The sequence below is a fragment of the Malus sylvestris genome, chromosome 4 (genome assembly GCF_916048215.2).
Source record: "Malus sylvestris chromosome 4, drMalSylv7.2, whole genome shotgun sequence".
Classification (NCBI taxonomy): Eukaryota; Viridiplantae; Streptophyta; class Magnoliopsida; order Rosales; family Rosaceae; genus Malus; species Malus sylvestris.
This window is the reverse complement of record NC_062263.1, coordinates 10,395,628-10,464,692: the sequence shown is the minus strand read 5'-3', so window position 1 is coordinate 10,464,692 and position 69,065 is coordinate 10,395,628. Positions and strand designations below refer to the sequence as shown.

Below are 69,065 nucleotides of genomic sequence, written 5' to 3'. Positions count from 1 at the left end.
GCTACTTTTATTGCCCATGTATCCCCCTCTTGCTGTAGATCTTATGTTTTCTTCAACAGATTCCTTATGTTGTTTGCTAGACTCTTTATCCTTTATCCATGCAATTACCTCATTCTTAATATCTGGTGGTTCTTCTGTGCACTTCTTTACACTCTTATGTGGATCAAATCTGGCCAAATGATACTTTAACCGTGTAATTCCACCACTTTGAAATGTGGATTCACAAAATGTGCATATTGTGCCATGCTTATTGCCTTCTATTGGACGAGCATATTTCCATGCCACATCAAGACCACCAGGCACACTAGCTCTACTCGGTCTACTAATACTTGCCATTTTTAATCTATCACACTTAAATATATTAAATTAACTTACAATATCAAATCTATCACAAAAACAATACAGACCATGAGGGAGAGCCACATACCTGAAACAGCAGTAAAAGAGAACTTGAAAACAAGGAAAGAAGCTCACAGACTAAATAAAAATTGAAAAGCACGCAGAGAAAGAAGAGAAGTGAATATTTGGTGCCCCAAAAAAAGTAAAATAGCCTCTGATTTAAAGAAGGCTTCTCTTGTGATAACAATGGGAAGTTTTGGGGGTTGAGGGACAATGGTATATGGGCTTTGCAGACTTTATTTTATAGATTCCATTTGGATGATTCTCTGGCTTTGATGGAAATAAAGGTAGTCAGATTTTTTTGGAGGTATATGGGCAGTGCATTGCATATTGCCAATTGCCTGACTTCAAAAAGTGAAAAAGAAACAACCAAAAAACAAAACAAGTATTAAATGATAAAGAGTTCCACAAGAAGCTCAGACACATGTGCATCATTTTCTTGTGGGTATTAAAGATATATTTGACCAGAAATTTAATATTTGGATTTGTGTATTTCTTTCTCTTTAGATAAGACATGTATGTCCCCTCAATTCATTGTGCACATATTCTTTATAGTAATAATTAATGGATACTCCAACAAATCTTTTGAATTGGATATTGCCAAAAGCCTTCACACATATCTAATCACTGCCCACATACCTCCAAAAAATCTTTTGGGTTTTAATTTGCTTCAAAACTTTTGAATTGTTTTGGGTTTTGTTATAGGTATCGGGAAATATCGAGAATATCGGCAAAATATCGGAGATATCGAACTTATCGGGGATATATCGTAGATGTAGGGGAAGATATTGCCTTACCCCCCAGTATCGGTGTCGACAGTTGAAAATATTGATATATCAGTGTATCGGCCGATATTTCAATCCTTGTCTTCAAGTATGAATAAAAGGGTATTTTTGTTTGCGCTATTATACACTGATGTGTGAGGGCCTTCCCTATTAATACTACTTATGGAATTAAGTTGTATGTTACTTTCATGGATGACTGCAACCATATGGCATGGTTGTAGTATGTATTGAAAAATAAAACTTATGTTTATGATGTGTTTTGCATCTTTCATCAGATGGCTAAAACTCAGTATTCTTTTGATATTAAAGTTTTGCGTTCTAACAATGGTAAAGAGTACATGAGTTCTGAGTAATCCCGGTTCCTACAAGATTATTAGATTGTTCACGAAAATATTTTTCATCATACCCCACAACAAAATGGGATAGTGGAAAGGAAGAATTGTCATATGCTAGAGACAGCCCGTGCTTTTCTTATTGGTGCATCTGCTGCCAAGCACTTTTGGCCTGAAGTAGTTGTATATGCAGTTTATGTTATGAGCAGTATGCCTGCTTGGGTCTTGAATTTTCGAACACCACTTTAGGAGCTTACTTAACATTTTCTAGTGGTTTCTACAAATACTGTCACCTTGGATCTTTGGTTGTGTGGTTTATGTTCTGATCCAAAAAGTTCATTGTAGAAAACTTGATCAGTGTGCAATTTGGTTTATTTATTTATTTTTATTAATTTTATTTTTTTGGTTTCGCAACTCAACAGAAGGGACTCAAATGTTATCAACCTGCCACTCGACGTATGTATGTTACAATAGATGTTACGTTTTCCGAGTCTGAATGGTTTTATGCTTTTTCTCTTTCAAACTCTAATCACCAAAGGGGGAGTGATGATTTGAATGATCTATGTTGGTTAGATTGTACTTTAGGGGAGAAAGGGAAGATGCAATAGTCCAACAACTCAACAAACAACACGGCCCAGTTCGATAGGACTACCGAAAATACCATTCTAGTTCGATAGGATTGTACCGAGAGTACTAACCCAGCTCGGCAAGACTCCAATGAAAGTACGTACTAGCACATTTCAGCAGGATTGTACCAAACAACCTAGCCTAGTCCAACAGGACTATACTAAATAACCTAGCTTTTTTAGTAGAACAACTAGGCTGCAATAGAGGCAAGCCCCGCTTCATCTTCTATAGTAGCCCCTCACTTTTTGATATTTTAGTGCCTGTTCCATCTCCACTAAATATCCCAGAGGTAAGTATTTTAAATGATAACTCAACTAATCCTAATATTGTTGTGAGTACATATAAGTTACCTTCGAGATAGAATCGAGGTGTTCCCCCCTGATAGGTTCTCTTTAGAAGGAAGTATGAGGTATCCAATTGCCAATAATGTATCTTTTGAGCGCATTCTACCTGAATGGAAAGCACTGGTAAATCATATGGAGGCCATCAATATTCCAACTTAGGTGGAAGAAGCTCTATGATGCCTTAAGCGGATACAAGTTATAGATGAAGAAATGTCCGCGTTACAAAAAAATAAAACCTGGGAGATAGTACCATTACCTATAAGGAAGAAACTGTTGGCTGTGGTGGGTATTTACAATTAAGGGTAAATTACACAAAACTACCTCAACTATTGGGCCAACCACAGTTTCATACCCCATCTTTAAAACATTTCAATGTTATACCTTACCTTACGAATTTTTTGCAATGTCATACCTTCGTTAGTTTGTCTGTTAATCCTCCGTTAAATCCTGACGTGACTTGAGGCAGGGCCCACTCCCTGGCCCAACTGGATTAAAAATTAATTAAATATTAAAAAATAAATCATTTAAATATTTGTGTTAAAAAGTGGGACCCACCCCTACAAACCAATCACCCTCACCCTTCTTCCCTAACCCACTCGAGGACATCAACCTTGCCATCTCCTCTCTCACTTGGACTTCGTCCAAAGCCCTATATGCCACAATCACAACCATTTTACACAAATCTTACCAAATTAATCACTTTTTAGTTGAAAATTCTAAAGTTGATCTTATTGTGTAAACCTCATCCACCACTTCTTAAACCTCATCCACCACTTCTTCTCCTCCTCCTTCCTTTGTTGCTATCCTCCTCTTCCTTACACTCACTCTCTTCACCATCGAGTCCCATATCAACAACAAAAAATATTCTCCAACTCACCTAGTACACTCAGAACCTGAAAATCATCGTGATTCAATATCATTGAGTTGTTCTTGAACAAGAAGATGAGCTATGTCGATGAGTTGTTCTTCGACAGGAATATCCAACCCTTAAAGCTCACGACGTACCAGGATAACCCCCAAATTAAAGACCCGAAAATTCTCTCTCAAGCTAGTCCAACACCTCCGCCACCCACCACTGCCAATGGTATAACATCTCCGCTCACGACCCATAAATTTTCCAAACTTTGGCTCCGTTTGGATCTTGAGCCAGAAATTGGGGAAGACAAGGGGGATTGGGTCGGGTTCGAGCCTATAAGAGGTAGAGATCTAGTGGAATTTTTCCATAGACTAGGTTGGAAGAGGGGTTCAGCACGGGCGAGATTTGAGAGGAAGAAAAGGGAGTTGATAGGTTCAAACTCTCACCTCCATTTCTCTAACCTGCAAGTAATCTAGCAACATTAATAGAGGTGGGAAAGAGGAAGGCGATAGAGAGAGAGAGCTAGAAGTTTATGTAAAATTATATTTTTCATGTTCAAATGACCGTTGTGGATAGGTTGGCAAGGAAGGGGAGAAGAGGAACGAAGGGATGGGGAGTCGAAGAGGTGGCGGATGAGAGGTTAGGGTGATTGGAGATGGGTGAGGTTGATGTCTAGGTGAATTGGGAATAAGGGTGAGGGTGAAGGGTTTGTAGGGGATGGGTCCCACTTTTTTTATAATAAAAATATTTAAATGATTTTATTTTTTAATATTTAATTAATTCTTTAATCCAGTTGGGCCCGGGAGTGGGCCCCTCCTTAAGCCACGTTAGTATTTAGCAGAGGAATTGACAGACAAACTGACGGAGGTATGATATTGCAACAAATTCATAAGATAAGGTATGACATTAAAATGTTTTAAAGATGGGGTATGAAGTTGTGGTTGGCCTAATAATTGAGGTAGTTTTGTGTAATTTACCCTACAATTAAATATAAGGATAACAAATTTATTGATAGATACAAAACAAGGTTGGTGGCCAAAAGGTATACTCAAACGTATGGTAAAGATTACCAAGAGACATCTTCTCTGGCAGCGAAAATGAATACAGTACGTGCTTTGATTTCTTTAGCTGCGAATATGGATTGGCCTCTTAAACATTGTGATGTGAAAAATGCATTCCTTAACGGGAACTTGGAAGAGGAAATGTGTATGGTGTTCCCATCAGGTTACGATGTGAGTGGTAATACTGGGTTGTGCAGATTGTGCAAGTCTTTCTATGGATTTAAGCAATCACGCCATGCATGGTTTGATGGGTTTACTCAAGTAATGAAGAAATATGGGTATTGCTAGAGTTATTTAGATCACACTTTATTCGTGAAGTGTAGATATGGTAAAATAACGGCTTTAATTATTTTTGTGGATGATATGATTATTACTGTAGATAATTCATAGAGATTCAAAGGTTATAGTAAAATCTTGCATCTGAATTTGAGATGAAAGATTTGTGTGAGTTGAAGTACTTTCTTGGAGTTGAGGTTGCCCGCTCTAGTGAAGGTATATTCTTGTTTCAACGAAAATATATGTTGGATTTGCTGAAAGAAACTGGCATGTTAGGGTGTAAGCCTGTGGATACTCTTATTGTAGAAAAGCATCACTTGGGTATTTATTCTGATCAGGTTCCTGTAAATAATGGTAGGTATCAAAGACTTGTGAGGAGACTAATCTATCTAGCTCGCATTCATCCTGATATTGTATATGCTGTAAGTGTTGTGAATTAGTTTATGCACTCACCTAGTGAGGATCATATGACTGCCGTAATGGCTATTTTGGCGTACTAGAAGTCTGCACCAGGTAAATATTAATGACTTGGACACCTAAGAGTTGAAGGTTTTATGGATGCATACTATGCTGGAAATATTAATGACAGATGCCCTTCACCTAGGTATTTTACATATGTTGGAGGTAACTTGGTTATGTGGCATAGCAAGAAACAAAAATGGTGTTAAGGTCCTTTGTAGAAGCAAAATATAGAGGTATGACACAAGGAATATGTAAGCTTTTTTGGTAACGTAAACTGTTGGGATGTCTGTGTTTCAAACCAAAAGAAGCTATGAAATTATAATGTGACAATAAGTATGCAAGGGGAATAGCAGATAATCTGGTACAACATGATAAAACAAAAAAATGTGGAGGTTGATAGACACTTTGTCAAGGAGAATCTCGAAAAGAAGATTATGTCTATATACCATTTGTGAATTCAGAGGAGCAACTAACTGATGTTCTTACTCATGGAGTATCTAGTAGTGGACTTACTTATCAAGTTGGACATGCACGATATCTATGCACCAACTTAAAGAGGAGTGTTGATGTGAGGAATTCTAGGAGTCCTATATTCGGTAGGATTATGATTTGTAATTAACTGTAATTTTTTTTAATTAGTTGCCTTGTGGAATAAGGCATGTGACCCTATACATTGTATGGAAAACTAATGAAAAGGGCTTCAAATCTTTACATTTTAATAAAAAATAATCCACTAACTTTATTTAATGATAAGGGTGTAAACACGAAGATTCTGGTAACGAATGAAACGAGAACACGTGTACAAAGTAGATTTGTATAGATTTGAATTTATAGGTTACAATCTCTGTTTACAAGTTTCCTCTAATTCAATCTTCAAATTTGATGTAGATGCGTAGGTTGTTGATCCAAAGGTTGCGATGACTTGATCTCGGACGCACGATTGAACGATTGCTTCAAGTTTTGAACTTGAGACAATGCGTGGATAGTCTTCACCTTAGGTTTAGGGCTGCGACAAAGGGAGTGTTGGTGTAGAATTTCATTGATTCAAGGGTCTTGGCGACTTGATCTTGAAATAAACGTCGTTATAAGTTTTGAGCATGCAACAAAAGTCTTGAAGGAATCGGCATGAGTGCTTGTTGATTCTTCAAGGGAATGCTTTGGCTTTGGTCGAAAGAAAGCTTCAGCTTTGGTTATGCGTTATTTGAAGAGAGTTTTGGCAGTGTATTAGTCTTCAAAGATTTGTGCAGAAGTTCTTCTTTTGTGAGAATTTTGGCCCTTCAATGTAGAAATTGTCCACCTTATGCTTGTCTTGGGACCTTGTATTTATAGACTTCCAAAGCTTGCCTTCGGATGGATTTGGCCTTGACTTGTGTCGTGATTCGTCCATGGGAGAATTTAGGCATGTTTTGTGTCTTAATTTAAGTCACTTTCCCCTATCTTGGCCGAAATTTATAGGCATTGTTGCCTATTTTGTGAGCAATCTTCAATACTTGCTTGTTTTATGAAGATGCTTTAGCTTTATTTATGGTTTTGAGAGATTTTGGGCCCCTTGCCGATTTTAAGGAGGGACTTCCCCCTTTAGCCAAATTTTGGGGAAGTTTTACACTTTCTTTGCTTGATTTGTGCCAGATGTCATTGATGACTTGTCCATTTGTGATGAGTCATATGCCACGTGGAGTTTTGTGATGCACCTTTTGTATGCAACGATATTTATATGTCTACAAAGGGACAAAAAAAAAAACATAAAAAACGCCACATGAGCTGGCCAGCATACACCCCACCCTACCCCCCATTTCCACTTTGTTTTCTCCCAATTGTCAGCTAACATTAAGCCATTATTATTATTATTATTATTATTATTTTGCTTAGAATAACAGAAAGAATTCAAATTGAATTACATTTTTCCAATTTTATTTTTGTGGTATTGTTTCCCAATAGTAGTCAAGATGGCGAGAGATTTTTCAATGTGCCCGGAACACAGAGTGATACACCACGTCTATATAAAAGTGGTGAGATTCTTGTGTTAAAAAATAAATTTTCCCACCAATTACATAATGACATGTGGAGTAGAAAGTTAAGATTAGGGGTGGTTCGGTATGAGATACCATACCGAAACTAGTATCCCGAATCCCAAACCGAAATTTTTCGGGACAGGAATTTGAAGACCAATCCCAAACCAAATTTTCGGGAATACCAAATTTCGGGAATCCCAAAATATTTTTGGGATTTCGGGACAAATCGGGAATCCCAAATTGAAATATGAAATTATGAATTGTTGTTCAAATATGTAATTCAAGAACACATTCATGAACTAGGAATGTCATTTCATTCACGAACTAGGAATGTCATTTCATTCACACTACCATTTAATCTAAAACTGGCATGCCTGACTGTTTTTATCAGAGTCAAAATTCAAATTAATTAAACCCTTTTTGCAATATGTTGAGAGACAAAAGAATCAAGCCTTCTGAAATTATCAACCATGACAGTAGCAATAATAAAATCCAAATGAATATCAAACAGAACATGAAAAATATGCAAGGTGTAGGGTATTCCAGGTTGCGGAGCATGAATTAGAAACTACTAGCATCAATTATAAAAGAATAATATATATATATATATAATATATATGTATAAATATATATATATATAATAATAATAATTAATATTATATATTTTCGGTTCGGTATGGGATTCCCGAAATATCGAGAAGTCAATCCCGAATCCCGTACCGAAATTTTAGGATCGGTTTGGGATAGCATCCCAAAAATTTCGGGAATTTCGGTTTGGGAAATTTTTGGTTTGGGATTGAGATTTTTTCGGTTTGGTTCGGGATTTTCGGGAAATTTTTCCACCCCTAGTTAAAATTGTAGGTAGAGAAGAAGAGGAAGCCACATATGGGCAAGCAATAGAAGAAAATTAAGTAATTGGTGTAGAAAGTTAAGAAGTTGAAGAGATACAAAGAAAATTTGATGAGTATCAAAGAAAATTAGAAGCAGAAAATGTGTTTGGAAGGTGAGAATGTGCCAAGAAAATTCAATAAGAGGAGAGAGAAGAATGTAGTACCGTAAAGCTTCATAACACATTCATGAACACATTCACACTTATGAATTGTTGTTCAAATATATAATTCAAGAACACATTCATGAACTAGGAATGTCATTTCATTCACACTACCATTTAATCTAAAACTGGCATGCCTGACTGTTTTTATCAAAGTCAAAATTCAAATTAATTAAACCCTTTTTGCAATATGTTGAGAGACAAAAGAATCAAGCCTTCTGAAATTATCAGCCATGATAGCAGCAATAATAAAATCCAAATGAATTAGAAACTACTAGCATCAATTATAAAAGAATAATATATATGTATAAATATATATATATATATATATATAATAATAATAATTAATTTTATATATTTTCGGTTCGGTATGGGATTCCCGAAATATCGAGAAGCCAATCCTGAATCTTGTACTGAAATTTTAGGATCGGTTTGGGATAGCATCCCAAAAATTTCGGGAATTTCGGTTTGGAATTGGGATTTTTTCGGTTTGGTTTGGGATTTTCGGGAAATTTTTCCACCTCTAGTTAAAATTGTAGGTAAAGGAGAAGAGGAAGCCGCATATGGGCAAGCAATAGAAGAAAATTAAGTAATTGGTGTAGAAAGTTAAGAAGTTGAAGAGATACAGAGAAAATTTGATGAGTGTCGAAGAAAATTAGAAGCAGAAAATGTGTTTGGAAGGTGAGAATGTGCCAAGAAAATTCAATAAGAGGAGAGAGAAGAATGTAGTACCGTAAAGTTTCATAAACAGTATAGTACCGTTAAGTTTCATAAACAGTGTATCATCGTTAAGTTTCATAAACAGTGTTGTAATTTTTCATAAACAGCGTACTATGTTTCATAAACAGTGTCTAAGTTTCATAAACAGTGTAATAAGTTTTATAAATAGTGTAGTACCGTTACGTTTCATAAAAAGTGTAAAAAGTTTCATAAACAGTTTGTGTGAAAATACGTGGATCTGCGCATCAAATTTTTTTTTTAAAAAAAATTACTTTTTAATATTAAAATTATGTCTTTTTCATTAAAATTTGAGTTTTTTTTTTGTCATTTTTAATAAAATTTAAGGGTTTTTCATTAAAATTTTGGTCTTTTTAATTAAATAAAGTTACAACATGATTTTTTATTAAAATAAACTTAGCTCAAGCTCTTTTCATGAAAGTTCCCGGAGTACTAAAATCTCATCCATGAGGCAGTGGATAAGTGACATGTTAGTGTCTTGCTCGAAAAACTTGCTCGCATATCGCAATGATTTTGAACATCAAAGTTACGTGGATGGCATGAGCGGTCGGGGGAAAGATGGAAAATATAAGTGTTTACGTCGTCCCTTATGCTTGAGCATGACGAGTAGCACTGACTATCATCACCGTCGCCATCGGATTGCTTCAACTTGAGTTTCTCAACACCATACTTCAAATGCTCTACATAAGGATCCGAAACCCAATCATGTAGCAACTTATAGCCGAGTCAAGCTCGTAACGCTTAAGCATTGCAACCAGTGGTGGATCCAAGAATTAATATTAGGGGGAGTCAGTAAGAATAGCGTGCACAGTGCGCAATGTAAAAAAAAATAGAAATAGCATGCATATCGTCATTTCATCGAGTCTTTGGTAGGACTGAAATCATTTAAAAGGCATACTGCACACTTGTTAATGCCTCATTTGCGTGGATAACTAACATGTTCCAAGACTGCTCTCATATAAATGCTTAACAAAGAAACACATTTATCTTGAACACACTAACAATGTTTGATATCATTGTCACAATAATATCAAAAAAATAAACTTTATGCAAAAAAAAAAAAAAAAAAAAAATTGTTAACGGGTGAAACGGGTGACCCGTTAGCTTAACGGGTTGGGTTCGGGTGACCCGTTAACTTAGCGGGTCAGGTTCAACCCGACCCAAACCCAATAAACCCGACCCGTTTACAGGTCTACCATTGTGTCCCATTAATATGTTGTCCAAGAATGATGATACTTTGTTATTCTCTGAAATCAACATTTCATTTACTCTGCATTTTTGGATAGTTTTTTACTTGGGTTTTTTTTTCTGCCTACAATTGTAATCACAACGAACAAACAAGTCAGTGGTAAATAATATTAGGATTAGACTTTAAGGGTGCAACATCTCTCTAACACATTTTATCAAGCAGTTGAATGGTATATATAAAGGGCAGCTCAAACCTTCAAAGAAGTAGCACTCAAATCATCCATGACGATACAATAGAGTTCGGAGGACCAAGTAAACCCCCTTGCCCCTAAGTCAGTCGGCCCCTGACTGCAACCTTGTTGACCGCCGCCCCTGCCACGCTTTCTTGGCCTCGTGCAAGGACATGGTAGAGAAGTTGGGCCAGGTCATACAAGCAGCCGAACATGAGGCCGTAGTTGCGAGGTTGCACAATAGGGAGTTTGGGTGGTTGTGGTGGAGCCGAAAGGCCACCTTCTAGACCCCTTCATAGAATTTCCCATTCGAACGATCAGCTAGTTCGAGGTGACAGATGAGCTTGAGGGTGGTTAGGGGCAACAATTGCAAGGAATATGAGTTAAGTACTTTAAAAAAGAAAATAAAAAAATTAGTGCATGTTTACTTACAGGAAAACGAAAATTGAAATTATTTTGATTCTTGAGTTGCCTGCGTTCACAGGAATAAGAGTTAGTTCATTTCTACATTTTTTTCTATATTTATTGATACGGAAGTAATGAGAAAAGTAAACATCAAATTCACTAAGATATCATTTGATGTGATGTGAGTCAAGAGATTTAATGGGCTTGCATACAAGTCCAACGTAAATATTTGGTAGGATTATGAGATCGCTTTTTGCTTGGGTGGCTCGCTTATCCCCATTTTCCGTTCATTCAGCTTGTTCATGGTTTCATCCTCTTGGTGGTGGTGGTGGATCGACGATGGCAGCGCAGCTGTTGAGGTGGAGGCAGCAGTCTTCCAAATCTTGAGTTTTTGTTGTTGTGGGGTTGCTCTTTTTGGACCCCTATGTTGTATTTTTTTTTGGACTATGCTTGTATTTGGACTGCCTTTTGACTTTCAACCTGTTGTAATAGTTTATTTAATTAATGAAAGTTTCTTCGATAAAAAAACAGAAGTCAAACCAGCATAAATATTTCAAAAGAGTTTCCTTTCGTGTACAATTCATCAGAACGAAATAAACACGCGACAGTACACATAAGCACACTGTAGGTACATCACAGTTCGCAAAGCACTAAATGCTATCTTTAAAAACGCTTTTGATTATTTGAAAGTGATTTTAGATTTAAACAGAGTCGGGTCATGAAGTCATCCTCCTTAATTGAAATGATAGTATTATTCACACACCCTTTTTTACATCTCTCACATTCTTATTGTTTTTTGACCATTGACTTTCAATTCATTTGACTCGACTGTCAAAAATTAAGAGATGTGTGATAAGTACAAATGGGTGTATGAATAGCACTATCCAATTAAACGTTTTGAGAATTTGTCTATAGCAAGGTTAAGGCATTGGGATGTTATCTATGTCATGTTTTTCATAGGAAAACTCACTACAAAATACAAATAAAATATTTTTTTTTAGATTGAATAATACATTTGCCAAAAAGAGGAAAGGAAAAGGAGTCTAGTCGTGCATTCCAAGCGACACAAAACCTGCGCCAACAAGGTTGCGGGTCTACGGAAAGATCTGCAACTCAACTATCAGTCTTTCGAAACTATTATTTCTACACATTCACTTCAAGAGATCGAAGAACTAAGTGCAATGTGCTTTGGCCTTTCTACTGAGTAGGCTGTCTGCTTTTCTCTTCTTGGTTTCAACAAGCATCCTCTTGACATAGGAAATGTACCCATCGACATCGAATTTCCTTTTGCAGCCTGCATAGTTCATGTACCGTATTTTCCCAAAAATTGGTCTTTCCTTCCAACCCTGGAATGCCATATCAAAGGATGTGATAAGAGAACCTCACCGGAAATGCAAGCCATTCTAGTTTCAATGTGGTTTATATACTCTGGGAATGTAGGATCACATCTAACCTAATATTTCAATATTTGTATCACATCCAGATTTCTATGACGACTCTATTAGCACGGTGGTGTCGAATGATGGAAAATTCGAGATGAAATAAAGTTATACAGAAAGTGGCGGTGATCTGTGCCAACAAAATATTCATCTCACACGAAGGAACAAGAGAAAATTTTGAAACAAACCTGGTCGTGAACACCACTGATTGACCACATGCAACCGACGTATCCATTTGGATCCCTTCCATCTATTTCATACTGTCAGCCAAAGAACCAAAGTGAAAATTTTGTAACCACCACCGCAACCGCAACCAAAATCAAAATTTACTAGTATAATACCTTGTTATTTAGGTATATGGATATTTCAAGGGCTTCTTCAGGTCCTCTTGTCCACTCAAGGATCTTTTTTGCCCAATACATCCTGCAGATGATTATAAAGCTTATTTGGTGGATAACAAAATTAAATTTCACCTGAAAAGGAAATCCATAATATAAAACTAACAAATGTTGCTCTTGTTACAGAAACCCTAACCAACAATACATCATTGGTAATTGAAATGATAAAATGAATAAGAAACCTATTAGCACATAAAACCCTAGTTATCGTGTTGCCATTGTAATACAAGCAAACAAAGCAAGCATAAAGTGACACCATACTCGGCAAATAGCAGCACTACTTAAAAAGGACGAGATTCCTCAGTTTATAAATGGGACGAGATAATCCAAATTTGTTTAAAAGATTTAACCATATTAATTCAATGCTAATTCGCGGAGTTTCCAAATATCAGGAAGGTTTAAGAACCCCAGGCAGAACAGCAAACCATTAAACCATGAACAGAATATGGTCAACCAAAAGGGGACTTACCGCATAAACCCATGCATCTTCCCATAATATACCATCTCCAATTGGGAGGCATTCCAAAGCTGAAATTCAGGACCACAAGAACTAGGAGGTTAGTAGAGATTGATACAGCAGACGAGCCAAAGTTATACAACTGAGCTGACACACACAAATACATAATTTCATAAAGGATAGATCTTAGTTATATAAAGGTTGAAGCGAAGAGGAAGGAAAACATATGAAAGTTCAGATAATCCCAACATCCCGCTTAAAAGAAAAATAAAATAAAATAAAAGAGCCTAGAAAATCGACTTACAGGATCAGCTGTTTGTGCATTCTCCAATTGTTCCTTCCTGCAATTTCAACACTTTGTTTAGACATTCATAACCATAACTTCACAAACCAGTACTGACCAACAAAGGAAAACCGAATTACTGACGTGTAAATATGCTCTCTCTTATCAGAAGCATGGTCTGCCAACGTCTTGCGAGCCCATTCCCATGCCCCTTGTAATGAATCATAATGAGGCTGGTAGAAGCAGAAGTTATCGGCAAGTTCTCTGCGCACAATCAACTCCTCCAAAAATGCATCGACTGCCTTTAAATAGCATGTAGACACAGTTGATTAAACAAATATACCATGTACAAGGCATAACAAAAGAAGTCATATGGTCCTTCAGCTTAATTCAAAATAGTTACACCATAACCGTAATTTCGCATCACTAACCTCGGGGCAGAGTTTCCGTCTGCTACGTGCCTCTAAGGCACACCTCTGTGCGGATAATTGCCCAAAATGCAAATAAGGAGAAAGACCAGAAAGTCCTCCTGGTTTCAAAGGGTTATTTCGATCCGACGAATAACCCTTCAACCTTTTTGTCAAGAACCCATTTTTGCTGCCCATCAAAACTTCCATTGCCGCCTTTTCTCCCGATTCACACCAAACAATTTCAGGAACTTCTGCTCCTTTCCTAGTCATAAACAAAGGAAAAAATCAACAACAGAATCCCCAACAATCTCAACTAATGCCAACCAAATTAAAATGACATCTAACCTCAAAACTTCGTCAATAAGGCCATCCCAGTCAATCAACCGATTTACACCCACCCATTTCGTAAGCGGCGGCTGCAGCTTAGGAAATTCAACAAGGTACTCAGGAAGCTTTATATTTATCTTACTCCTTATAGTCCTAGCACTATACTCCAACTTCTCTGATGCTGCCCAAATTGGCACTACATTGTGGGCATCAACTTCATGTATCGTCACAAAATCACTAACTGCCTTGCAAATTTCCTGTTTACATTTCTGGACTTCCCGCAACGGCGAAAAGTCTGTTACTAAAAGTGAAGCCCCACATTCACCCACAAAATTGGGAATTGTCTCCTCAGCTTTTCCCTGTACGTAAAATGCGCTTCAAACATAAATAACTTCAATTTTTCCAACATAACATACAAACAAGTTCCAAAATTTGAGGGACACCGAAAATTTCCAAACTTAAGTTATGGATCGTCATGAGATTCTAGAAAGCTATAAAGAGGACAATATTTTCTGGGTAACATTGATTTACAAAATTTTCTCGGAAACCAAACACAAAACAGATTACAAACGCAGAAAAGATCAAATGGGTATTTGGAAAATGTGATCTTTTAACGTACCCGGAAGAGGAAAAATGGAATTTGATGCGTTTCTTCAAGATCACTCTGCAATTGCTGCAAGCCTCTCAGCATAAACCCTAATTGGCGGGCTTTGGCGCCAAGAAACTGATCGAACAGATTGAACGCGACGGCCACGGGGACACTGGCCTTGCGGGCATGCTCAATGGCGTGGATCAACGCCCAATTGTCTCTAACCCTTTGGTCTCTGAACATCCAGTAAACAACGGGACCGGAAATTTGATCGGCCAGCTTGGAGCCTTCCTTCAGAATCCGAATCCGACACGGTTGAACTGTGGCGGTGGCGGAGTTGGTGGCCATGGATGAGTGGACGGTGAAGAGGAAGGGTAGAAGAGGTTGCTCGCTAACGTGCGCGGGATGTATACGGATCGGCTCAGGTTAAGAAGGCGACGGAGGAGAATGTGAAGGTCACCGACATGAGAGAGAGGTAAAAAAAAGGAGGGAAACCAAACGGTTAGAGGTGTGGTTTTGAAAGCGGATACGTGGCCAAATAATAACCAATCATTTGTTGGCCCAAAGACAAACTTCAGCTTGGGCTTACTGTACTTGTTATTTAACGGTCAGATAAGATATTTTTTTCTGAGAAAGAGAAAGGATTCTGGTCGGATCATCTTTGTGAGAATTTCAGGATCATGTAATTATATTATGTAATCAATTTTTATCAAGTACTGTTTATATTCAATTTTAAATAAAAAAATTTATAATAATTTATGACCGCACTATGTACGATAAACGAATGTGATTTGAGAATCTGACGAGGATCCTCCTTCACTTTCTCCTTCTGATTGTATATTAAATAACAAGTAACATTATTGACCGAAAAAAAAAGAAGTAACAGGCTCTTTTTAGAGATAGTGGCCACGTAAGGGTGGAGATTGAGTCGGATGCTCATACTCTAATTAGAATGATTAAAAAGGAGGGTAAGTCATTCAGTATTATGGTCTGGTGGTATTTATTTTTATTTGAAAGTGAGAGGTCTTAGATTCGAATCTCATGGATGGAAAATTCGATACCAAATTAAGTTGTCCAGTGTGTGGTTTAGCCGAATCCTCTCTTTCTTTAATGTAAAATATTGATGTCCTCAAAAAAAGAAAAAAAAAAAAAAAGAAAAAAGAAGAGGGTAATGTTGATGTGAACTTGGAAGGTTTTCTTTTTTATATTAATCTTATTGCTTCACAAATTGACGAGGTGAAGTTCTTGTTTATTCTGCGGAGTGGTAATCTTGCTGCTCACTCAATTACTTCATTTGTTGCTTTACATAGTGACTTTTATTTATGGGATGCTATTGGTCCTGATTTCCATTTTAATATCACTATTAAAGATGTAAATATTGCTATTAAAATTTAATAAAGTTAATCTTTTGACAAAAAAAAAAAAAAGTAACAAGCTTAGAGATTCCTCGAATTTGGTTTTCTTCATGCTAGGCGAATTGGTTTATTCCATTTTCAGGTTGAGACTGACTGCACGTTTCTTATTAATTGTGTTATTGGACGATGTTTTAACCCTTGAACTTGGAGGCGTAGGACTTTGTTTTAACCATGTTTGTTGTCAAGATTGTAGTTGGATTTGTTAAAGTAAATGCATGTAACGTAGCCAAGTCCAAATTTGCGAACTTGAATATCTATGTTTTCTTGGTTAAAAAAAGAAAGAAAGAATATATATGTTATCCAGCTTCGTAGCCGAATTGTCGTGTAATTCCGTTTGATTTTCTTCATGTTATGAGCCGAGTAGAAACTAAAATTCCGTTTTATACATACATATATATATATATATGTAGATATATATATTCAGTGGAGCAACATATTGCATGACAAAGTAAAGGAGGAATTACCCATTTGAAAAAACTAAAACACATGCTTGCATTTGAAAAATCAATCTACGGCCCCACTCGTTTTTCATATACATGATTGGACTGGAATAGAGAATACGTTTCATAAAATTAGTGCAAATTACAATTATTCATGTAACGAGTTTACAAGAACAAAACCTTTTGCATTACTCGAGGCCAATGAATCAGCAACCGGCTGTCAAGATCCGTCTGTGGCACCCCTTTGCGCAACTTAACAGAGCGTCACCGGCTGCCAAGATACAGTCAAGACGGCTTCCACCGTCTACGAGACTCCAACACCTCCGCAAACCCCACGAAAAGATTTGTGTTTGTATATACCATCCAACTCTACCAACACTACATGGTTTATGTCTGCGCCCCATGTCTAAGTTATGCGACACAATCTCAACGAGATGCAGTTATTCTTTCACCCAAAACTGCACCCAATAGTCAGTCATATGCTAGTGATGATCTCCCAGACCTCTCGAAATCCATGACTTTACCAGGCTTTGATATTACTGATGATCCCAAGGAGAAAGTCTTAGAGCATCTTGCATTTGATCTTCTAGATCAGTACTCATCGGTCATCCTGAACCACCAGATAGAAGCAGATAAATCTTCTACATCAGCAATCACAATCAACCAGACTGCCGTTTTGATCTTCTACGTTTCCCGAGAAGTTTGAGCATATTGTCAGTGACGTCAGGGGGGGAGTTGTCTTCTTCATCGCGATGGTTTTCTGAGGTATGAGTCAACCAGGCCAGTGCTTCTATAGCAGCATCCCTTTCTGCAAGCTGCTTATTTTTCTTAGGTTTCCCGACAAATTGCATGCCCTTGAACTCCACCAGTGCTCTGAACTCATTCGTCTTAAGGTGCTTTGTTTTGTATTTTGGAGGAGAATGTCCTGCTCTCATCAACAGAGTTTGAAGCAAACTCTTAGGATTGGTTCCGTCTTTAGTGAATCTACTGTTATCACCAGATTCCTTCGGCTTTCTGCTGTCACGACCAAATACAAATCTCCCTTCACATTGATCTCCGGAAACCAGCTCTTGAACAGCAAGCATAAGGTACTTCCCTTCCTTGTGGATATCAAGGCTAGGATCTTCAAGCTGCATCATTGCAAGGTAGACAAACGTAACTTTACAATACAGCGTACAAGACTGGTAACCAAGTCAAAAGTTCCCCCTTCGTTCCTAATAAACCAGGATTCCGACCCCAGTACTAAAGACCTCAAGAAGAAAGTAGAATATTAAACAAACATAATCGGCTTCTGAAAAAAAAAAGGAAAAAAGACCAATAGATCACCTTCTTTTGAATAAGCTCATTAAGTTCTTCCTTAAGCTTCAAATAGCAGTCCACCAAACTAGGATCCATGAAGAAGTCGATATAACCGTCCAACATTCTCAAATGCCCAGCCTAAGGATGGAATAAAAAGAGAGAAAAATAAAATGAGGAAAGTATGAATACAAGATCACAAAAGTCAATTCATATATTTGTATCAACTCAGCGTTGTACAATTGAATAATCACCTGGACGCCATGGTTCAACGCACCACCAAAAAGGATCAGGATCGAATCAGATACACCAGTGGAATCACGTATGAATACAGTATTGACCCTTACTTTCTCACCAAAGACCAACCAGGGGTAAGGAATTGTTTGGTAACGCGCATTCACAGAATTCTGAAAGTAACACAAACTGAATAATTACGGGGAAACTCTTATAACTTTTCAGATTAAAGTAAAAAGGGTGCATTCTCAGAATTCTGAAAGTAACACAAACTGATTAATTACGGGGAAACTCTTATAACTTTTCAGATTAAAGTAAAAAGGGTTTAGGGTTTAGGGTTTAGGTGAAGTTCTATAAATTCTGTTATCAAATTTCCATATAAAAGTAAAAAGTGCACAATTCCTGTATTATATGTAGGTACGTACAAAGTATCCAGTATACCTATGACCATGTTTAACCTAGAACCCTAGTACTCACATACCAACTGTGCAAATTCTTTTATATATTGTTAAGAGTTAATCCTCAGACTCACAACCAATTGGGCACTGGAGAAGACTAGATTATCGTATATTGCGGTGTATGCTTGACATACCCGAGTATGACCTATATTCTTACATGTGGCCGAATTGTACATTTCGATGCCATACCTTGTTGTAGGCATCAAAATTTGTGAATGGAAAAAAAAATTCATTCCAGGAAAGATTCAAGCCTTTCTAAAGGAATGTCTAAATATTAATTATCGATAAAAAGTTGTTTTTCTCATAAAAGAATTAATTATATACAATAGGATTTCATCAACTGGCCTAGATTTAATTCAACAAAGTGAAAAATTGGGGCCTTACCCAACAGTTCCAATATATTTAGCGAACTATCAAGATCTTAATTTTGATTAGGCATTGGAACTTACAGCAAATAGTAGAACCTGGCCATCATCCATCGTTTTGAATGACATGGACGTCTCTCGGTGCTGCAGATATGTTAAAAGATACAAATGTAAAACAAAAAAACTAAGATTTAAAGATTAGCCAGCAAAAGAATATTTTCAACTACAGATAACATACCACCACAGATGCTATTCCAGGGAAAAGTCCAGAACATATGATTGCACGAACCAAGGACTGGTTGTGACTTAGCTTGTTGTTAATGCTTGCATCCGCATCCACCAATCCAGCATCTCTTAAAATGTAGTTAAACTGCTTCCGAAGAGAATGGATAGCCTGAAGTGTTTGAGCAGAAAGGAAATTTCTCCAGCAATATTCATATGCTGATCCTTCTCTTTCAGCATCTTTCCATCCTTCATATGCACGAACAAGAGCCATATGATCACTGTAATCTTTTGCAGAGAATCTAGATTTTGCTGTCCCTGCTAACTGTATGAAACAAAGTGAGAGAGAGAAAGATAAAGCACACAGTATGGAGTCATTTAGGTACAATGTGAAGGGGAGAGTAACAGACCAGCAAACTGGCATATTCAAATGGGGGTTCATTGATTGCGATAGACAAATAATATTTGCGAAAATAGCTCTGTAAACTAGACCTTATTTGCCCATTTTTTTTAGTGTTACAGAGCGGATTGGCCAAAATAAGAATTACATTTTCAATTCAATATGGACTGAATTAGAATATTACATTCCTTTACCAGTTTATTCAACCATCTTTTTTTAAGCATCTATGTGTGCATTTATTTACGAATTTTGGTTAAAATTTAACATGCATCACTCTACTTTGTATGGAAGTATTTTATACAACTACAATTTTAGGTCACCGTATCTGGTTTGAACACCACTCTCGTCATATGGGCATGTACTAAACTACTGTAACCATGTTAAATTTACATCGGTCCATATGAGGAAGTGTGGATTTGAACAGAATAGATACCAAATTTTTGTGGAAGTTTGGTAACTCAAATTTGGTCCTAAATGTGTTTTGGGTTTTTGCTTTCTTAGACCCCAGTTTTTAAATTGAGTGAGAATCTAAAGTACATGAATAACATTAGTAGATGGTAGATTTTCAGACGTAAGTATATAGAACATGGTTATTGAACTTTTTGAATATGGTCCTATATGCTTCGGTCGCAAGAATTTTACTTCAAACAATGTTCTATGGGTCACAGATTCAAACAATGTTCTATGGGTCACAGAACCAGAACAAAGTGAATATTTGCTTCACCCTTACCCAAGTTCTATTGGCTTTAGACTAATGTTAGTGTGGTGTGAGGAACAAACATATGGACATATTTTCCTCGTGCTGTTAGAATGTGCTTTCAGATGAATGTAAGAATCCCCACGCAATTCTTTTTTTTTAACTTGCAGCTAACAAGTCCATTTGGTTGTATCAGAAGCACATAATATAAGATTGATTACATCAGAAGTGCATGATACAAGACTGATTGAATGAGAGGTACATATAAAAAGGTTGACAGTATCAGAGGTACATAACATAAGATGCCTGCAGAGCCGAGAATCAATTTTGATGCACTAACAGACTACTTACTGAATTTTGTACTTACATCTTTTTTGTCTTGAGGCAAAAGGAAAGGATCCCTGACACTTAGACCAGACACTATAGTAAGAACAGGATCAAAGCAATGAAACACAGCACCCATAATCAGCATTTTCCCTAGTTTGGGATCCACTGGAAGTATTGACAAATATTTTCCTGATCAAAGAACAAAGAAGAAAGCAAATAAGTCTCAGTAAATAAGGGAATTCAGTTACAACTTACGTAGTGCAAGTTTCATTCAGGAAACAAACTAACCCAGACTTGTCAAATTTTCATTCTCATCTAATGCCCCAATTGAAGTAAGAAAACCAATGGCATTTTGGACCTGTCATATATTGACATTGTCAACTTGTGTAATTAACAAAAGTAATTTATGAAATAAAATAAGAAAGCTACTAAATTCAGACACCAGTAAGGCAGTAACAAAATGAAGATGAGCAGGCCAATATGATCTTTAAAAATACAAAACTCCTTTTCTTTAACTTGATCGAAACTAAGTAATGTGAGGAAGGTGTGAAAGAGAAATAAAAACTGATTAAATTTGGGAAAGGTGAAATTCTGAGCTGCTTATCGAGATCCAAGCTCCCAACTGACGAATACAGAATTATAGGACATAGCAAATATATAGGACAAATATCAAACAATATAGAATATTCATTGAGCAGCAACACTTACAGCTAGGGGTTCCGGTGGCTGCAAGGCAGCTGACAAGAATTCCCCTATACTAGCAACCTGCAAACTTTTAATTTGCAAGCAAAGAGAGTTCAAAGGAGTTCTGAGCAGTTCAGGAAGTTGATATTCAGCAAAAGCGTGATAAACACATTTGGGATAAAGGTGGTAACATTCGCCTGGCAGCACCCGGCCAGCCCTACCCCTTCTCTGCAACCAAGTATAATCCAACAAGGCACAAGAATCCCTTTGCATATTAGATGCACAGATATCAACAAGAAAATTATTTACAAACAAAGATGAAAGAGAAAGCAAAACAAGATGCCAATGGCATCCTGAAACAAAGATATAAGTGCAATAATTGCAAGCAAACACCACCTCCTCCTAAATGAATAAGCATGTCAATTGACTTCATACACACTTCATATGTGTGCACAGGCAATGACCAAATTCAATTTTAAACTTTTATGTTAGCAGCTCTGTCTCTAAGGAGCCAGCAGCACCAAATAGAAGAATAAAGTGGGAAAAACTCATTGAATTATGAAGCAACAGAATTTAGTTCCAAATACATAGAGAAGCTGCTTAGTGAAGTGAATAAGGTCCAAAAAGACTTACTTGCCGAGCAGATGCTTGCGATATCCAAGAAGGTAGCAGACAAGGTGTATTATTCAAAGCATCATACGAGGTCTCTTTTGCTTTTCCACAATCCACCACAAAAACTACATCATTGATTGTAATACTTGCTTCTGCCATATTTGTTGCAAGGACTATTTTACGAATGTTAGGAGGTGGTCTTCCAAATATGAGTTTCTGGGGAGGAGGTGATAAGCAGTAAATATATAAGGTTAGTTAAAATAAATACAACAAGAAGACAACAAAGCCTTATCGCACTAAGTGGGGAGGTTAGTTAATATAAATAATGGAATAAAATTTCAAAGAAGTTAAGGTACATACTAGAGATGACATATTTTAGGCAATATCCGAAAGTTACAAGGCCATGTTTATAACAGACTATATAAATTAAAAAGACCTTATACTAACTAACTGAATAGCTGGCAAGCGAAACAATAGCCTACTAGACAAATTATTCAAGTTTGTTGGTTTACCACTATTGTAAAAGCCACTACAATGTGGGCCAATCATTATTTTACATTCTAACATTCTGCATATGGGCCTCGCTCTTTGCCACTAGAGACCAACACATGGAAATTAATTCATAAGGGGGGTTTTCAATTTCAAGAATTCGAACTTAAGATCTCAAATTTTAACATCATCATAAGGTTGGAGTTTCCTACACAAAACCACTTGATTATAGGCGGCGATAACCATGATCTTATGTACTGAGAACATCCTATATGAGATATTTAAATCCTCAATAGACTGCCTCATGTGTGGGTAAATTCAGCCAAACCCCCACATTAACAATATTGGGTTACATGAAGCAAGCGTCGCCAAATAGGGCCTGAAGGGAGAATAAATTGCTAGTGCGTACTTTACCATAATATTTAGGATATGTGTTACAATGATTTTATAACCTTCTTATCCTAAAACAAACAAACAACAAGCTTCCCGCCCAACAATCAAACAATCATCATGGCAAACCTCTTTGTAAGTGCCTACTACAAGTAACCAGTACTATGTACCGTATTGTGACTAAATTTTGAATGGGGAATTCTTCAGAGTGACTAAAAGCTATAGCCTAATACGCTAACTCATGAGCATACATGTACACTTAACAACCCATAATATCCACAATTAATATGCAACCATGTGAGAAGATACTTCCATTTTGATTGATTCCATCAAGCGGCAAATTTAATAACAAGGAGAAAAAAGAAATCATAACACAAAAGTCAAAACCACCAAATATTTTGAAGAATATCAAAAGCTGTTCATATGCCCAAGACTCCAGATTTGCGTGGTCCTTTACACCGAGTAAAGACTAAGAATTTTCAAGTGAAGCAATCCTGTTAGACGATATATAGAATATAGTTGCCTTACTTACGGACAATAATAGCCTTCAAACACACTATCAAATGCTTCATGAGTTATGCTGATGCAACTCCTAACGCAGAAGAGCAGATATAGAAATAAACTAACCTGTTCAGATGTTCCCATTGACCCATGGCATGTTAGAAGCAAAACCCTGTTAGGATCACCTAAAAGTGGATGTGCTTTAAGTTGATCCCTCAAAGAGCGTATATCCTCCCACCCAGTCATGAATACTAAAACAGCACCTTGTCGTTCCTTCCGACTTATATGGCATAAAACTGCCTCGATTAAATTAAATCCAATGCAATCAGGTGTCCAACATGATAGTGAATCACGTGCCCTGCCACTGTAACTCTCAAAGCTTGATTTATTAAGAGCATCCTGTGTAAAGGTAGCACGATAGGTAAGTCCACACCAGCTTCATACATAACTTCAAATTACACATGCAGCTCTTTGTTTCCTCATTAATAACTCATTATATTGCAAAGCCAAACAATGGATAGAAATAATGGAAGCAATTTAGTTTGTTTTCATTTTATGTTCGCCAATTTATAGAACAGCTTAAAATACAAGATTTAGTAGATAATGAAAGTTTATGAACAATTAAGTTTTAGAAAATTATCCTTAATGAATGAGAAGTGTGTGCCGTTTTTTCTAGCAAGCATAATCAGGAACCATGTTAAAATAGATTATGAAGATAAATGGCACTATTTCATTATTAATGGCTACTTTCAATAATATGCAGTCCTCTGATGGACTCCCTACACCTCCACAAAAAACCCACTTTCTTAGCATTCATATGAGAATACGTGTTTTATCTGATACGAAACATATAATATTTAAAATATATATCCATGGCACTACACTGTACTTTTAGACACAAGTTTTAAACCATTAGATTGGCCCACAATCAATGGTTAAGATTTACTCTGATAGCTAATTAATTATTATTATTAATTTCGATAAGAAATTAATATTACTTTTTAACTTATATACAAAATAACAATTAAATGCACAGTAATCAATCAAGCCTCGTATGGTGGGAATTTCAGAGGTTAATCAGGTAAGAAAACTCTTAATGGCTCTCCATCTCCAGTTTTTGTTCACCATTGCAGGCCAAGGAAGAGCATGCTCTCCCCCATGCAAGCACTCCTTCATATTGGATTTTTGAGTTGTTCCGTTTCTTTTCCTTTTTCACATTGGGAAAGAACCTAAATTTGATTTTATTTAAAAAAAATTGATTATCTTCCTAATCCAATAGATTCATTGCTCTTCTTTAGTTTTAATCTAGGTAATTTTGAAACTAATAGGGTTCCTCTTTTTCAACATGATTATCAAGAAACAAAATTGTACTATCAGCCAATGATATTTTTAACCTTTGTTGTTACTTATCTCTGGGATTCAGAGAGTTCTGCAATGATTTGCATAAGAATTCATATTTGACATTGTTTTGCAGAAGCAAAACATTATCTCACATAAAACATAAGAAACCAAGATGGTGAGGCGATAGAGAAGAGAGACGGAAGTTTTTTTTTCATCAGCACAGAATGAAGTGTGAACTTAAAGCTGGGGTCAACTTTCAATAAGGAAAATAGAGAACAGAACAGGTTGTCGGTGAAGATGAAGAGAAAAGCCATGAAAAAAAAGGTGCAAAGCTGGAGTAAGGAGAGCTTCAGCGAAATCGAAAAAGTCTTGAAAGAAGCGGAAGCAAACATAGAGGAGTTGGATAGGAGAGAGGGGACGGAAGGCTTGGATTTTGAAGCTAGAAGTAAAAGGGAAGAACTCCAAACCCTTGTGGGAGACTTGGCTTTTAAAGAAGAAGTGAAATGGAGGCAGAGAAGCAAAGTGGAATGGGCAAAGGAAGGGGATGGTAATACAAAATTCTTCCATCGAGTTGCAAATGGGAGAAGAAAGAGAAACTATATTGAAAGGTTGGAGCTGGTTGGAGGGGGAATAATAGAGGATTCAAAAGAGATTGAAGAGCATATTGTCAATTTTTTCAAATCCTTATTTAGTAGTAATGACGAGGCATGCTGGGGTTTAGAAGGTATAAATTGGGCCCCAATAAGCGCCCTTGAGGTAAGTTGGCTTGAGAGGCCTTTTGAGGAAGCAAAAGTTCAAAGAGCAGTTTTCGATTGTGGAAAGGATAAATCGCTAGGACCGGATGGCTTCTCTATGCAAATATTCCAACATTGCTGGGATATTTTGAAAGAGGATATAATGAAGATCATGGAGGAGTTCTTTGAGAAAGGGATAATAAATGTAGTGATGAACGAAACTTTCATTTGCCTAATCCCGAAGAAGTCAGATTCTTTGAAGGTGACGGACTATAGGCCCATAAGTTTAGTAACTGGATTGTATAAAATTATAGCGAAAACACTGGCTTCAAGATTGAAGGAGGTTTTGGTTACCACTGTCTCTCCGCATCAGGGGGCGTTTGTTAAGGACCGACAAATTTTGGATGCTGTCCTCATTGCAAATGAAGTGGTAGAAGAGGTGAGGCAGAAAAAAGAGAAGGGATTGGTGCTCAAGATCGACTTTGAAAAGCATATGATCATGTTGAATGGAGATTTCTGGAAGAAGTACTTCAAAGAAAAGGTTTTGGCAATAGATGAAGGAAATGGATGCAGGGATGTTTATGCTCTGCAAATTTCTCCGTTTTGATCAATGGGAGACCAAGGGGAAAATTTCAAGCCTCAAGAGGACTGAGACAAGGCGACCCACTGTCACCCTTTCTCTTTACCTTAGTAGTCGATGTTTTGAGTAGGTTAATGGAGAAGGCTCAAGAAAATGATCTCATCAAAGGTTTGTGTATAGGGCAAGAAAAGGTGGAGATCTCTCATCTTCAATTTGCCGACAACACCATATTCTTCTTGACGGAAGACGAGGAAGTTTGGAACAACCTATTACAAGTGCTCAACTTATTCTGTTTGGTCTCAGGATTGAAAATCAACAAAGCTAAGTGCCTTTTGGCAAGAATAAATTCAGAGAGTGAGAAATTAAACAGGATGGCAGTTTCTTGGGGTTGCGAGGTAGGCTGTTGGCCTATAAAGTATCTGGGACTTCCCCTGGGGGGCAGGCCAAGAGCAATAAAGTTTTGGGATCCAGTGGTAGAAACAATGGAAAGAAGACTTCAAAGTTGGAAGAAGGCTTTCCTATCCAGAGGAGGTAAATTAACTCTAATTCAATCAGCCTTGGGAAGCTTGCCGATTTACTATATGTCCTTGTTCAAAATTCCTTGCGGGGTAAGAGGATGTCTAGAAAAACTAATGAAGGGGTTTCTTTGGGAAGGCGTGGAGGAAGGTAAGAAAACCCATTTGGTCAAATGGGAGTTAGTTACTAAAAACAAGGAGGAAGGAGGTCTAGGGGTGGGGAATTTGAGGAATCAGAACGAAGCATTATTGGCTAAGTGGTTGTGGAGATTCCCAATGGAGTCTCAGTCTCTATGGCACAAGGTGATAAGAAGCAAGTATGGGCTACAAGTTAATGGATGGAATGCACTTCCTCCAAGAAGGGTTTCTAGTCGTAGCCTATGGAAAGACATTTCGAGTGGTTCTCATCAATTTCTTAGATGTTGCAAGTTTGAGGTGGGCAACGGAGAGAGGGTGAGGTTTTGGAAGGATGGGTGGTTAGCAGGGGGACCGCTGAAGGAGCAATTCCCCAGATTATTCCTACTATCGAGGAAGCACAGTCAACATCTCGAGCTTCGTGGAAGTTTCATCAAATTCCTTGAGTTGGAACTTTGACTTTAGGAGAAATCTGAATGAGATGGAGATAGAAGAGGCGGCCACATTATTACAGAAAGTGGAAGAGGTTCGCTTGTCTCCATCAAAAATGGATAACAGAAGGTGGAATCTGGAAGCTTCAGGTTTGTTCACATGCAAATCCTATCGTTCATTACTGAGCACCAATGGGATTGTGAACTATTATCCACCCTACTCTCAGATTTGGAAATCAAAAGCTCCTCCGAAGGTTAAAATACTTGTATGGCTTGTGGCCAATGGGAATCTCAGCACTTGCGACAGAATTCAAAGGAGAAACCCTCTTATGTGTTTATCCCCACATTGGTGTAGTTTGTGCAAAGCTAAGGAGGAGAGTGTAAATCACATCTTTCTTCATTGCTCCTACTCGATCCAACTGTGGTGGAAACTGTTTCAGGAGGTTAAAGTAAGTTGGGTCGTTCCTAAAGGGTGTTTCGAGCTACTAGGTACAAATTTTAAGGCACTTGGAAAGGGGAAAAAATCCAAAGCTTTGTGGGGTTGCCTGGTATCGGCAATTTTTTGGAATATATGGCTGGAACACAACAAAAGGATTTTTGAAGACTATACTGGAGTGGGGGCAGAAGTACTTTGGGGGAGAGTAAAATATTGGGCAGCTTTTTGGGCTTCGGTCACTAAAGAGTTTAATAATTGCTCTCTATCTCAAATACTGTGGGATTTGTTAGCAGCAGTTAAGTGAGCTAGGTCTAGAAATGGCTGCTGTAGCCAAATCCTATTGGGATTTTCCTTTCTAATATAGTTGGTGGACTTCTTATCCACTTCTGTGTATTACTCTATACTTTAATAAAATTGTTTCTTCTCAAAAAAAAAAAAAAAAAGATGAAGAGAAAAGAAAAAGAAAAAAAAATGGAAAGTTATTAGGATTAAGAGAGAGAATCAGAGTCATAATTAAAAAATGTGTATATGTGTGCGTGCGTGTGTGTGTGTGTATAGGCAAAAGAGAACTACAGAGACCAAAATGCATTAAATGTTACAAGAGAACTACAGAGACCCAAATATTTAAAGAAAACAATACTCTCAACTCAAGTCATAGTTCCCCTAATAACAATGAAATAAACTAAAGAGAATGTCCCTGAAATGCTTACACAAAATGCCCTGTATTAACGCCAAAAAACTGCTCTTCTCCCTTAGAAAACCCACTCTCTCCCTTTTTCAAATATTTTGTCCCTCTCCATCTAGACAAAAGGGACATAATGAAGCCAAACATTTGCTGCATCCTAAGCCTAAAATTTGAGAAGTAATTGGCAATGCTAAAAGATTAGATACGTGATGTCTTCTCTAGGAACCACAAGTTCGAAAAATACTAGGATGGAAGGGACAAGGGAGTGAAATGTTTTCTGAACTCTATGCTACGATTGGCCGTATTCCTACTTCCTTTCGAACTAGGTGCGAACAAAATTTTGTTAGATAACCATAAAATCCAAAAACTTAAGCTGTCAAGGAATGGGCCAACAATGAATATCAAGAATGCATTATCCCTAACATACAGTCCCATTCTTCCCATGGAGAGATAGACAAATGAAAAGAAAGAAAAAACATATAGGTTTATCCCCACCCTACACCTTGGAATGTCGTTGGGTAGTGTGTGGCCATTGTTAGATCTTTATATAAAGGATGTAAATCTGTCATTTTTGGGCAATGAAGACGAGATTTTACAAGAACTTCTAATAATCCCAATGGGAATCACCCTACGAAAACTTTGTTTCAATTTCATGAAATCCATTTCAAACTAACATAATACCTCAACCAGAGCAGTAATCTGGTTTTTCCTTTTCCGAGGCACTAACTGCTTCTGTGTTTTCCACAGTTTGTCTTGGCCATAATCATCAATTTGGTTGAAGGAAGTCAACTTATATCCAGTCATTTCCAGTACATCTTCTAAAAAGTGTGCTCTTACTGGATATGTAAAGCCCTGCATAACATAAAAATGCATTAGAATTCATATGGGAGAAAGACTAACACTAGAGGTTCTTGAAAATGCTTGACTAGAGTATGAGGAATAGAATTACAAGGGCAGCCTGTGGTACGTAAAAATGCACTGAAATAAATATGCATTTGTTAATACATTAATGTTGCATCAGCAACAGTCCACATTTAGTAATCTCCATTTTTGTTCACTTGCTGCAGAACCTGGAAAATTCATGAGATTTTTCTGATGCAGTTTATCACACATTTCCAGTTACTAAGCATACTTACGTTTACAATCACCAGTGCAGTACATGAACAACAGCTCTCTCTATACAGCTAACACTATCTACATAAACAATGCAATTAAGATATTACAAATCAATATGTACCCTGAACAAACTCAGTAGTTAGCTAACCGGAATATGAATTGTAGGAGCTCCTCCAAAATAACTTGAAAACAGCTCAGCATTCAGAGTAGCACTCATTAAAACCAATCTCAAATCCCGACGGCGTGGAAGCAGATCCTTCAGCACAATCAATAAGAAATCTGCAAAAAACAATTATAGAAGAGAAAGAGAAAAAGGGGGGCGGGGGGTGGGGGGAAATTCAGCTAGGCTGCTTTTTCTGCACTATAAGACATTAAAATGGATATTTATGGTAGTGTACCTTCATTCATGCCTCGCTCATGAATTTCATCAACAAAAACATGGGTTATACCATTCAAGTTACGATCACTCAACAGACGGCGAAGTAAAATACCACTTGTACAAAAAAGCAGATGGGTATTTTTTCCCTTCATTCCCTCCAATCGAACTTTATAGCCAACCTACCAAAAAAGTCTGTTGTGGTATAGCCGCAGAATAATGAAGCTTTCAATCTAAAATCTACATCTTTTTCTTTCTTCAAAGTAAATTAATTCACAAGGTATGTGCGTGTACATCTATGATCTATATCTATGGCTTGAGGGAGACAAGACTCACTGTTTCACCAAGAGGCTCTCCCCTCTCTGCCGACACTCTTTCTGCAACAGCCATAGCAGATATTCTTCGAGGCTGTGTGCAAATGATGCTACAGAATGCTCCACGGCCAGATTCTATTTCTGACTCTAGGATATATTGAGGAAGTTGAGTGGTCTTACCACATCCAGTCTCCCCAGATATCACTATTACCTATCATCAAAACAGCTTATTTAGAATTCTGCTGGAGGTAAAATGTAAAACACAGTACAGAAGAAGTAATTTCATCAGTTGTTAGGAAGATGTCAAAGAAGCAACTACTTTTTACAGCCAAAGTATTACTGATCACAAGATTCAGAGTATAACCTACTGTACACAATAAAAGCACAAACTCCTACATGCTCCCCCCAACCCCCCCCAAAACAAAAAAAAAAGGGTTTATCCTTTTTTTATCTATCCCACTTACATCAAGTAGAAACAGAAGCAGATTCATGTAGAAAATGATATCAATTGGAAACATAATATCCATGCCGTGCACTAAATAGAGTCTGGAAAACCAACGGGTTGATAGACACGTTGATTTGTTTGTTTTGCCGTCTACTATGTAAGTTTTTAGGCCCTGAAAACAGTTACCACTCTTTGCAAACAACATAAGGAAGAAATGTTAAGTGTTATTTTGTTTAGAGTTTTTCTATCTAAACAGCATTCATATCTTAGTTCACACACATTTTTATCTACACCGCATCTTTAAATTAAACTCTCACTCACTCTAAAGAACACCCACACTTTACCCTTAATCATCTACCACCATACCCACCGACACTAGACAAATTTAATAGAACAAAGCTAACACTATCACCCCCAATTCTATTCGACTTCTTCACCACATTCTCAACCACATCACCATCTCTCTCTTTCATTTCCATCAACTCTCTTTCTTTCATTGCCATCAACTTTCTTCCTAATACAAACACATGCACAGACTGTCAATTCCGAGCTTATTGCTCCAATTCAATTTATTCCAATTCATATTTTTGTGCTTGGCGATTTGAACATCTGAGTCGTCGTTCATGGCTACCTCCCAAAAGTAGTAACTAGATTTGAGCATTGGGGTCACGTCCATGAGTTGTCCTCCAATTGAGTTTCTAGAATGAATTTAAATGGGATTGGAGCAATCCCAGCTGCTTGTGACCTTGGTCATGGCTACGTCCCCAACACCGAATACATGTTTGTGGTTTCTAGAGAGAGAGCCTTTTCCAAGGCCGTGAAAGACAGATAAAACCTTATTCAAAGTATTATGTATCATTTATTGTATTTTCATGCTAGGAAACAACAACAACAAAGCCTTTTCCCACTAAGTGGGGTCGTCCTCCGTTAGATCCAAGTACTCTAAGTCTTCTCTTAGAGTCTCTTCCAAAGTTTTCCTAGATCTTCCTCTACCCCTTTGGCCTTGGACCTCTGTCCTGTAGTCGCATCTTCTAACCGGAGCGTCAATAGGCCTTCTTTGCACATGTTCAAACCACCGTAACCGATTTTCTCTCATCTTTCCTTCAATTTCGGCTACTCCTACTTTACCTCAAATATCCTCATTCCTAATCTTATCCTTTCTCGTGTGCCCAAACATCCAACGAAGCATCCTCATCTCCGCTACACCTATTTTATGTACGTGTTGATGCTTCACAACCCAACATTCCGTGCCATACAGCATCGTCGGCCTTATTGCCATCCTATCAAATTTTCCCTTGAGCTTCAGTGGCATACAACGATCACACAACACGCCAGATGCACTCTTCTACTTCATCCATCCAGCTTGTATTCTATGGTTGAGGTATCCATCTAATTCTCCGTTCTTTTGTACGATAGATTCTAGGTAGCGAAAGCGGTAGCTCTTTGGTACTTCCTGATCTCCAATACTCACCCTTAACTCATTTGGGCCTCCATTTGCACTGAACTTGCACTCCATATATTCTGTCTTTGATCGGCTTAGGCGAAGACCTTTAGATTCCAACACTTTTCTTCAAAGGTTAAGCTTCGCATTTACCCCTTCCTGAGTTTCATCTATCAACACTATATTGTCTGCGAAAAGCATACACCAAGGAATATCATCTTGAATATGTCCCGTTAACTCATCCATTACCAATACAAAAAGTTAAGGACTTAAGGATGAGCCTTGATGTAACCCTACAGTTATGGGAAAGCTTTCGGTTTATCCTGCATGAGTTCTTACAGCAGTCTTTGCTCCATCATACATATCCTTTATAGTTTGGATATATGCTACTCGTACTCCTTTCTTCTCTAAAATCCTCCAAAGAATGTCTCTTGGGACCTATCATACGCTTTTTCCAAATCTATAAAGATCATGTGTAAATCCTTTTTCCTATCTCTATATATCTTTCCATCAATCTTCGTAAGAGATAGATTGCCTCCATGGTTGAGCGCCCTGGCATGAACCCGAATTGGTTGTCCAAAACCAGTGTCTCTTGCCTCAATCTATGCTCAATGACTCTCTCCCAGAGCTTTATTGTATGACTCATTAGCTTAATACCCCATGAAATTTTGTATGTCACCCTTATTCTTGTAGATAGGCACCAAAGTGCTCTTTCGCCACTCATTTGGCATCTTCTTCGTTTTCAAAATCCTATTGAAAAGGTCTGTGAGTCATGCTATACCCGTCTCTCCCAAGACTTTCCACACTTCGATCGGTATATCATCTGGGCCCACTACTTTTCTATGCTTCATCTTTTTCAAAGCTACAACCACTTCTTCCTTTTTGATTCAACTATAAAAGGAGTAGTTTCTACACTCTTCTGAGTTACTCAACTCCCCCCAAAAAGTACTGCTTTCATGTCCTTTATTGAAAAGATTATGAAAATAACCTCTCCATCTGTCTTTGACCGCATTCACTGTAACAAGAACCTTTCCATCCTCATCCTTGATGCACCTTACTTGGTTTAGGTCCATTGTCTTCTTTTTCCTTGCTCTAGCTAGTTTATAGATATCCAACTCTCATTCTTTGATATCTAGTCGCTTATACATATCGTTATAAGCCGCTAGCTTAGCTTCTCTCACAACTTTCTTCGCCTCCTCCTTCGCTATTCTATACATTTCACCATTTTCATCTGTCCTATCCTTGTATAAGGCTTTACAACATTCCTTCTTAGCCTTCACCTTTGTTTGTACCTAATACCTCTTTTGTTACTTTTCGAATACAACTAGCCATGGAATCCCACATTTGGCTAGCTTCCCCCTCTCTATCCCACATGCATTGGGTGATTACTTTCTCTTTGAAAATTGCTTGATTTTTTTCTTTTAGATTCCACCATCTAGTCCTTTGGCACTTCTAGGTCTTGTTCTTTTTTCTCTCTTTTGATATGTACATCCATCACCAACAAGCGATGTTGATTAGCCAAGCTCTCTCCCGGTATAACTTTGCAATCCTTACAAGTTATACGATCCCCTTTCCTCATAAAAATCTATGTGTTTTTGACAACCCACTCTTGTAGGTGATCACATGTTATTCTCTCTTCTTAAAGAAGGTGTTGGCTAAGAAGAGATCATATGCCATTGCAAAATCCAAGATGGCTTCCCCATCCTCGTTTCTCTCGCCAAAATCATGGCCACCATGAAAACCTCCATAGTTGCCTGTCTCCTTGCCCACGTGTCCATTTAAATCTCCTCCTATAAATACCTTCTCCGTTTGAGCAATTCCTTACACCAAGTCTCCAAGATCTTCCCAAAATTGTGTGTACGCACTAATCACATTGATGAGTTCTTGTCCTATTACAATCTTGATTCCCATAATTCTATCACCTACCTTCTTGACATCTACAACATCTTGTGTCAAGGTCTTGTCCACAATGATGCCAATACCATTTCTCGTTCTATTTGTGCCCAAATACCAAAGTTTAAAACCTGAGTTTTCTAGATCCTTTGCCTTAAGACCAACTCACTTAGTTTCTTGTAGGCAGATAATACTTAACCTTCTCCTCACCATAACTTCCACTACTTCCATAGATTTTCCCAATAAGGTTCCTATATTCCACGTTCCTAAACGCATTCTACTCTCTTGAACTCTACCCTTCTGTCCTAGCTTCTTCACCCTCCCCTGTCTAATAGGATCAAAGTACTTCTTTTGTGTGTCATGTGTAAAGTTGATAGAAGCATATGCTTCCAAACAACTTTGAGTGGAGTCGTTCAAAAAGAAGTTTCTATGACCCCCTTGCTCATTTAACACAACATCCGGGTGCCGATGGAGATACAGTGACCCTTGCTCACTTATCACTGTGCTCGAGCCATACAACGCGCCACTTACGGGTGATGCCCTAGCTTTAGTGCGATTTCGTTTTGGATTCATTTTCATAAGGATTCGACGTAACCTAGGAGTGCGGCTGTCGACTACCTAACGCCCTCCCCCTCCTTTATCCGGGCTTGGGAAAAAAGAATTCCAAAAATAAAATTATAGTTTAATTACAAGCTGAACTCAGATGAGAGTGGAGTTTAGTAGAAAAAACACTTTGTTTATAAATTTTTGTTTCTTTTGAGCTTCAACGAGTTAAAGAAATAAAGAAGCAAGAACACAACAACACATGGATAGAAGAAATGAAGCGATATGTCCTATAACTAAACCTGATTCTGTGCAATTGCTTGCAGCAACCTTTCATTCTCCTTGAAAGCCGGTAGTGATTTGCGGAAGTCTAGCATCTTCTTGCCTTCGGGTGATTCCTTTAAATAAAAAAAGAAACATTGGAAAAGAGACCAAAACCCTTAGCATGGTATTGCAGGCATTTTATTAGAATATGTTGCCCCAATAAGTGTGCATTAGAAACACATGGTAAAGATGAAAGCTAAATGTATCATACCTGCCAAGCTCTTTGCATATTACGCATTCGCAAACTCCTCCTTTGAAGAACCTTCTCCATTACAGACCCATCTAGAAGAGAATCTGCATTCTCATCCAGGTTTGCATTTTCGACCTGACCAAGGTGCTCAGAGTCCCCTCTATTTCCAGTGAACTTCCCAGAGTTTAACTGGAGTCGATCAAGGTGCTCTTGCAGCAAACCCTCTACCCTCCTTTGCAAGCCAAGAGGGATAACCACCTGCCCAGATGAATGATGACAGCATCAAACTCTCCCCATAAAACCACTCTCAACATGTATACAAATCTTTCATGGTTGGAAAAGAATTGGCGAGACAAGAAGATGACATTACCTCTCTTTGTGGCCGCTTATCATCCAAATCAGGCCTGTAGTTTGGAAGAGGGACCTTGCTGGCCACCACCGCTTTCCCATATATTTCACTAAGAGTAAGAAGAGTTGAATGAGCGATTTGATGTATCAGTGAATGATTAGCGAATAACAAAGGCAAAGATGGTCCCTTTGTTAGTCTTACCAATAAAGTCCCATCCTTTTGGCAAGGTTAGATATCTGCTCATAGTCTCTCCTATCTCTCTTATCTCTGGATACAATCTCTTGGTCCTTTTCGCTGCGTAATAGCAAGCTCATTTTCCATTTCCACTCGTCAATGTTCGCCACTGAAGACGATGCCTACACTCAAGTGTCAGCCACACGTTCTTCATTTCTAAATGTAGCTAAACTAAGCACACAATTGCAATCCCAGACTTTCCACAAATTTTCTCGGCAGCCAAACAGAGGATAATGAAAATAACAAGAAGAAAAGAAAAAATTGAAATTCAGAAGAAAGTAACCTTTTGGCCTTCGAATTCGCACGTGTACTCATCGTCGGAGAACTGCTCGGCGGCGTACCCGCAAAAGGCGCGCTTTGAAATGAGGAATCGGGCTCCGCCGTCGGAAATTGAAGAAGAAGAGTGGGGTTGGAGTAGAAGAAGCAAAGTGCGGCAGCGACCGTTTGTCTTCCGGGAAGAAGGAAAACAACAACAAGGGTTATTGTTGGAGACTGACTTGAGAAGGAGACCAAGTGCTGCCCTCGAATTACGCATCAATTCTCACCTTCTTTGCATCAATCAATCTCAAACTCTGGAAATAATACAAAAATTTCAGCAAATCCCTAATTAATTAATTAATCAATCAATCAATCCCCAATTTATCTATCGAAATCAAAAGCAGAGGAAGAACAAAATAAGTAACCTGGAGAGATGAGAAATGTAGAGACTGGAGAGTAGCGATGGAGGAGTGCTGGAGTGGGAGGGACGAATCGCAGAGACGGACGGAACACGAGGGAGGAGTCGGGGACTGACAGGGCACGTGACGTTTTACGTACAACTTTCGGCTGACCTGATTATTTTTGTATTTTTTATTTTTAACAAAGGCAAATTTCATTACCAACGAACATAAAAATATAATTACATAAAAGAAGCCCAAATACAAGATAAGCACACACAAAATTGACCCCAAAACCAAAACTAACACAAAAAGAGCCTAAAACAGAAAAACAAAAACACTTCATAGAAGCCTGCATCCTACGCCGCCGCCGAGACACCACAAACCACGACCCCAACAACTGCCTGAAATCAAGCAAATCACAGCCCCAGCAGTGGAAGAGCAGAAGACTCAATCATCCTCCAAAGATCACCCTTAGAAATTTCAGCCACCAATCGAAGGACCAAACTATAGAAGCCTGCAGAAAGAAGCAACCCGCAAGCAACAGTGCCAACGGGGCACACTAATGGAAGGAGTTGGTGCCAACACCCGAGCTAGAGCTCCACGCACCTTTCAAGAGAATCGCGAAAGCAATATACATTAATTCATTCATACATAGTTTAATTGCTTCATTGATTATTATCTCTGGATGATGTTAATAAAGGTTCTACATGTGGTATTAGAGCCACCAAATTAAGCATTAAACTTATCTGAAATTTATTGGAGTTCTATATGCATTTCCGCTGCATCCAACTTTGTTAATATTTTTATTTAAAATCTACTTATGTACTGGGATTTATATGTTTTAATATGCTTATGTTATGAGAGTCTTAGGTTGTAAATATGCCTTTGTTCTCCTCATTAGTTTGCTTCAATAACATGCATGAATGAATGGGCATATAGTAGAATCGGTAACTGCAAAATGCAAAGTCAAATTTCGAACTTCATAACTTAAATTGTGGTTTTACAGGCCTGAACAGTCTTGGATGGCCAAAATCCATCGTTTTGCCGTGTGTTTGAATCGCATCGTCATTCTCTTTTCAAAAAGGTATAATGGACCAAAATCGGTGCTCAAACAATCTGTCCAATTACCGTTGAGTCATTTCTTCACTAATTTCATTGTATTGTGAGTTATAAAAACATGTAGTGCATGTGAATCTTCTTGCCTATAAGTGTAGTATTTACAACATTACATAATTTTGCACTTAGCTATACAAGATTTGAAAACTATTGTTACTATATAGACAATTTCTTGCCTATATGTATAACTGGTTCTATAGTTTTTGAATGGCACAATGTCACTAACTTATGAATTTCTAACCATTTTGAATCAATAATGCAAATTTCAATGCGTTGAGTCTTATCAACATAGAGAAACTGAATGGAAACAATTTCAAAGCTCAGAAGCAGAAGATTGAAATGCATTTAGGGATGTTGAAGTTTGACATTGCTTTCAAGTTGACTCAATCAACTGCACTCATTGAAGAAAGCACATCACTACAAAAGGATATCTTGCAAAGTGGGAAAGAGCTAATCAAATGTCCATTCTTAATAATAAAAAATGCCTTGGAAGATCACATAAGGGGAGGGATTTCTATTTATGATTTGGCTAAAGAATACATGGCAAAGGTTGAAGAAAAGTTCAAGAGGTCTGACAAGGTTGAAATTGGAGTGTATCTCTCAGAACTCATCAATGCCAAGTATGATGGAGTTGTAAGCATAATGGAGAACCTGCTTAAGCTTGTTAATCTTTCCAACAAGCTTAATGCCATGGACATACGAATCAATGATCAATTCTTAGTTCACATGACATTGTTTTCACTGTCGAATGATTATGAGCAGATCAAAGTGAGTTACAACATTCAAAAGGCGACATGGGGTATAAATGAAATTGATTGTCATTTGCTACCAAGATGAAGAAATGATGAAGAAGGCTACGCATGATGTTGTTACTCTTGTGGATGTTGGGAAAGGGAAAGGAAAAATGACTGCAAGCTACAACAGTTCCAACTACAAAAAGTCCAAGCCAACTACATAGAAATCAGGTTTTTATTTTCCTACAAAGAAAATTGTTAAACCTTGCAATGCTTTTGTAAAAAAATGAAGGAACCTCCAATACTGGTCTTAAAACAAATAAGTTCAACTTCAAGAAATGTCATCATTGTATATTTACTGAGCACTTAAAAAAGAATTGTCCAGGTTTTAAAGCATGGCTCATTAAGAAAAGTAACAAAATCACCAATGTTTTTGTCAATGTCGAGTTTAATATGGGTCTTGTTTCTCAAAATTCTTGGTGGTTTGACACTAGATGTTCTGTCCATATTACAAATGTTGGAAATGTGCCCTAAAAGCCAATCATATGATGATACTTTACGGACATCTCACATGTTATATATATATATATATATATATAAAGGGCAAAGATTATTGTTTAAGCTGTCTCATATAAATGTTATATGCTTAAACGATAAGTCCAAGGAATATGTAATTGGGAGAATGTGATCTAAAGAAGTTAGATTCATGAGACCATTCTTTTTCGTATACATATCCTAAATGTTCCTGATCATAGGATTGCCAATTGAGCATTGACAGTCCGTTAAGATTAGTACGTGCTATGCCTTCTCTTAGGGAGAGTGACTGGTCTCGAGTCATTGGTGTGATTGACACCAAGACAAGCATGTAGGTGCTAAATAGAGAATGAGTCCACTGAACGCGATCAACAAGGAGTTCTCATACTCATGTCACATGAGAACTCATGGTTGGGATAATGCAAATTAGTCCTTTGACCTGAGGCATCATAGTTGTCTTGTGGTTAGGTCTTTGATCTTTGACTATATCAAAGTCATTCTGTCAAAGGGTGTCCACGACATAGTTGAGGTTAAGCTACTTAGCCATGGAGGCAAGTGAATGCACAACAAGGGATCTCTAACCTTCAAACTGTTTGAGGGAGAATGCTCTATGATATGATTAAAATTTCTGACTAGAGTATGAATGAGATTTAGGAAGTCGTTTCAAATCACATTCAAGGTAATCATATAAGTAAAAGAATCACATTGGATAGTAAACATGAATAAACTATCAAACTAAACAATGTGGTCAAGAGTATTATTTTAGAGAAAGACCGTATTGCATTGTAATCTTAAACTGAATAGGTTCTCCACCTCTTCTGATTAGCTTGGGTAACCATGATATACTGCTAGGTGTCACTTATGGTTTGTGGAAGCCCTAAAGGTGTATAATTACTAAAGGGAGAATTGAAAGTATGTTTCAATTCATAATCGATTTGAAGATTTCTAATCCCCACTGCCTTGCTAAAAGCAACCTAATGGATCGTACATTGTGTAAGGTAATTGAAGAAACAACGAAGATGAGTAAAGATAATTAAATGGTTTAATTATTTATGGTTAGGATTAATTAATATGTTAATTAATCAAACGAATAAGTTCGTATTAGACCTCAGGTTAGTTTTGGGCCTTAAGGTCTAATGGATTTGAATGTCAAGTCCAATAACTCAGGTTGTATGACAACTTGAAAACACAAATGGCTTCAAAGCCCAAAAAACCTATCAAGGCCGACCATAAGAGTAAGGGGTAGTGAATTTGGCTTAATTGCAAGTTTGCCACTCAAATGTGAGGTGGTATAAATGCATCTTTATAGCCATTTTATCATAAGGGTTTTCTATGAGGAAATTGAAGAAAATACATGCTCTCCTTTTTCTCTCTAAGAGGCCAGCAACCTGATAGGAGCATATTTATACAACTTAGTTAGCTTGTTTATTGGCATTTACTTAGTTTAATTATAGTTATTTTAGTACTTTAAGCTATTTTCGTGTGTTTGTAGGTTCAAATAACAAAGTTAGCAACAAAGTGCTATTTGGAGCATTTTGGAGCATTTTTGGGCCAAGATTGGATAGTGCAAGCATGGAGACATGAGGATGGACGTTTTTGAAGATTTGAAGGCAAGAAATCAGCATGTGTGTGTGCAAGTGTGTTGACCTACAACTACAAACATTCATCCACTACACCCATTACATCCACTCATTACCAAACATCCATCCACTACACCCATTACATTCACTCATTACCATAACACTCACCCACTATACCCATTACATCCACTCATTACCAAACATCCATCCACTACACCCATTACATCCACTCATTACCAAACACTCACCCACTACACCCATTACATCCACTCATTACCACAACAATCACCCACTACACCAATTACATCCACTCATTACCAAACATCCATCCACTACACCCATTACATCCACTCATTACCAAACACTCACCCACTACACCCACTATACCCATTACATCCACTCATTACCAAACATCCATCCATTACATCCACTCATTACCAAACACTCACCCACTACACCCATTACATCCACTCATTACCACAACAATCACCCACTACACCCATTACATCCACTCATTACCAAACATCCATCCACTACACCCATTACATCCACTCACTACCAAACACTCACCCACTACACCCATTACATTCACTCATTACTAAACACTCACCCACTACACCCATTACATCCACTCATTACCAAACACTCACCCACTACACCCATTACATCCACTCATTACCACAACATACACCACTACCACCTTAATTAGATGGTGGTCCTCTCCCTAGCCTATAAATACATCCACCCTTCACCATAACAAAGGAGGAGATCCATCCTAGCCGTGAGCACCTTACATTCATCCATATATTCCCACATCCCACAAACACATACAATTCCATTCCCTTGCCGTGGCACTCATCCAACTAAAAATCAAACACAAATCCATACATTCCTTTCCCCTTGCCGTGGCATCCATCCAACCTAAATACATTCATAACCTTTCCATAAATCCATCTACATCCTTAGATACTTGTGCTGCAACAAGGTGGTGAAAACGAAGGTCCTTGGCGTTTCAAGCTTGAAACTTTGGAGCGTTTTAGGTGTACTTCGTTCTTGCTTTCAATATCTACTTTGTTATTTTCTGATTTTGTTGCAATTATGAGTAACTAAACCCCCCTTAGCTAGGGGGAAATTCAAAGCCATGAACATACTTGCAATATGAATTGATTACCTTCAATTGTGATTTCATAAGTTGTGAATTCAATTTGTTTAGCTGCTTGATTGTTAACTTATTCGTGTATGTTTATTAAGAGTGCACACTTAGTTTGCAAGCATGAATATGATGCTAGAGTATAAGGGAGTTTCACCTAATAGTTACAAACTTATTTTCACAAGTAGTGGAGGTCGCTTATAAACAATCGCGTTAAATGAATTCTTGGCAGGAGTTTCATGCTCATCATAGTAACGAATGCCTCGTCAATACTTATAGTTTTCATAATGCTTAATGATCTTTGATTGTATCTTTATTGTGTTGTTCACGTAAAGGACTTTTGAAGAATGCTTGAATTGTTGTATGCGTTTTCCCATCCAATTCAATTACTTAAGGAGAACTTGAAGGTTAATTTAAGCGGACTTAATTAACCTGAGGTGTTGAGTTTCATGATTTATCGAAAGAACAACTGAAAATTGGTTTATGTGCAAGTGTGTCATGTGTGGAAAAGAACCCTCTAGCTAGCCCATCATCCATAGTTTACCCAAATTCATCCAAAATCTGTTTTAGTTTACAATCTGTTTGTTTTGTTTTCAAATTCGTCAAAATCAAATCCCCCTTTACTTTAAAGTGTGTTATTAGTCAAAATCTGTTTGATTTGTGTTTTTAAGTGTCTTGAGTCAAGTTAGAACCTAATTTCGTCCAAAACCATCCTTAGAGTCAGTTTAGAGTCTAATTCAATATTTTAAGCTGTTTTGAGTCTTTTAAACTAGTTTTGAGTCTTTTTAGTTTGTATTGCATCTTTTGAGTCTAGTTTGGTGTTTTAAACTTAATTTTATGTTTTTAAGTCAGTTTCAGGTGTTTTAGCAATCCCTCCTAATCCCCGGCCTAGAACGATCCCTACTTACATTCTTTACTACAATTGACAACAAAAGGGTTTAATTTGTGTGTTAAGTTAATTTTCGCATCAAAATTTTTGGCGCCGTTGCCGGGGATTAGCAATTACTAATCCCTTGTTATTTCTTTTTGTTTATTTTCATGTGTTTTTGTCCTAGTTGATGACTTTACTTGTTTTCTTGTTTTAGGTGGTTTATGACTCGAAGTTCTGAACCTATTCATAAGCACATCCGTGACTTTGACGACGATTTTGAACGAACTTTGAGACGAGCAAGGAATCAACAAGAACCCCAACCATCTCAACCTGCACCAGATCTTGGAAAAGACAAAGTAGAGGAGCAAAAGGAGCCCACGGCACAGGTTGTAAAGGAAGATCCCAACATGGCAGCGGACAATCAAACAATCAAGGAGCTTTCCGCTTCAGGATTGGACAATGTCGCTCCCCTATGCATCCAATACCCCATGGCTGCCCTAGGGAAGATGGACGAGTTCGAATTGAAATCAAGTTTGTTGCATCACATTCCTAAGTTCCACGGGATGTCCATGGAAGATCATAATAAACACTTGAAAAGGTTTGAGGTTGTTTGCTCGAGCATGACCCCTGTGAACGTTGATGGGAGTATTTGAAAATGAAGGCTTTTCCCTTTTCTCTCTTAGAAAAGGCTAAAGATTGGTTGTATGAGCTAGCCCCCGAAACTGTCACATCATGGGAGAGTATGAAACGGGCATTTTTGGAGAAGTTTTTCCCAACCTCTCGAGTCATTCTACTACGCAAAAGGATTAGTGGCATTCAACAAAACCAAGGTGAATCCTTTCCCACTCACTATGAGCGTTTTAAAACCCTTGTTGCTTCATGTCCACATCACCAGATGAAGGAGGAGCTTCTTCTTCAATATTTTTACGAAGTGCTTCTACCAATTGAATGCCAAATGCTAGACGCCTCAGCGGGATGAGCTTTGGTGGACAAAACACCCATGGCTGCTAAGACCTTAATTGCTAACCGAGCATTGAATGCTCAACAATATGAAGGCGTTGGTCAAAGGGACATCCCACGGCAGCAAGTGAATGAGGTAAGTTTCACATCCAACATTCAATCGCAATTAGCTAATCTTACTTCCATTGTGTCTCAGATGGCCGAAGGAATGAGGATGAAAGAACCAAGTGTATGTGGTGTGTGTTCTATCCAAGGACATGCCTCTGAAAAGTGCCCTCAATTGATTGAAAATGGTGGATGGGAAAGCGCCAATACAATTGAATTTCAAGGCCACAACCAGCCAAGGAACGATCCATATTCTAATACGTACAATCCAGTTGGAGAAACCATCCAAATTTCAAGTGGAGGGAGCCCCAACAACCCCAACAACAAGGAGGCTTTAGGCAGCAACCTCTGGGCTTCTATACCAAGCAATACGCACCAACACAAGCCCCATAACAACCTGCCCAAAACACCTCAGGTACGTCTTTAGATAATGACACACTTCTTAAGTTACTCATCAATTTGTCTCAGGGGCAAGAAAATCAAGCCAAAACAATGCAAAACCAAGACAAAAGGGTGGACCAAATGGAGAAGCAAATTGGGCAGATTGCGGAGTTTATAGGACAATTCAGAGAGCAAGGTAAGTTGCCTAGTTCGACCATTGTCAACCCGAATGGAGGATTCGAATCTGCAAAAGCCATGAGTTTGCGAAGTGGAAAACAAGTTGGATCTGATCCCCAACCGTCCAATTCACGTTCCAACGAGGTTGAAGAGTTGATAGTTGAAAAGGAGGAGCAAAGCACCCCCACGGCAAGGGTGGAAACATCTTTGCCGCAGGCCCCAAAAGCTCCTAAACCATCCAATTCGGCCAACAAAGGTAAGGAAGTTCCAATTTTGATTAATTCTAACGTTGTTCCTCCAAATGTACCATTTCCTCGTAGGTTTATGCAATCAAAGAAGGAGGAGGCTGAAAAGGATATTTTGGAAATGTTTAGAAAAGTTCAAGTTAATATACCACTTTTGGATGCAATTAAGAAAGTTCCAAGGTATGCCAAGTTTTTAAAAGAACTTTGCACAACTAGGAAGAGAATTTCGAGCAAGGAGGTTGTCAAGGTAAGTGAAAATGTCTCAACTGTTTTACAACGTAAACTGCCCCCTAAATGCAAGGATCCGGGAAGTTTTACCATTCCTTGTGTAATTGGTAATACTCGTTTTGAATCGGCCATGTTAGACTTAGGTGCATCTATAAATATCATGCCTTATTCAATCTATGCATCGATGCACTTAGGCGAATTGAAAAATGATGGTGTGATTATACAATTGGCCGATCGTTCTAATGCCTATCCAAAGGGAGTTTTGGAAGATGTTTTAGTACAGGTCAATCACTTAATCTTTCCGTCGGATTTCTACGTGCTTGAAATGGACGAGTCAGACCACTCCCCTACATTGCCCATCCTCCTTGGACGACCATTCATGAAAACGGCTCAAACCAAGATTGATGTAGCCAAAGGATCAGTGACTATGGCATTTGGTGGTGATGTGATTAGCTTTAATATTCCTGAATTTGTTAAGAATACTAATGATGTTCATTCTTGTTGTGCCATTGATGTAATTGAAAATATAGGGCATAAACGTTCAACAGTAATAAAAAAGAAAGTACCTCGAACAACCATCGAGGAGGAAATTGGAGTGAACAACAAGGAGTGCACGACCACACCTCTCAAGACCCAAATTCTGACCGAGAGCAATCTTTGTGCATTTGTTGATAGTGCTGCCATTTCATTGCAGCACATTGGTACATCACCTAACCTAATTTCAATTCCATTTCAACTAATAGGTTGTTACCTTCTATGGTGCAGGTACCTAATCGAATGCAAGGTAGTAGGGAAGTTTACATCAATTGTTGGAAGCAACATACCAAAATCAGGAAGGACTACTATCCCATTTCGTTCAAGGATTCAATGTGTGAGCACTTTGAGGAGTATGTCGTGGAGAATGTACCCCTCTATGCCGTTGGCCCTGTACAAGCTTAAATGGAGGTATCGTCCGGCTGGAAGACGTTAAAGCAAGTGCTTCTTGGGAGGCAACCCATGTATTCAAATAAGGAAGATTTTTGAATTGCTCCACAATCAGTTTTGCGTTTCTAAAAACCTTCCCTTTTCTGTAGTTTTATTTTGCCATGATTGTCATTTTTATTTGTTACTTGTTTAATTGTTTTTGGTGTGGGTTTATTTTTGAAACACTGACAGTTATGCAAGGTATTTTTACATTCATAAAAAAGAAAGGAACATTAAGCAAATAAATACAAGAGGGAGCCTTCACAAAGGCTGCTTAGGAGAAATCTCAGTAGTCGGCGAAGCCTCAGCAGTCGGCGGCGCCCCAGAAGGAGAAGGCATTAGAGGTTGATCATTTGGAGCTTCATTATGCGGTACAACCCCAGAAGACGAAGGCAAATGCTGTTAGAACAAACCCACAAACCTCTGATGATCAAGTAAAATCTGACCATCAGATTCCTGCATCTGGTCAATCTTCCTCTTCATGTTTGTAGCATAGTTATGTGCAAGCCTGTGCAACTGTTTATTCTCATGCTTGAGCCCTCTAATCTCCTGTTTGAGACTCATCACTTCAGCCGCCAATGATTCCACTTGACGGGTTCGAGCAAATAGGCGTTGGGCCATATTAGACACAGAACCTGCGCACTGCACACTGAGAGCCAGATAATCCTTAACAGCCAACTCATCAGACCGTTTGGCAAGTAATTTGTTATCTTTGGGAGTGACAAGGTTCCTGGCCACCACCGCAGCTGTCATATCATTCTTCATCATCGAATCCCCAACGTTAAGGGGACCAATAGGGGATATGAAGGATGGGCGCCATATGTTGTCTGGAGAAGGCGGGACTGCCTCTTCACCAACGTTCAAGTCAAAACGACGGTCGGAGGGGCCAGACATTTTCAGAGGTGTTAAAGAAAGAAGAGGTCGGACAAGTCAAGATCGTAGAAGTGCAAGAAGGGAGTTTCTACAGGCAGAAATTCAAGTGTGCTTTGAACGTCCTGCGTACCTCTATAAAAATCAGCACTCAACGGGATTTCATAGATCGAAGAGGCGAGCTCAGAAATCGAAGAGGCCAACTCAAAAATCGAAGAGGCGCTAGCTTTCTCAAAAGCTGGGCTTGCTCAGAAACCACGGGCCAATCTTTTTTTCCAGATTTGTCCGTACTTTTCACATGCAACCTCTGCACTCGACGGAGCCCAGAACTCGAAGAGGCAAGCTAAAAAATCGAAGAGGCATATGCTTTTCCAGACGTGTCAGGATCTGTCACATGCATACTCAGCTTGCGAAAATCACGGGCAGTTTGTCGAAGCATCGATTCCAGATATCGAAGAGGCACTTGCTTTTCCAGACGCGTCAGCACCTGTCACATGCACACTCAGCCTTGCGAAAATTACGGGCAATCTGTCGAAGATCTCTTGTGAAGTAGAAAAGCACATGAAGTTTACTGTTAAATCATGTAATGGTTGCCAACAAAAGTGAAAGAATAATACTGGTTATTAATTCCTATAAATGTCAACCTTCATCCTCCATTGCAAGGCAGACATACATAACCTTTCTTCATCTCCGAGAATGCCTTCCCAACGAAACCTCTCGAGTCACTCAGTGTTCCTTATTCCTTGGGGTACCTCTGCAAGCAACTCATCCAAAGCAAAAATATTTCATATCATGAAGGTTGAAAGCAAGAGTATCTCATATCATGCTTTCTCCCTGTCCTTCTCCTTGTCGTTGTTTTCATCTGCGGGACAAGGAGAAAGAGAGCAATCAGCCAGCACTTGGTATCAATCTTCCGATCTGGAACCGACTGCCTGGAACCCCTTCCTGATTGCTTACCTAGCCCTGCTCTCGAGTACTCATCTTCAACATCTTATGCTTCCTCTTCGTCTACCACATCTGCTTGGGGAACAGATAAGGGAAGTGAAAATGATACCTCGAAGCATGTGGAGACAATGTGCTAATTCATCCTCAGCTAGGGACAAGGAGAAAAAAAGCAAGAGGTGGGCACTTGGAAAGATTGAAGAAAGAAACAGACTATCACCTCTACCTCGTGCCTGTCTGCTGTGCAGAAGAAACAAGCAGAGAAGAATGTAGACTGCACAATCAAATCAACCCAGTAGAAGGAGTCTGATTTAAAACCAAGGAACTCTGATATTCCTCGCTCAGAATTCCAAACCAGTTCGAGATCAAAACTGTGGAAAGTCGCCAAGATCATCTATCTCCAAAACCAGATTTGCGTTCTTAAACTCTACTCTGTCTGGTTTTTACCTTACCATACTTGTCATGTTTATTCGTTGGTTGTTTGTTTGCTTGTTTTTGTGTGAGTGATAAGCTTGAAACATTGAGGACAATGTTTGATTTAAGTGTGGGGGGGTAACCAAGTTGTTTTGCATGAAATTTGTAGGAGTTTATCACCCATTACTTCTAGTGTTGTTCCTTGTTGTTTTTAAGTATTTTTAGGCTGTTTTAGAGTGTTTTAATGTGTTTTGACATAAAAATCCGAAAATCTTATAAAAATTTGAAAAATTGTTTTGAAAAACCCAAAAAGAGTTGTTTTTGTGTGTTTATTTGTGTCTTAGGGTACATTCCAACACAATGATGAGGATTTGGTTTTTAATTACATGACTGTTAAAGAGAGTTATAAACATGGATAAAAATTTGATTTACTCTTTGGTGTATGCTTGGTTGTGGTTATAATTTATGAATTCACATGCAATCGTAAAGAAAAAAAATCAGTTTTTGTAACATGCTTGAAGAAAGTAACTTAAATGAACGCTACAACCTTGTGAGACTTGAGCCTAAATGTTTATTTAGAGAGTTAATAATCTGTGCATCATTGTTTCTAAAGTCGTTGCATGATCTCATTATTCTTTGCTTGGTTGCTACTTAGAAGGCGTTTCATCATTTAGTTCCAAATGCTAGAACTCATGCCTATTTCATTCAAAGCATGCTATTGATTTGCATAACACATATTCAAGATGAAGTTGTGTAGTGATCACCAAAGCCAAATTGCTGTGCCCCTATTTCATTATGTGTTTAAGTTTAACCCCGTTGAGCCTTGTTAAGCATATGTTCCTTGTTAACCCACACTATCCTTACCTAGCCTAGTTTTAGGATCATCCATACCCTTGTTCTTGAAGCATAGTAAAGCATGACCTAAAATGAACTCCTTTTTTTATCAATGTATTGCAGAAAGCAAGTGTGGGGGAAGTGATTCTTGGATAAATTCTCTTTTGTTGGGAGAATATTCTGACAAGTCCTCCACACCATATTTTGCACTTTTGGCTGGACTTTGGCCTTTTATACAACCTTCCATAAAGGAGTAAACGAATTACCTCTAGAAGTTGAAGAAGATGCACTCAGTGATGGTGGCTTAATAGAATCTCATGCAACCCAATAAGCACTCTTAACAGTGAAAATACCCTGGTTATTATAATGCCAGATTAGTTTATTAGGTGGAAGCCAATAACTAATGGGCACGAATATGCTCCCTGTCTTCTTCCTAAAAAAAACTCAATCAAATTAGCGTCACACCACGTTTTCCTTTCTACATCAATGAGCTCATAAACCCTTATATCCTCCTGAGATGGAGGCAGCATTGTTAGGGGATGAAAGGTCGAGGGTCGCGGTAGCCACCTATCCCTCCAAACTCGCACCGAAGCTTCATCCTCAATCAGCCATCTCAAGCCTTTCTCTAACACCACTCTAGCTTTGAGTATGCTAGACCAACAATAGGAAGAATGCAAAGGCACCATGGCGTCCTAAAAGGAAGTATTGGGGAAATCCTTGGCCTTAAATAACCTTGCCATTAAGGACTCTGGATGTTGGACAATTCGCCAACCTTGTTTTGCCAGTACCGCCAAATTAAAAGTATAAAGATTTTGGAACCCCATACCACCTTCCAATTTAGCAATGCACAACTTATCCCTTGATTTCCAATGAATCTTCCTCGAGTCTGGATCACTGTCCCACCAAAACTGAGCCATTAATTGATGTAACTCATCACAAAAAGTCTTCGGAAGTAGAAAACAATTCATAGCATATGTAGGCAATACCTGAGCCTCTACTTTCACAAGCAATTCACGTCCCACTCCACTTAAGCGTTTCCCTTTCCACCCACTCAACCTCTTGTGGACTCGTTCTTTGATATAAGCAAAAGTTTGGCGTTTATTCTTACCCATAAATGTAGGCATGCCCAAATACCGCTCATATCGTTCCACTAATTAGACCCCTAAAAAATTGGCAAGCCTTTGTTGCTCTCGACCATGCACGCTAGCATTGAACGCGATACTACTCTTCCCCATGTTTATTTCCTACCCTGACGCTTGGGAGAAAACATCCAAAATATCTTGGGCCTCAGCGCTTTCCTCCAAATTGGCTTTACCAAACAAGAAACTGTCATCAACAAACAATAAGTGATAGATACTTGTAGCAGCCTCACAAATCTGAAGTGCGTTAAGAACTCCCCTCTACTCCTTGTGCGTAATAAGTGCCGACAGACCCTCAATGCAAAGAAGGAATAAATAGGGAGATAAAGGATCCCCTAATGGAGAGCACGAGAAGGCTGCACATGCCCACATGCTTCCCTATTAACCAAAAAGGAGTACGACATAGATTTCACATAGATCATCACCATCGACACCCATCGGCTATCAAACCCCCAACTTCAACATTATAGCTTCCAAAAAGTCCCACTCCACCCTATCATATGCCTTACTAAGATCCAATTTGAGAGCAAAAGAACCCTCCCGTCCCCACCATTTATTATGAAGATAAACAGCCTATTTCTGACACCACCAAAGTGTTATCAAAAATCAATCACCCTGGGATGAAAGCACTCTAATGCGGAGAAATTTCTTCAAACAATTCGCAATCACCTTTGCCCCGATCTTATATATGACATTACACAAATTTATCGGTCGCAATGTGACATCTCCTACGGCTGATTCACCTTGGGAATTAAAACTACATGAGTGAAACACACTTCCCATAGTAATCTTCCAGAGGTGAGAAAAGAGCGAACAACATTCACCACATCATGCTTTACAACATGCCAGAACTTCTGAAAAAATAGGGGTGGCATACCGTCCAGTCCCGGGGCCTTTAACAGGTGCATTTGGAAGAGTGCAAATCGAATCTCCTCCTCCGAGTAAGGCCTCCTCAAAAGTTCCTCATTCATTTCCATAGTAACACGTCTTGAACATGCCCCCATAACCTCCTGCACCGCACTGTCCAGGACGCCCTGAGAATGGAAAATATTCAGAAAATACCCCACTATTGTGCCTTCAATGCCAACCCTCGAATCCTGCCATACCCTATTCGCATCCCTCAACCTTTTGATATTGTTATTCTGTTTATGCTTTGTCCATGTATACGAGCTCCCCACAAACCCCAAGTCAATCAACTAACAAGCATGAATCACCTCCCTGAACCCATCCATTTGACTTTCCCAACGTTGATTGCCATCCAACTGCTCCTCAACACTAAGAATTTCATTGAAATCCCTGATACAAATCCACGGCAAAGAGCTTCGTTGACCCAAATTAGCAAGTAAGGACCATGATAAATGCTTATTCACCATGACCAGATTTCCATAAAAACCCGTGAACCTCCACTTCTGCTCCGACCCTTCTAACTGACATTTCATATCTATATGGTTAAATCACAATCTCCACCTCGTCCATCCATAGTACCCCCAACCCCCCCCCCCCCCCCCCCCCGGCGCGACTTCCCGTTACTTGATACTGCAAAGGATTTGTCAAAACCTAAACTACTCCACTTCTATAAAATCAAATTCTCGCTACATTTTGTCTCACATAAGAAGACAACCAGGGGACGATGATGTTGGGTGAGCCCCAATAGGGCCTGAACTGCACTAGAATCCCCAGATCATCGGCAATTCCAACACAAAGCATTCATTGCGAATGGCGAGTGTGCTCGCCGACACCACCCACCGATGGACTAGAACAAACTTTCTTCACAGGTACTGACTCCATAGTTCTAGTAGTGGAGTCTACCTCTCTCCTACGTTTCAAGCCCATTGCCAAGGAACCATCTAACTCTAAGCCAACAGGCATACCCATGTTAGCTCCGCTACTCCCCTGCCTACTATGTCGCACTACCACTCACCCTCTTCGACCTCTTTAATCCCCTTCCCCCCACCGGCTCCATCCTTTCCAAGCTAAACTGTGGGCTGCCGTTGATGGGGAATAAACCTCCAACCGACTCTATAGGTTGTATCCCACCCCCACTATCCTGACCTAACCCTACACCCCCCACCGCTATGTCATTCGAACCCAACCCCATACTCGCCTCCCCACTGACCACTGTCTGTTCTGAATGATCACCAGTCTCTTTAATCATATCAGCGTCAGCGTCGTGACCCAACCCCGGGGAAAACCTCGGCGCCTCCATTCTCCATTATCACTCGATTCCCCAGGCTTACCGTGCGCCGATCCCAACGTGGGATAACCTGCCTGTAGCCATTTGCCATACTACCCTTATGATCAAGCATCCCACAAAGGAAACAGTACGTCGGGAGACGTTCATATTGCACCAAAACTCCAATAAGATCCCCACCCTCCGATTAAGGCAACCTTAACTGCACACCTCGTCGGAGAGGTTTGAACACATCAATGGCAACCCTGATGCGCATGTATTCGTCAAAACAAAAATCATTGTCACAATCAACCTTCATGCATCGACCCAAGGCTGCTCCAATAACCTCCCCCATCTCTCTCGACATATAACGCCGGATGGAGCCCATGAATACGGAGCACTGCTCCCGTAGTGGGATATCAACAGGAACCTAAAGCTTATTCACTTCCGCCAGTAACAACAAAGATTTCCCGAAGAAACACGGACTGCCCTTTAGAACAGGGCGTAGTTTCTCCTCAGAATTGAAACTAAAGAGAATGCGATTATCCCCAATCACTGTGGCCTCCACACTCCCCTTAGGACGCCAGTGATCCTTAATAACCCCCATTACAATGTTCGGCCTCAAATATTTGTGGGTGAGAACCTTACCAACCAAGAAAAATTTCGAAACCCTAAGCCTCTTCGTCGCCGTATCCCTGATCACCACCTCCAGATTCTCGGACTCTGACAACTGCAATCCCGAGTTGAAGAGCCGAAGAAACCGCTCCATCCTGTCACTAAACCGAGAACGAACCGCCGCCACACACCTAATCGTAGCAGCCGCCGTCCACAAAACCCTAGACTTGAAACCCTTATGTACCGTGAGGACGAAGGGACTTAGTTTAATTTTCTCTATTGAAAATACAAATGTTGTGTTGCAGTGGGAGAACAAAAAGCATTATGTGCAACTAATGAACTAATTAAGTCCAATACATTAGAGTTCAACGTTTTGAATTAACAAAGCTTACTTATAGAAAATTCCCATACGCGTGGGTGAAATGCTTATGTTAGAGCAAGTTCATGTATTCTGTATGCCATGGCAGGGGAGGATAAGGCAGTCAATATTCATGTTTGATTCTATTACATTTAAAGTGACTAATTATATAGCATAGTTAAGGTGATAGACAAAACTGAATTATTTAATATAACTTGTATTATATCATTAGAAAATAGGAGGGAAACAAATATATTAGGTAACGTTTGTTAAACTTGAGAGCAACTGTGAAATGTCTAGATCGATAATAATTTGCATAAACATGCACTAACGCATTCGTATTTCTCGTCATGTAATAACCGGTGCCTTTACCAGTTCCTAACTTCAAACTAAGTTTTCAGAGTGCTGGAGAATCCAGCTAGCTACCAGCGTCATTTGTAGGGCGAGTGAGAGGGGAACAATTCAAATCGACCCATGAATCACAATCATTCCAATTGAATACCCATCCAGCAGTCTGGCCAAGAAAATAAAATAGCAGACCATATTATAAGGACCACGTGCTGGAAAAAGTGTATATAACTATATATAATTAGGGTCATCAGATTTTCTCCTGCAGCTCTCCGACCTTCAAGGAACTAGTTATTTAACATGTGAGCATCATAAAATACTAATTACCATGTGAAATAACAGTGAACAAATTAGATCATAGCGTATCATGTAGTTTGTTTGTGCAAAACTGAAGCGTCCTGATCGAGGAACTGACCTGAACTGTGGTAAAAGTTGGTGGTTCGCGAGCCATACTGGTTGGCATGGCATGCATACTGCAAACCATAGTACTATGGTACTCATTGCTCCAATAAGCACGAGGGCAAATTATATTCTATACCATCGAGATTTGAGGTTAGTTTTAAAATTGACCGTGAGTTTCTTTTTTTTATTTTTTTTTCCACATTGCACGTCAAATTTTTAGCATTTATCTCATTATATCTTTTGTTAGATTGATTATACCGTCTCCGAACTCACTAATCTGGCCACATAAGACACACTAATGATGTTAAGAATTAATCGTATATTGATGAGAATATGAACTTATAACTAAGTTGGGCTACTTTTTATATTACTAATTTGTTTTATGATAAAACCTCAACTTTCTTCATAGTTTCAAAGCATGTTGTCTCACGTGTGAAACCCAACGGTCACATACGCTTCACTTTACACTGTTTGTGTTATTCATGTGCTAGGCTTGAAAATTCCTCACACGTGAGAAGACATGTTCAGAATTATTCTCACATTGATGGGGAGGACCTTACATGGGTTTATAAGTAGTTTGGCTACTCTCCATATTACTCATTAATTGGTTTTATGATAAAACATCAATTTTCTTCAGATTATACTTTGAGGTGAGTTCCGCATTTCTACATCATTAACAAAAGGTGAAAATTGATCAAATATCAAAACGTCAAGGTGCAATATGAAAAAATTGAAACGTCATACTTCATTTTGAATTTCACTCTAAACCTTTTCAAATTATAAAATGTACTTAGCTCTAAGCACAATTTTCAAGTTTTTAAACCATGCACACGTACGTTATGATTTGGTGCAGCAGTACAATTGTTTTTGGTAAGAACAACACAGGATTAATTAGTCCACAAGAACCACAACCTTGCAAATTAACCCTAGCGGCCAGTGCTGGCATGGCTCCATGCAAGGTAGATGTACATTGCGATCGAGGTGATCTAAGGATCATCCGGAAGTCAAGAAACAAGCATGTGCATGTCTTTTGGAAACCCTTTAAATGTTTGGCACGGATCCTTTTTGTGTTCACCAAGTGTTTGATGTCACGTCTGCTAGATATATTTCAGGAGACTTTGACAGGTTGCATCGACAACACTCGACAAATGCTTTAGCACTCATCATATTTTTTCGGCAAATGTCGATATTTGTTGACATATGCACAACATGGTTCAGCTTACGACAACAAGCCCACCAAGTTTCGATGAAATGCCTTTGTGAATAACTGAAATTTGTTTGCGCACTTCACACTATATTTGTATCTTAAAAACTTGAACTTTCAACATTAGAACCCCCACAATTCAAATCTTAAATCCACCACCTGCATGGGTTAGACTGCAGAAGTACAAACAAATTAAGGTTAATTAATTAGTTAGATAGACATACGTAGAATAATAAATTTTTAAGTGTGACAGTTACATAACGTGATATAAAGTACTCACACATTCATGTTATTGCATATCTATTTAGTAATAAGGCGTCCGGGTGGAGATGGTTCTTTTGTAGGGCGTACCATTGATGGTGTTCGGGTTATGCGAAGTTAATTATCCAGGTAATAATCTTTTATACACACAAGTCAGTGAGGCAAATGGTGTGGCAATACATATGTTAGCTCATTTAATTTTGCTTTATCTTTGTGTGGGTTTGTTGAAATGGTTTTGAGATGCTCTTTGATTTTATTCACGACGCTCTTATAATTGATGATTGTAGTCGAAATCAGGTTTTATGTACCGCACAATTGTCTTTTTTAAGTACTAAATCTCCATCATATCATCGAGGTTTCATGATAGGATTTTCACAACCTGCGAAAATAGGATAAAAAACACTTAAGATTGTAAGAGAACAAGACAATTGTAGTATAGATAGTTCAAGTAAGGTTGTTCTCCACAAGGAGTAATATGAACAACTTGCATTTTAAACTAATCATTAATAACTATTCAACACAAGATTTAGAAAAGATTGAAATTGTGAATTATAATAAATAAATAAACAAATAAACAAATAATTAAAATAATTAAATTAGCAAGAATTAAAATCAACAGCAAGTAAAACAAACCTTTTGAAAATAAAATATAAAAGATACTAGGGTTTAGTTATCACTATTAACAATCCTATATAGTTCTACCCATTACTTATGAGTTAACACATACAAACTTTGAAGGTTAGTAATGCAGAACGACAAAGAGATAGAGGAGATGTCAAAAACACATAAGGCTTGACAGAAAAACGATAGAAGAGCAATGCTCAATTCTTCGTTACCATAAAATTATAATTCCAAATTGTCCCCTTTAGCATATCAAACTCCCTCCCTAATATACTAGTGTGCCAAAACATCTTCAACAATGCAAATACAACTCCCTAAGCCACTAAAACATATTAAATGATAATTGTTCCACCTAGCCACTTAATTTAAACACAACTTACAATGCATCAAAATTACTACAAAACATTACATCACAACCTAAGATACATGAATCTCAAATTAATAATTAATGGAATGGATGAACACCAAAATACCAAAAGCCTCGTTGAATTAACTCCTTATTCACTACATCAGACTCTCCGAGTGAGAAAGAACTCGTCCACAAGTTCACTAATTTCAAGCCAAGCTCTTTCCAAATCGCCGAGTTTAGAAACCACGTTGCCTCACTTCTCTTTCTTTTCTTCTTCGAACTAACAAAAATATTATTTGCATGGCAGAAACAAAGATTCATTCTTTCCCAAAATTGTAGTAACCTACTGTTGACCCTAGAAACTACCAAGCCTACGTGGCGCGCAGGCCGAGTAATCTATAAGCTAACTACGTCATTCGATGAATACGGGGCGTGCCAACTCGTCGGTCGAGCTCGGCCAAGGAGTAAATTTGTTGATGTTGCGTTGGGTGCGCGGCTGACTTCTGCGTCTTGCAATTGCGGCCGAGAAATGAACACGTCTCGGCCTCTTGGGCTCTCGAACCTGAAGACAAGGTTACTATTCTTACGAAGTTCACGAATCGCCGTCGTCGGATTCGGTCACAGTGATGTTATTCGTCAGAATAAACTCTCGCCGAATCGACACCAAAGTGTAAGGGCACAAATACTCAAAGCGAATATAAGTCTTAATAGTGAACGTGGTTCGGCCGTCTGAATGCCGAACTTTAAATCCCACTTGGGAGTATCCAATCATAAAATAACTCGACGTACAATGCGTTGAGCTCAATAAACTGTAACACCTCACTTCGCCGAGAAGGCTAATGAGATGACCCCAATCAATAAGGATCCGGAAATCCTTCTCGACTGAGACTTGGATAGGTAACCAACCGTCCTCGCCGCAATGCTGTTGATGCCAACGGAAGATACTGCGAGACCGGCTGATTCTATGATGACAGAGCTATCTATGCCGACTTAAGATGTCATCGGTTGCTTTCACAATGCTATTAATGCCAACGGAAGATGTGTCAGCGAAAAGAGAAAATAAAAAAAATCTCAAAGTTGTTGAGAGAGTTTGCGTAGGGCAGTTGTGTGTTGAATTGCAGGGGGTTGAATGATACACAGCCTCCTCTATTTATAGCATTGGATACCTCTAAAGTTGAATTAAAACCCTACTCGGAGTAGGTCTTCTTCTCCTGATCAAACACCAACTCGACTAGTCCTATTTTCACTATAATTGTGAACCTAGTCCTTTATCGAGCCTGATTCGTTTCCGGGTTATTGATCTTGCCGAGACTCCTCATTGCATCAGGATTTGACTCGTCTTGCGATATGGTATAATCGACCCGGATTTGGAAGCCCACGACCTAACCGGTCCAAAACTAACTGATCCCTGAGAACCGAATCCTGTCGTAAGGCTTTCTAGGCCGAGAATAATTCTATACTCAGCCCAAACTAATATTTTGGGCCCAAACATTGCCCCCTTGCTTCTGAGGTCCTCGGCCTGAATTCTTTGGTCGAGTTTTGGCCTTGAAGAAGCGAATCTAACGCTCAGAACCCAAGTACTCTATTTCCAGGGTGCATTTATTGAGCACGATTGCACGATCTTGATTCTGCTGACCAAAACACCATGTGGCATCCTTTAACATGGCCAATCCCTAATATTGACGTTTAAGGCGTGCGGCTCCCTGAACCGTCGTGTCATCATGACATTATTGCTGAACATGACCATGCTACCTCAATTTGCGAGCCTTTCGTCATCATGCAGACGCCAAAACGTCTTTCGCCCTAAATCTCGCCGCTACACTCAATCGTGCGCCCCCAAAACCTGAGACCCCCGGTCTTCTCAATTGCATTTCCTGAATGTCCATAATGATTAGCGATTTCTTCGGTCGATTTTACCCTTTATTTTGAATTTCGAATGATTGCCCTTCCTTCCACAATTCTATAAATACCGAAATTCTCTCATTTGTACTTCACGCTTTTAAACTTTCTGAAATTTCTTGCCATCATTCTCCAGTGCATTTCTTCTTTCCAGGTCTTTGTTCTTCAATCTTTAACCCATAAAGTCCTTTTCTTGTCATACCTTCAACTAATCACCATGGCCTCCTTTATCTCTAAGCTTTCTAAGGAGTGTGATCAATGCCAGAAAATCATCAATCGGAGTTCAATCAAAACCATCCGATTTGAGAGCGACATGAGTACCCCTCATCAAATCTTGGGTCCTCTCTTTAAGGCGGTAGTGCCATCGACCATCACTGGACTTTTCCAGGAGCATTGCCTATCACCCTTACTACAAGGGTTCGACTGGTCAAAGTGGGATGTGGCGAGGCCTCAAGGCTCTTGGCCCTCGACCACTACAACTTGGGTAGCCTGGGTTGTTCGAATGGAAAAATATTCGACGAGCAATGGAAAGCCCTAGGCATCTACGACGCCATTCGCCTTTCGTCTATAGAGGTCATTCTGGACAAGGAGCTCCTTCTAGCAACTTTATGCTTTTGGTGTTCGGCCACTAACACCATGGTTCTCCCTCTCGGCCCTATTGGCCCCACCATCCTCGACCTTACTGCCATCCTGGGGACTTCCCTGACTGGAATCCTAGTCGACTTTGCCGTCCCTGGGTACCTGTCGAACCTTAATTTGAAGGTGCTCTTCGACAAACGGGCCCTTGAGACGCTAAACAGTGAATGCCAAACACCCTCGAAGGAAGAGGTCCATAAGCTTCACAAAAACTTCTTCAACTACAACACCCTCTACCTTCATGTTGCCGGCCGAGGAGAAGAGGCTCTGCGAGAAGGAGAACACGAGGCTTTCCTCTTCTATTGGTACAACAAATTTATTTGTTGTACCAAATCTAATAAGTGTCTGGTCGAGAACATGCCAGTGGCCGAGGCCCTAGCTAGCGGTCACACTTTGGCACTTAGCCCGGCCATTCTCGCTCATCTTCTGCACTGCTTGGCCGAAACGACTTTAGATAAGGTCGATCCTCAGCAGAATGGGCCCCTCTGGGTCTTCTAACTCTGGCTGCAGGTCTACTTTGCTCCTCTTCGACCAACGATTGCTGATTTCTCGCCCAGGGAAGCGCTCGACCTTTAATTGGCTTTTCGGCCAATCCTCCCTCACCAAGCCGAAGAAGTGTTCAGATACTTCTTCGCTCTCGACGACCTTTCTAATGATGAGTTCTTGATCTGTTGTCGTCGAGAATACCCTTCGTCGATCAGACTTCCTACCACAGCATGGGTTGCGGACGAAGATGCTAACCTTCGTCAATCTTGGGGGTCTTTCGTACTTGCCCGCGACCTGCCTCTCGGCTGTAAGGGTCATCGAGCGAGTTGGGAAGTGTATCATCCCAACTTCCTCGCTCGGCAGCTTGGCTATCTCCAAGGTTGTCCAGTCCCTCTTCTTTCCTCAAGGTCGGTCCTAAGTTGCGGACGTAAACCTGGCTCTTCAGAGAAGGAATGCACCGACGCCAAAAGGGAGTTCCAGGAGTAGTGCCAGAAATTCCGCCTTCGACCGGCCACTCCAGAGACTCTGTGTACTGACACATTCGGTGACTGGTGGGAACAATATACCCAGCAGTTTTTTGGTGTTCCGATCAAAACCGTTTTGAATAAACTTTTCGGTAGTCGACCTAAGAAGGCTTCTGCCCCTCCAAGCCCAAGGTAACGGTTTACTTCTGCCTTCTTCCTTCAACCTTGAACTACTGATCTGCTTTGTTGATTTGCTTTTACTTTCTCAGGTAGCCGGTCGTTGAAAAAAGTGATGGTGGTTGCTGTCGCTGCGGTCGAGAGAAAATCGGTCGTCTCTAAGAAAGCAAAGACTGATGCGCAGGCCTTGCTGAGCATACGGCCTCGTCGAGAAGTCGAGCCGACCACTGAAACTTCTCGGCCGGCCAAACGGATCAAAAAGCTGGCGAAGATGAAGGAAAAATTTTGTCCTAGCTAAGAACAAGTATGAACATTTGAATACATATGCATACTATTAACTCATTAATATAGGCATGCATCCAAAAACAATTCAATAAAACCCATGACTTTCAAAGCCTAGTATATGGTGAACCAAAATGAACTCTTTAACAACATTAAAGAGAAAGAAGATTTTAGTGATTCTTTACCCTTGAAGCTCATCCTTGTTTACACAAGGGATTCACCCAAGTGGAGGGCCTTCAAGTCACCTCCAAGCTCCTTGAATCCTTCTTGTGTTTTCTTCCCTTTAGTGCTCCTTTGATGATTTGAGGAAAAAGGATTTGTTCTCCAAAACACCAAAAGCTTGATGTCTCTAAGTCTCTTCACCAAGGTTGTATCTTGTGAAGATGATATGGATGATTAAAAGAAGAAGAAATTGCTAGATGTTTTCTTCCTTTAATGGCCGGCCTCTTAGAAGAAATAGAGAGAAAAATGTCTCATCAAATTTCAACTTACCAAACCCTAAAGCTATAAAGTTGAATTTATACTTCATTTCTTTGGTGAGTGGCAAACTTGCAATTAAGCAAACTTTGCCCATCCAACCCTAATGGCCGGCCTCCTTGGTGTTATTGGGCTATTTGCCCATTTTGTTTTAGTTGTCATACAACTTAAACATAATGGGCCTTTTGGACCAAAACGCTTTTGGGCCCCGAAACCCAAAACCAACATATAAGCCCAATACGAACCTTTCGTATAATTAATTAACTAATTAATTAATCTTGACCATTCTTCAATTAAACCATTTAATTGCTTATCCATTTCATTTGATTTCTTCACATACATCCTTACTCGGTGTACGATCCATTAGGTTCTAATTAGCGAGGCAGTGGGCGATGTTACTTTTAACTATCGATTATGAATTGAAACCACATTCAATTCTCCCTTTCATTGATTAGTGTTTGCTAACCATTAGGGCTTCCACAAACCATGGTTGACGCCTAGCAGCATGTCATGGTTACCCAAGCTAAGTAGAATTGGTTGGAGAACCTATCCAGTTACAACTACAATGCAATACGGTCATTCTCTAATACAATACTCTTAATCACATTGTTTAAGTGATAGTTTGTTTCATGTCTACTATCCAATGTGATTCTTTCTTATATGATTCCCTTGAATATGATTTGGAACAACCTTCCTTTAGTCATATTCATTTGCTTTGGCCAAAGACTTTAGAATCATATCTTAGAGTATTCTCCCTCCACCATGGAAGGTTAGAGATCCCTTGTTGTACATTCATATGCCTACATGACTAGATAGCTTGACCCCAACAATGCCGTGGACACTCCGAGGGAATGCCGTTGACAGGATCAAAGATCAAGGATCTAACCATTAGACATCTATGATGCCTCAGGTCAAAGGACTACTTTGCATATTGCAACCTTAGAGTTCTTACATGACATGTATGTTCAAACTCTGATTTGATCGTAGTTCAGTGTACTCGATTACTATTTCGAGCACCTATGTGTCTGTCTTAGTGTCCAACACCAAATCACTTGAGACTAGTCATACTCACACTTGAGTCAACATAACACATACTAACCTTAACGGATTGTCAATGCCCAATTGGCAATCCTATGGCTAGGAACGTTTTAGGAATGAACATAAGAGAAAGGTCTCGATAATCTAACTCACTTAGATCACTTATCTCTTAGAACAAATACATTCCTTGGATTCACTTATTGCTTAAACACATGATACAATAAACAGTGATTAACAATAAGATTTGCCCTCCATTAAACATATAAAAGTTTAACATAATAAGTATTCCAAAAAGCTATTACATCAAATGAGTGGCTTTGTGGGCATACTTCCAACAGAAGAAAGGAGAACGGGAGATTCACGTCATCTCTAGTCACATTACGGGAACAACGACTCTCAGCGTTTCCCCTTCTCCCCCATCGCCCAAGCCCTGGTCGAGAAACGGTCAATTCCGACCGAAGAAACAGTCCAAGCATGGCCTGTTTCTGAGGTTGGTAAACCAGTTGTTATTCCACCGGTCGAAGCTGCACCTGTCCTGGAAAAGGCAGTCCCTGGAACCGAGAGAACTTCCCCTGCAACTCCAAGACCCTTGGTCTTCGTTCTGGAAGAGAGTGAGGGGAACGACGAAGTTTCACTGGCGAGTCGCCCTCGATCCCGTCATCAACCTCCTCCTGTGTCCGAGGTGGCTGCCTAAGTTGGCCCTCCTACAGCCGACCGTGGTAAACGACCGGTCGGAGAGCCAGCAGCGGCGATAAAAACGTCCGCTCCTCCACATGACTAGGACCTCATTTCTGCGTCCGAAGCGGCTGTCCTGGTCGGCCCTTCTACGGCCGACCGTGGCAAACGACCTGCTGGAGAACCAGAGGCGAAGGTGGAAACGCCCGTTCATCCTCAGGACCAGGACCTCGATATTCCTCCGCAGGAAGCCACTTCGACCTTCGTAAGTACCCTCTACCGCCTTTCCTTGATTATTTTTCTGTTATAGAACTCTAAACCAGGAAAGTACTAACTGTCAGGTGCCTGTACACTCTTTTCATCGAAAATTCTATGCACCGAAGGGTGTTATCTATGTCTCTTGGCCGCCTTAGTGGCCATCGAACGTAGATAACCTCCATCGGCCGCATGAGCTGAGAAGCAATCTAAGATACTAGGCTCGACCATTAAGTTCTTTAGGTTCGAGCAACGATCCTGAAGACATGGCCGAAGTCTCCTCTCGGCAGGTTTAAAAACAAAACCCTCTTGTGATCTTTTTTTGGTTTCCTTGAGCTTAACCTGATTTTGTGTGCAGGCTTCATGGGAAGTCGAATTTAAAGCCCTCTTGTCCAGCACTACGGGAGGGGCTGGTCCTTCGGCCACCACAACTGAAGCTGCTGATTCAACTGCTCTAGCTTGGTTGCGAGAGGTCTTGTCCCTTTTGGTGTCGTAAACTCGAATGCAAAGGTCGTGATTTGCTCGGTGCATGTCTAAACGACCTCGGAGCCGATGGTCAACTGAGCGGCGAGGCTATCATTCAGGCGTCGTCTGCCTTGGAGTGGGTTTGGGAGACCTTTAGTATTTTTGAGAACGCTCTGAAAGCCGAACAAGACCTATAAGCTGCCACAGCCGTCTAAGATACTCTTCGTCCAAAGATTGATGCTTTAAAGGCAAAAGGAGAAGCCTTGGCCAACCTCGACCGTTAAATGGCCGAATTGGCGAAACGAAGGTCAGCCATCGCCTCCGAGCTTGCTAAGGACTTTGAGTCGGATGGCAAAGCTTGCTTAACCGAGTATGCGGCGAGCACTAAACAGGTCAAGTAGTTAAAAATGGACAAGAAGAACCAGCAGGCCAAGGTCATAATGGGCGAGGTGCGGTGGTTGGAGCTGAAGGCCCTTCTCAGTACTCTTCTTCCTTCTTCGCCTTGAATGTATTTAAATGTAAACTGATCGACTTATTCAATTTGTATATACTCTTCTCGATCTTAATGAACTGATTTTCTATTCCTGCATTTCCCATGTGATCGGATAGTATTTCTTCAAAAACTTCCCATTGATTGGTAGTTTGTGAACTAAACCGGTCCGGTCTCTAAGATGATATGCCCCTTTATCGTATATTTTATGTACAACATACGGCCCTTCCCAATTTGGCGTCCATTTGCCCAACCTAGGGTCCTTTAATCCTACTGGCAACACCGTTTGCCAGACCAATTCTCCCTCGCCAAATGTTTTCTGTCGTACCTTTTGGTTATAGGCTCGCTCGGCAATCCGTTTTTGTGCCACCAGCAAGTTATAAGCATCAAGTCGCGCTTCCTCTAAATCTTCTAACTCCTGTCTCATGGACTGATTATATTCGGCGCTGAACAAAGTACTTTGTTCAATTAGTCGCAGCGAATTTATGCTTAACTCGACTGGTAACATTGCATCGTGTCCGTAGGTTAATGCATACGGGGTTGTTCCGGTCGCCGATCGAGGTGATGTTCGATATGCCCACAAAGCCTCATTCAACTTTAAATGCCACATGTCGGGCCTTTCTTTTATTATTTTCTCGAGAATGCCGATCAACACTTTATTACTTGCCTCGACCTGCCCATTTGCTTGTGGATAATACGGTGTAGATTGTTCAAGTCGAATTTTCAAACTTGCCGTATATTCTTTAAACCTCTCGGCTGTAAAGATTGTGCCATTATCAGTTATAATCGTTTCTGGTACACCAAATCTGGTTACAATGTGCTTTTCCACAAAGTCGCAAACTTCTTTAGACGTTAGCTCAGCATATGATTTGGCTTCGACCCACTTAGTGAAGTAATCGGTTGCTACCAGTATCCATGCGTGCTTGGCAGCCCCGGAAGATGGTGTGATTTTACCGATTACGTCCATGACCCATCCTCTAAACGGCCATGGTTTAGTGACCGAATGTAATGACTCGGCTGGGACCAGCTGTATAGGACCATGAATCTGACACTATATGCACCCTCGTGTGAACTCGATACAATCCTTCAATATTCTTGGCAAAAAATAACCGTGTCGTCGAAGCAACCACCGCATTTTATGTTCGGACTGATGAGCTCCGCAAACCCCTTCATGGACTTCTGTGATTGCTTGAGCACTCTCTTGGGGGCCCAGATAAAGCAGTAATAGACCATCCTCACTCTTTCGGTATAACTCGTTTTGGTACGTGACATAGTTTGTGGCGTGAACTCTTGTCTTGCGACTATGTTTGCCATTGGGGTTGTCAATATACTATCATCTGGTATTGCCTCGATGGTGCAAACCTCTATAGGGTCTTGTCGGTCTAGCAACGAAGGTAAGGACATGACTCTGGTGAGTATCATGTTGTCGCGTCGGAGGACTTGCTGGTTAACCAAGGCCGGGTATAGTTGTCGTAACACCGGTATTTCTCGGCCTAGCTTGCCCCCTAAGAGTTGTGCACCGGAGGCGATTTAAGCCAATTCGTCCGCGTCGGTATTATAGATCCGGGAAATATGCTCAAATGTAATACCGTCGAAGGATTCGGCTAAATGGTTTACGACCATGTGGTAGGGTGCCAGGGTACAACTCATGCAGCAGAAATACCCATTAAGTTGGTTAATCATAAGTTCGGAGTCGCCGAGGATGAGGGCACGGGTGGCCCGCAAGTCATGAAGGATGCCAAGGCCGATGATAAGGGCTTCGTATTAGGCCTGATTATTGGTGCAGTCAAAATCCAGCTTGAGCGAAAAATACCAACGATCATGGTTAGGAGATTGAATGACAATGCCAACGCCGGCCGAGGATGAAGTACTTGAACCGTCAAAGTACATCGTCCAGTAGTTATTGCGCGTTTCAACCATGCCGATTTCAACGTCGGTGTCCCTAAAACCGTAGGGGAAAGGGTGTTGAGCGAGGAAGTCCGCTAATGTTTGGCCTTTGACAGCTTTCTGGGGCACGTATTGCAAGCGAAACTCGGATAACGCCATTGTCCATTTCCCAATTCGGCCTTTTAGGATTAGTCGGGTGAGCATGTACCAGATGACGTCGGTTTGGGCAATGACTTGTGTGACCGACGGAAGCATGTAATGTCGAAGCTTGGAAGCGGCAAAGAACACGGCGAGACAGAGCTTCTCAACGATGGAATAATTGATTTCCGGTTGATTAAGATTGCGACTGAGGTAAAAAATAGCCTGCTCTCGTCCGGCATCGTTGTCTTGGGCGAGGAGGTAGCCGATGGACTCTTCGGCCGCCGAGATATATAACTTGAGAGGCTTACCGCGCTGGGGTGGAACAAGGACAGGTGGTGTCGTGAGGGAGACTTTGATTTGTGTAAACGCCGCCTGATGCTCGTCTTTCCACTTAAATTTATCTGAGTCCTTAAGTTTCAAAAGCGTAGAGAATGCTTTCATTTTACCCGCCGAGTTAGCTATAAATCGGCGGAGAAAATTTATCTTACCGAGTAAGGACTGCAGTTATTTCTTCGTCGTCGGGGGTGGAGCATTGATGATGGCGCGTGCTTTATTTTCATCTACCTCAATCCCACGGTGATGCACGAGGAAACCGAGAAAATTACTAGCCGACACACCGAAGGCACATTTGGCAGGATTCATTTTGAGGTTGTGTTGACGCATTCTGATGAAAGCTTGTCGGAGATCGTCCAGATGTGTTTACCGGCGTTTAGATTTAATGACAACATCGACGATGTAGACTTCGACGATGGTTCCAATTAAATTGTGAAATATGGTGTTCATTGCCTGTTGGTAAGTGGCGTCGGCGTTCTTAAGGTTGAATGGCATGACAACCCATTCGTAAGTGCCGAGTGCCCCTGGGCAGCGGAAAGCAGTCTTGTGCACATCGACTTCGGCAATGAAAATTTGGTTGTACCCAGCATGTCCATCCATAAAGGATAAGATCGCATGATTTACCGCAGCATCGATTAACAAATCCGAAATCGGCATTGTATACTCATCTTTGGGAGTTGCCAGATTCAGATTCCTGAAGTCGATGCAAATGCGCAATGCACAACTTTTCTTTAAAATAGGAACGATATTGGCCAACCATTCAACGTATCGAGCTGTCCTAATGAACCCTGCTTTCAAAAGCCGAACTAGTTCATCCTTGATGCCGAGTTGCACTTCGGTCGAGAATCGACGAGGTGGTTGATGGAAAGGTTTACATCCAGGTTTAATACGTAACTCATGCTCGACGAGAGTGCGATTTAAGCCAGGCATTTCATGGTAGCTCCAAGCAAAACAATCTTTGAATTCCTCAAGCAGGGCACGAAGTTTGGCTTTCATAGGTTGAGGAAGTAACGCACTAACAAATAAAGGCCGTGGGTCATCGGCCGTCCCAACATTAATTTCCTCCAAGGGATCTTTGACTTGGGGCCGATTGTCTTCGATCTCAGCCGGGGCGGCTTGAATTTTGTCAAGAGATAAGACATGACCATTATCTCATTCGGCAAGGAACTCGACGAGGTTAACACCTGAATTTGGTTGTTTAGATATAGTATACCAATGAGCCAGCAGTCGTTCCATAATAGATGAAACCGCGGCCTGACGTTTTTCCTGATCAATGTCAAACATCGGGATCGGGGATGAAGTTAGCTAAACCGAGTTTCGCCGAATCCTGGTGGACAGTTTCGGCGTCAACCTCGATAGCTTTTTGAACAGAAATCTGAGTCGGCTGTCCTTCATCATTGAAACCATGTAGGGTGATATAGCCGACGTGATCATCATAATACCGTGCTTGGATCATGTTAGCCTCGAAGGGTTGATTATCGGTCGGGTGAACAATGACCGATTTGCCGTCCCAAAAGACGAGCACTTGATATAATGATGAAGGAATACAGCTGGCTTGATGAATCCAGTCTCGACCGAGCAATGCATTATACTCGATCTTGGAGTCGACAATGAAAAAAACAATCATGTGATTACAGCCGGTAATATTTACTGCTAACGGAAGTACCCCTTTGGTTTGGGATTTGTCTCCGACGAAACTGCTCATTATGATCCTAGATGGAATAAGTTCGTCATTGGAGCGACGTAAGGCCTTCATGATGTTTACAGGCATGATATTGACGGTGGCTCCACAGTCGACGAAAACTTTGGAGACTGGATACCCTTCGATATGGGCCGTTACATACAATGGCTTCAAATGACGAAGTTTGGCCGATGATGAACGAGGAAACAATTCGGCCAAAGCTGCTTTCAGACTATCATCTTTTGCTGTTGCCTCGACTTTAGCAATAGTTACAAAATCAATATGACCGGCTTCCTCAGCAACTACATCACCATCGAGGAAATTCGGTTGAGCTGTGCTTGACTGAAAATCAGTGGGCAAAACATGGACCATACTGATTTCCATGTTATTCAGGACTGACGGGCCTATCGGGTTATGATCCTCTTCGCTAGCCTCGTCTCTTTCCTGGTCGGCCACTGCGGCATCCGCTTCCGTCATAATTGGACGAGGAGACTATTCTGCTCCTTCTTCAATGGTTCGGTCATGCGATGTCTCTTCGGCAGCCTGTTGGTTCTGCGTAAGTGCCTTAGGTGAGTCTGAGATTGAAAGCGCGCTTGGTACCAGGATCCGAACTTGCTCCTGGTACTGTATACGGGCATCCCTGGTGTCGAGATAGGCATCCAGCCATGCGACACGTGCTATCTCATCGGCTGTAAGGCCGAAGAGAGAAACAGCCGAAAATACTTCGAAGTGATATCATAAATACTGAAGGTCCTCAATTGAAAAAGGAAGGTCAGCTACATCGATATCAGTGTATGGGTCGACTTCAAAACCAAGGACACGAGCTTCTCGTATGTGCTGGAACCTAGCTTTCAATCCTGGGTCTGAGGTATTCTGAATGATTCGCTCGGCATCTGGGCAAGTTAGGACAAGATCGATTATGTCTTGACATGCTTTCAGCAAACCATACAGATCGTTGGCCGAATGTTTCTTATGAAACTCTCGCATATATTCCAAGGCCTCCCCGAGGAATGGTGGATGTAAATTCCGTTGAATTTTGATCAAAGGCTCTCGTGTGGCTGGTGGGGTCAATTTGCTTTCAGCTTCTTGCCTGAAATGCTTGAGACGTGCCTTCATTTCCTCGGGCCGAAGAAGAAGTATGATCCGTTTATCAGCCTCTTCGAACGTGGTTTCGATATCTTGATTGACCAGCCGTTTCCCTTGAACCAACTCTGTCATAATTGTTGGAGGTGGTCGTTCATCGTCGGTGGCAATTGTGTCCTTCGGTCGCCATTTAAGGACCGAAGTTTCCTAGGCTGCCCGTCGGCGGGCCATGCAATCTATTCTTTGGTGCCGACGTTTCTGGGATTTGGACAGTGCGGTGTAGACGCCTTTCGAAGAGTGATATGTATACCATCGTTGGTCTTTAGGTTCGGGAGGTTTGAAAGTTTTTTGGCTCCACGATGATTTCGAGCTGCTAGAGTTACGTATATAGTAGTCCTCGTCATAAAACGAAGCATCAAAATCGAGGCGTCGTCTGACTGAAGGTGTCTCTTCCATCCTTACTTTAGGACCGAACATATAAAAAACCCCTTGATGTTGGCCTGCGTTGGTCACATTTTGCTGGGTTGCGGCTGTAGGTTGTTCCATTATAGGTGGAGATGACTTTTCCTTTGGCTCGATGTTGACATTTACTTTACATTTACTGCATAAAACCGTCGTCCCACTGTCTTCATCAGTGCTGTAATCTGTCATAGGCTTGACAATAGCGGGTCCCGTTAAAGTTGTAGGTGGTTCGTTTGAACGAAAATCAGCCATGAAACGTGGCCGAGAGTTCTGATTCCGAAAGCGTTGCGTCGTAACAACTTCGGCCTTCCCTTTTCCTTTGTCCTTGGGTAGGCAAGCATTTACCATATTTACTATTGTCATGGGGAATGGGTATGTATCAACGCTCATCTTCTTATCTGGAAATCTCAGTTTGCCATTATCAATCCAGCTTTGGACGTTGTCTCGAAACACGACACAATTATTTGTCGTATGTTTGCTTGAATTATGGGATTTGCAATATATCTTTCCTTTAAGCTCTTTGGCCTTGGGAATGTTATGTCCAGGCCGAAGTTTAATGATCTTTGCTGATAACAATTGATCAAAAATTGCATCGGCCTTTGTAATATCAAAAGTATAGACCT

At 39.8% G+C, this 69,065-nt stretch overlaps 2 protein-coding genes and 1 long non-coding RNA gene across 3 annotated transcripts; 1 reads left to right on the top strand and 2 right to left on the bottom strand.

The window, feature by feature from the left end:
- Positions 1-11,743: 11,743 nt before the first annotated feature.
- Positions 11,744-15,149, bottom strand: LOC126619830 (deoxyribodipyrimidine photo-lyase). Its single transcript, XM_050288245.1, has 9 exons — positions 14,700-15,149; positions 14,099-14,439; positions 13,775-14,015; positions 13,488-13,645; positions 13,365-13,401; positions 13,073-13,131; positions 12,547-12,628; positions 12,394-12,465; positions 11,744-12,112 (listed from the first exon to the last, which is right to left on the bottom strand). The coding sequence occupies exons 1-9, from the start codon at positions 15,015-15,017 to the stop codon at positions 11,939-11,941; spliced, it is 1,482 nt and encodes a 493-aa protein (XP_050144202.1). The 5' UTR covers positions 15,018-15,149; the 3' UTR covers positions 11,744-11,938.
- Positions 15,150-16,551: 1,402 nt separating this feature from the next.
- On the bottom strand, positions 16,552-36,219 carry LOC126618815 (DExH-box ATP-dependent RNA helicase DExH3). The gene is made up of 20 exons (XM_050286990.1): positions 35,965-36,219; positions 35,565-35,853; positions 35,249-35,403; positions 35,069-35,156; positions 34,720-34,956; positions 34,487-34,582; positions 29,885-30,073; positions 29,571-29,730; positions 29,321-29,451; positions 28,738-28,908; positions 23,326-23,598; positions 21,841-22,035; positions 21,232-21,435; positions 20,812-20,881; positions 20,564-20,712; positions 19,116-19,424; positions 18,962-19,021; positions 18,075-18,227; positions 17,851-17,961; positions 16,552-17,654 (listed from the first exon to the last, which is right to left on the bottom strand). Exons 2-20 carry the CDS (start codon positions 35,814-35,816, stop codon positions 17,184-17,186), a joined length of 3,474 nt encoding a protein of 1,157 aa, XP_050142947.1. The 5' UTR covers positions 35,817-35,853; positions 35,965-36,219; the 3' UTR covers positions 16,552-17,183.
- Positions 36,220-36,713: 494 nt separating this feature from the next.
- Positions 36,714-41,081, top strand: LOC126618816 (uncharacterized). Its single transcript, XR_007621854.1, has 2 exons — positions 36,714-38,021; positions 39,817-41,081. It is a non-coding gene; the product is annotated as an uncharacterized LOC126618816 (long non-coding RNA).
- Positions 41,082-69,065: the final 27,984 nt, after the last annotated feature.

Bases quoted from the DNA above. Each gene is read 5' to 3' on its own strand.
- LOC126619830 (XM_050288245.1), bottom strand. From the start codon at position 15,017: ATGGCCACCAACTCCGCCACCGCCACAGTTCAACCGTGTCGGATTCGG. The intron at 13,402-13,487 runs GTCAGTAATTCG...TTGAAATTGCAG, and splicing joins AAGAGAGAGCATATTTACAC to GAAGGAACAATTGGAGAATG. The intron at 13,132-13,364 runs GTAAGTCGATTT...CCTGAATTTCAG, and splicing joins ATGCACAAACAGCTGATCCT to CTTTGGAATGCCTCCCAATT.
- LOC126618815 (XM_050286990.1), bottom strand. From the start codon at position 35,816: ATGCGTAATTCGAGGGCAGCACTTGGTCTCCTTCTCAAGTCAGTCTCC. The intron at 28,909-29,320 runs GTTAGCTAACTA...TATGTTATGCAG, and splicing joins CTCCTACAATTCATATTCCG to GGCTTTACATATCCAGTAAG. The intron at 18,228-18,961 runs GTAAGTTCCAAT...TGTTACTTTCAG, and splicing joins GCCAGGTTCTACTATTTGCT to AATTCTGTGAATGCGCGTTA.